The sequence below is a fragment of the Myripristis murdjan genome, chromosome 17 (genome assembly GCF_902150065.1).
Source record: "Myripristis murdjan chromosome 17, fMyrMur1.1, whole genome shotgun sequence".
In the NCBI taxonomy this organism is placed as follows: Eukaryota; Metazoa; Chordata; class Actinopteri; order Holocentriformes; family Holocentridae; genus Myripristis; species Myripristis murdjan.
In genome coordinates, this window is record NC_043996.1 from 32727080 (window position 1) to 32799168 (window position 72089).

Below are 72089 nucleotides of genomic sequence, written 5' to 3' on the forward strand. Positions count from 1 at the left end.
CACTTGGAGTGCTAGTGCCAGTGGTGCTAAAAGCCAAATTGATCTTGCAGGATCTGTGTAGGAGCGGTCTTGGGTGGGATGATATGATACCTCCACCCATTGCTCTGGAATGGACCAAGTGGATACAGGAGCTCCATCTACTGGAAGATTTCAAGGTCAGCAGATGTTTCAAGCCTGTGGACTTCGGCACTGTAACTTCAGCCCAATTACATCATTTTGCAGATGCGAGTGAGGTGGGTTATGGAACAGTTACATACCTGCTACTGCGCAACACATACGCAAGGCCATGCAGTGTCTTCATCATGGGAAAGGCAAGGGTGGCTCCCTTGAAACCAACAACCATCCCTAGACTGGAGCTAACTGCAGCAGTAGTAGCAGCACGCATGGACAGATTGTGGAGGAAGGAGTTACAGATGTCATTGCTTGACTCTGTATTTTGGACAGACAGCACATCAGTGCTCAAGTATGTGAAAAATGAGACATCCAGGTTCAGAACTTTTGTGGCCAACAGGGTTTCGGAAATCCTCAAAACATCCCACGTTGCTCAGTGGAGGTATGTGAGCACATCGTCCAATCCAGCAGATCTTGCCTCCAGGGGACTTGGAGTTAAGTCATTCCTGAAAGATGAGCGATGGATGTGTGGCCCACAGTTTCTACTGCAATCAGAGGAGCAGTGGCCGATAAGTCCAGACAGCCCAGAGCTATTGGAGCACAGTGACCCTGAGGTCAAAATCAGCACCCTGGCTAATGCTGTTTCAGTCAAGGAACATGGTGATGTTGTGTTTCCATTGATTGACCACTCCTCGTCTTGGAACCATCTGAGGAGAGTGATGGCCTGGGTCTTAAGATTCAAAGCCAGGCTCTTAAGTCTCTGGAAAAGGAGGAAGGAGGTCAATGAGCTATTGTCTCACTCAGAAATGAATGAGAGAGAGCAGCAGGATGTCTTGAAAAGGGAACTGCAGAGTGTGAAAGATACATTTCATGTTTTTCTGAATGTGGAGGAATTAATGGAGGCGGAGCTGGAAATAATCAGATTTTGCCAAAGGAGAAGATTCTCAGAGGAGTTTTCCCGCCTCCTGAGGGATCAAACTGTGAAACCGACAAGCCACATTTACAAACTGAATCCAATACTGGATAATGACATCCTGAGAGTTGGTGGAAGGCTAAGTAAGGCAGCAATGCCTGAGGAGTCAAAGCACCCAATCATATTGGCCAAAGACCAACATATCTCTTACCTCATTCTGAGGCAAGTGCACACAGACGTCGGCCACAGTGGAAGAGCTCACATGTTGGCAAGGCTACGCCAGAAATACTGGATCACTGGGGCCAGTGTGGCTATAAGAAAAATCCTGGCTAAGTGTGTTGTGTGCCGCAGGGTTCTGGCTGTGCCAGGTAGCCAACAGATGGCTGACTTGCCACTGAATAGGATTTCTCCAGATGATCCACCATTCACCTCTGTAGGAGTAGACTGCTTCGGCCCATTTGAAGTGAAACGAGGGAGATCTACAGTGAAAAGATATGGTGTGATATTTACCTGTCTAGCTGTAAGAGCTGTGCACATCGAAGTAGCTGCATCATTGGACACTGATTCCTTTATCAACGCTCTACGTCGCTTTATAGCAAGACGAGGCCAAGTCAAAGAACTCTGCTCAGACAATGGAACCAATTTTGTCGGCACTGATCGAGAGTTGAAAAGATATATGGAACAGTGGAATCAGTCTCAGATACACAAGGAACTCCTACAAAGGGGTATAAAGTAGAAGTTTAATCCTCCAAGTGGGTCCCATCATGGAGGGGCCTGGGAGAGATTAATTCGTTCAGTCAGGAAAGTCCTCAATTCTACTCTAAAAGTACAGACTCTGGACGATGAAGGTCTCCACACTGTGCTGTGCGAAGTGGAAGCTATTCTCAATAGCAGACCAATAACAAAGGCATCCTCAGACCCCAATGATCTTGAGGCTCTGACTCCCAATCATCTTCTTATCCTAAAAGGTCAGCCATCTCTTCCGCCTGGTGTTTTTCAAAAGGATGATTTGTTTGCACGCCGTAGATGGAAACAAGTGCAGTATATGTCCAACTTGTTTTGGAAGAGATGGACAAAGGAATATCTACCACAACTACAGGAGCGCCAAAAATGGAACAAAATCAAGCGGAACTTCATTCCTGGAGATATTGTATTGATTGTGGATGACTCTGCACCCCGTAACTCTTGGATTATGGGGAGAGTGGTCAAGGCTGTTCAAGATAAGAGAGGACTTGTTCGACAAGTGAGGATCAAAACCAGGACAAGTTTTCTGGACAGGCCTGTTACAAAGGTTTGTCTGATTCAGGAAGCTGAGGGCACCTGATGAACTACTTGTTGACATGACTTGTTTTGACATGACCTGAACAGGACTGAGACTTGTGGTACGACCACACTTGAGCCAGGCTCCGTAAGTTCTGGAACCTCTGGCCTAGAGACACTTAAGACACATGAAGAGCGTGCTCATTCAAGGACATTAGAAATTAGCTATTCTCATGTTTGTAAGAAAAAAGGGAAAAAATATTGTTCATTTTGTTTGCATGAATCATTCTGTGCTGTTGTTGATGTGTAATTATTAATTATTACCTTGTAATAATTAGGGGCCGGAATGTAGGAGCATGGATGTGTTTCCCACTTTTCACCTTGGGTAATGTGTGTTGGGGGTGTGTCCTGTGAAGGTGTGTCTTGTGAGTGTGTGGCTGGGTGTGTCACTGGATCTGATTGATTGCCTGAGTGATATCACCTGCACTTCTACCTGTCTGTGAGTTAGTTTGGTATAGAGAGAGGGTGAGGCAGGGTGCCAATATTTTCTGTTGACCGCTAAAGTGTGGAAGTAAAATCTTTGTTACCACCCAGGTCTACAAGTTTATCTGCACATATATGTATTATACTGAAAGGGTCAAAAGAAACACCCTCGAACTGCAGTCATGGCTTCATGCTTCCTCTTTCGGCGCGTCAGACAGATCCCAGCTATCTCCTCTCAGTGACTAATTTAAGTTTTGATAGTCACCACAGCCACAAAACACTTAAACATGAGGATCTGAAGCACCACATATAGTCATAACATCATAATTTACAAGAACTACAGTCAAACAAGCACTTGCACATGCACATACACACATGTGCACATGTAAATGCATATTAATAAACATAAAATACAGGAATCACAGATGCGAATGAGCTGCTGTGGAAAAACAAATGTATCCACTGAGAGAGCGACTGCAGGCGTGCATCAGGCTCTCCATGTGACTGATCTGAAGGCTCCTCTCAGCTGATTAAGTCGATGAGATGATGAAGTTTTAGTGACTTCCATAACTCAGAACCTCTGAGTGTGATGCTAAACATGACAGCCATTTTTGCAACGTGACATATTGTAATATTAAAGTCTTTAAAAATGTTTGCATTTTTATAGATCGATGAATGATGCACTGACTGGTGGGCACTTTAAATTTTGCTGTACTTGTGACAATGACAATAAAGATCTATTCTATTCTATTTTATTCTATATTCCAACGTTTTGGATGAAATCCTCTTTTTCCTGACTTCCCCAGACTGAGACCAGATGTTGGACACCATCTTCACCTCTGGACGTCCAGTGGTTCAGTTCCTCTAGGTAGCATTTCCTGCATAAAGACTGGAAGTCCAAAACGCTGCAGTGTTCCCTTGAAGGCCTGTTGCATGGTGGTCCTGCATGCACAAGGTTTACAATAAAAACTGAAGTGAAGTGCATTTAAACTCTGGTGTTGAACTCTTAATTGTTAGTACCCGTTACACTCAGCTGGAGTTTAAACCAACACTTCAGTGTCAGATAGCATGTGTCTGTACTAGGGATGGCTCGATACCACTTTTTCACATCCGATACCGATACTGCAGCCTTGAGGATCGGCCGATACCGATCCGATTCTTTTTGTCACTCTAAAAGTTGTTAATAATACGTGGATGTAATTTGCTTGATACTGACATCTAAAAACACCACATTCACTGTACAACAACTATTCTGGTCCCCTAAAGAAAGAAGGAAAATATGTGACAACAACTGAAGTCATGTGTAACACTAAATAAAAGTGCAACTTGGTGCAAATTTTGCATTTGAGTTAGTTTTATCAACTCGGAGTAGTTTCACCTGGAGTGCACGTGCACAACAGCTATAAGACGAGTCACCATGGCAACAGGGAAGCGTCAGGCTGCGTTTTTTTCACCCCAATTGAATTGGAAATGCGTAAGTTTAAATATAGTCCGTTGCAATCAATAATATTACAGGGGAAAACTGCTTGAATTACTGCTGGCCTATTAATTTATTTCATTTAGGTGACGTGGAACGGTAACGCTCAAAAAGATAACTGTCTGGAAATGCTAAAACAGAAAAGTCTCCAAGCTCCATGCAGTCATGTCTCTGTAGGCCTTTGTTTTATTACCTGTTTTCCATACATGAGTCAATCAGGTTTGATCCACTAAAGTTACTTTACGGTGGGCTTATTGATTAAAATTTTAGAATTGATCCAAATCAATAACACTGTTTTCTCTCTGGAAGGTTCGGAGACGGACCCCGTCCTCCAAAGATGCCTCGCTTTGATGGAGGAGGAGGAGGAGGAGGAGGTGGAGGATACCGAGGAGGTGGAGGATACCGAGGAGGTTACAGGGGAGGCGGGGGTTATGGAGGGGGAGGTGGAGGTTATGGAGGCGGAGGCTACAGAGGTGGAGGGTACCGTGGAGGAGGGGGGTATGGAGGTGGAGGATACAGGGGAGGAGGCGGCTACAGAGGAGGAGGAGGAGGAGGAGGTTATGGAGGAGGGGGTGGAGGTTATGGAGGAGGCTACGGGGGTGGGGGAGGGTATAGAGGAGGAGGAGGCTATCGAGGAGGAGGAGGAGGGTACTGACCTGTGTTTGGATTCGTCTTGTGATCAGGGAGGTCCAGATCGGCACGGGAACATCATTTTCCGTTTGGTGATTTGTTCATGAGTCACACAAATTGTAGACAAATGTATAACGTAGTTCAGTCCACATTCACTTGACTGCATTTATAGAGAGGAGACTGACTTAGCTTTTTTGTTAATGTTGTGCAGAAACCAGTTGTAATGTCTTTACCAGCCACAGTGACTCAAATCTCTAAAGTCTGTTAACACATGAAGCTGTGCCAAGTCTTTCAAACTGCAAAGGAAAATGTGTGTCAACACTCAAGACCAACATGCACAATAAGAACAGACTGTGGCTCAGACAGCAGCTTTCTGCTAAAGGTTGAACATTTATTCCAGCAGCATCATCATCAGCTGTTTGACAGTAGAGGTCAGAGGTCAGGCTTGGAGACATGTTGAGAAATCTGATCCTGTTTCTGTTAGTTAACATTTATTTATGTGTTGTTAATGTCTGCCTGCAGAAACCACCTGCAACATTCAGTCAATATTTGTAGATATGCCCATCATGGCCTGTGTTGATATTGATTTGACTGTATTTTGTTGATTTTCATCAACCAGGAACTGTTTTCATCATCAATAAATATTTTCATTTTTCAAAGTCGTTTGCATTTTTTTAACACACAAAAACTAAGTTAAAAAATTAGGATGCAATTAATCTACTGAAATTGTAAATGCTAAAATTGGATGGATGTATTAAATATTTAAAAGGAGGTGTGGGGGGGCAGTTTGGGATTGTGGCATCATGTGACTGACGGTGCGTTCAGTGTCACCTTGAAAGTGACAGCTCCCTGTGACTCTCCGGCCTCCTGGCTGCTGGATGGATGGATTTCATTCCCATGAAGCTCTGCGGCGCTGCCCGGAAACAGCTCCATCCTCAGACCCTGGACACAACATGCACACACACAGTTTCTAAATAATCTGTCAGGAAATGTCAAGAGCCTGTGATCTGAATAAGGTGTTTGTGTCTGGCTGCTAACATTTCCTCACAGTGGCACTGACTAAAGCACATACCTCCTGCATGTGTTTGGGTCTGTTAAGACCTACAGAGCCTACATGTGTAATCACACATCTATGATCACTTTCATGTGCATCTTTATTTAGAGGAAACACCTTATGAACTTAAGCTTTGGAAGCTGGATTCTCTGATCATCTGCATTTTAAAAGCTTGTAAAAGGCACGAGGCAGCATTCAGACGCCATTCGGAGCACTTAACCAAGAAATCTGGCATCCATCCCGCTTTTAAAGAGTTAAGTGCCTTTTGGAAGAAGGAGCCCTCATCTGACAACTTTGTGGTCTATGACCTTTGACCTGCTTACTGCTCAAATGTCGGTCATCTGTGAGTGAAAGCTGATTCTACTGGAAGCTGCTGTGGGGCCTCATGACCGTTGAGTCCACACAGACTGGGGCCTGAGAGAGGCGCTCACCACTTTCCACACTGAAGTTGGGAACTTGGCAGGAGAATGTGCACAAAGTGTGACCCACACATATGAACATGTTGGAGACCGGGCAAACTGACCATGCAGAGGGAGAGGTCAGGAACCAGACTGTTGAAACGAAATGAAAACACATTTAAAGTAATTCCATATCAAACATTACTCACAGATCCACTTCATCAGAAACATTCAAACCAGCAGCGTTAGTTGTGTTTGTACTAGTGAGCTATAATTATTCCATGAGCACATTTCAAATGTAAAAGATATGGACCAACTTAAAACTCAAATCAAATTCAGTTGAATATTTCATCAGTGCTGTCTCACCCTCACCTTCCCCACCCGGAGCACAGAGGGGGCTGCACTGTGTGGCAGTGATCTGAAATTATCACCAAGGATGGTTTTAGTTTTCACATGGGCTCCTTTTCATGTGTAAAATCACTGTAGCGATAACAACTGTGCTGTCAGGCACAGAGTGCACTGGACAGTTCTCCTGTGGAAACTCTGATGAAATGATCATCAGTTGTAGGAATACAACCAGCAACAAAGGCTAAATCTAAACTGTGGAGGAAAATGATTAGGCCAGGCCATCCCAATCCCAAAAGTGTGGAGTAAGGTTACGCAGGTCAGCCCTCATGTCTCCCTTGTGTTTACTCCACAGCGCCTGACTCTCTTATCTCGCGTCCTGGTACACAGGCTACAGCCGAGGCGTCAGCTTGGCCTGCCTTGCAAGGCTACCATAGCTATTTAGGCTATTACAAAGACTCACTGTCTCCAGACTGTCTCCATGATAAGTCCCAGTCTATGTTCAGTGTCCTTCAGAGACCTATAAAGTTCTTAGTATGTGGAAGACTTTTTCTTCTCTTTTTTTTCTTTGGCTAATTTTCCAGTAATACTAATGTCTACCCAGCTAAATTACTAATTTTGTGCTCTTTTTCGTGATACTTTTGTGAATATTTTCAATATAGCATATAACGGTTTTGGTAATGAAGTTTCTCCATCAGCATCCTGGGGATTTTTATTATAATTTTTGTAGTATTTTAAATATGTCTTTATTTTTTTAAAGGTTTTATTTTTTTCCCTTTTATTATCTATTTAATGGGGTTGTTTTATGGTAATGTTTTGCTATTTTTTTTTTTTTTTAAACAATTTTCTTCCTTATTTCTGGGCCATTTCTTCATAATTTCCTCATCACCTTTTTCCCTACATCACATGTGTCAAACTGGTGCCATGGAGAGCAAAGAGGCTGCAGGTTTTCATTCTAACTCCACCAGGTGAGTTCACTGATCACCTCACCTTCAAGAAAAGAGGAGGAACCAATCAGTGAACTCACCTGGTGGAGTTTTTGGTTGGAATGAAAACCTGCAGCCTCTTCATACCAGTTTGACACTCCTGCCTGCTGGGTTTGAAAGAAATCCAGTGAATTGGCTCAGGAGCAAACACCTGAGCAGCAATCCCCAGCCCAGTCCTCATGACCCCCTGTCCTGTCCTGTCCTGTCCTGTCCTGTCCTGTCCTGTCCTGTCCTGTCCTGTCCTGTCCTGTCCTGTCCTTCAGGTTTTGGTTCCAGCTCTGCTCTTGCACACCTGACCCAGTTAAGGTCCACATACCTTCATGCACACCCTACACAGGTAGATCTGTATTAACCAATCAGCATGCAGCCCTTAAATGGACCAGGTGTGAAAGAGCAGAGCTGAAACAGAAGCAGGACAGGGTAGGGGGTCCTTGGGGACAGTGGGTTCTGGGGGACAGGGGGACCTGGAGGATTGGGCTGGAGCGCAGTTTGGTTGTTTTTCTGGTTGTAGTTCCTGTCCAGTCCAGCAGGTGGCGACAGAGAGCTGCCCTCTCACTGCAGGGCGCGAGCCTGGCAAATCCAATCTGCCCCATCAAGGCTCCCAGCTTTCATTTCTTCATTACTTTGCCCTGTATGCGGCGTAGCCTCTGAAATTGGCCAAATGGGATATTATCTTTTAAGGATTTGGTATGAAAAGACTTAGCGTGGAGGATCCTATTCCTGTCTGTTTGTTTCCTGAAAATGGACGTATGGAGATCCCCAGTGTCAGTCTTGGTGATGTTCACATCCAAAAAGTTTAGACTGGTTTTACTATAGTCAAGAGAGAGCTTGATGTGTGCATTGGTTCCATTCAGATATTGATGAAATTACCTGAATAATGAAACTAACTAACCCTAACCCTAAAATAATGATGAATAACCCTAACCCTAACTGTAAAATAATGATGAATAACCCTAACCCTAACCCTAACCCTAACCCTAAAATAATGATGAATAACCTTAACCCTAACCGTAAAATAATGATGAATAACCCTAACCCTAACCCTAACCCTAAAATAATGATGAATAACCCTAACCCTGAGCCTAAAATAATGATGAATAACCCTAACCCTAACCCTAACCCTAAAATAATGATGAATAACCCTAACCCTAAAATAATGATGAATAACCCTAACCCTAACCTGTATTAGAGATTCTCTGACTAAGCTAGTTCTCATGCAACTCAAATCACCACCTGCAGCAGCAGCACAGGTGTCATTTATTGAAACGCCAATTACCATAGACATTCGTAACAGGCATTTCCGGTTTTAAAACAATTTCAAAATAAGAGTATATACACAATTGAGAGCACTTAATACACGAATGTCAACACAAAGGGGCTGAAAGACAGAAGGTAGGTTATGTCAGTGTGTCAGGAGGAGGCTTGTAAAGATTCAGGTTAGCTAAAGCTGATCAGTATTGACAATATAACAGATCATGACAAGAAAAATAAAGAAACTGGTTTGTGCTGATTCTGTTGTTCAACAGTTTTCATTTTTTGAACTAGATGGTGAATCCTAAAACAAATGATAGGACTTGATACAGCTGAGTTTAAATGTCTTCACTGGGATAGAACACTACAGTGCTGCTGTGATGTATCTGATGCAGCGTCCAATCACTAACTGATATCCAATAAGGATATCATTTAAAATTCAAATGTCATGTTTTTATATGTGGTTTGACTGCTGTATGTTTGAAATCTCCTTAACACAAAGTTGATGTCATTCAGGAGTGAGGATGGAGAGAAAGAAGAGAGTCAGAGAGAGGAAGAATGAGGGCAGACAGGAAGGCCACAGGTTGCTCTGATATCAGGTGGAAGTGCAGGAACAGCCACTTGATGCTCCTGAAATGTGTCTGCACAGCCTCAGAAAGCAGCTCGTTGTTCTCCTGCACACAGAGGACAGGATGGATCACAGTTTGCTTTCAGTGCTCAACATGAAAATCCTCCTGTTGGCCCTTCGCACAATTAACATGTCGTTCCTCCCTTCCTCCACCAGGTGGAGTCTTATCCCTCTGAGCACATGAAGCCCTAATAACTACAGGCTGAACATGTGAATGTCTGGATCTTTACCACAACACTCTTATTGTTCATTGCACTTTTATGTCTTCTCATGCAGGTTTTTCTCTCCCTGCTGGTTTCCCCAACACACAGAGAACACTGAGAACACACATATTTTTGACTTCCTGTTGTCGCTCCTCCCGCTGAGGAGCCCAAAGTGAAAGCAAACATTTGTCCTGTGACTCCGCCATCAGCGTCTCCGGTAAGACTGCAGATTCTCCATTTAGCTGGAAACTATCAGACTGCAGCCTGAGAAAGAAGCTGTGTGTGTGTGTGTGTGTGTGTGTGTGTGTGTGTGTGTGTGTGTGAGTGTGAGTGTGTGTGTGAGTGTGAGTGTGAGTGTGAGTGTGAGTGTGTGTGTGTGTGTGTGTGTGTGTGTGTGTGTGTGAGACCCCGTTCACACCTGGAAGCGGTCAGCTGATTCCGAAACAGGGCGCGTGTTTATTTCTGGATTTTAGGATCAAATGTTTGATGTCGCTCTCATGTTTCAGGTGTTGGTCGAGATTCGTGTTTCCCCGTCAGGTGTCAACATCAATGTTAATTCCTTATTTTGACACTAAATGAGGAAGTGACGGCGGCGCACAGCAAACAGGGGCCGCACGCCATTTGACTTTCCTGCCGCTCCTCTCCCTTCAAAATCAGTTTAAAGGTAAAATAATGAGGAGAATTATAATGAGAAGAAGAACAAGGGAGATTATAAAAATAAAAATGTAACACACTATTTTATTATTGCATCAATGGATCTTGCACAGACATTTTCCAAATCCATAGTTTCATATCTGCTGACTTCCATGTGACTCATGGAAAGCTTGTTGTCCTGAATGAGCCGCTGTGTTTGTGTCAAGGTGTCGGCTCGGCTATGGAGCCATTTGGGAGAAGAATGAAGGGGCTCCCTGCCTCTGAAAGCTCTCTGTCTGGGGAACATGACAGCCAGACCAAAGCTAAGAGGTGAGATGAGGATCTCTGACTGTCCATGACTGTTCTCCATCTCAGAGCTCAGCAGGCAAATCAGCACAGCAGCTTTATTCACAGGAGAAGCTCTGTGTGTGCTTACATCATATTTTATTTCTATGTTTTAATGTTAAATTATTATTTTCTTAGTGTGTCACTAAGAAAGTAAAGCAGATCCCTTCAGTGTGTTCATGATGTTTCTATCAGGATCCAGCAGGAGAGACCAGACTCCCCTGGACCTGGACCTGAGCCCAGCTGTGTGTCCATGAAGAGTGACCGCTCTATGGGACGTCCTATTTACTTCAAAGACAGCCTCCTCTCTGAGGATGATGGGTAATTATTTCAAATTGATGATAAATCAGATGTTTTTCTGTCATCAGATTCATGAGATCCCGAATTGGTTTGATCCTTCAGACTCTGTTGACTGAGTTTCCTCTTTCAAAACATCACATCCAATAACCGTGTGTGTGTGTGTGTGTGTGTGTGTGTGTGTGTGTGTGTGTGTGTGTGTGTGTGTGTGTGTCCTCCACAGAGTCCAGCAGCAGAGCTCAGAGGTTCCCAGTGCTCAGTCTGCCCAGCAGCATCAAACAGACCTGGCCTCCATATTTAAGGTGTGGAAATGTCCAACAACATAGCGACTGAAAAACAGCCATTCTGCTCTGAATCGTCTCCGTGCTGCTCTCTTCACATCTTTCAGGCTGGATTACAGCAACAAGGATTCATTTAATCTGAGATTAGTTCCAGTCAGAGTCAGCGTTGGAAATGAAGGATGTCCCGTTGTCCTGGGGACGATAAAAACAGCAGCGGGGACACAAATCTACAGAGTCTGGGACAGGAGAGAAACTCACCGTCACAAATGAACTGATTGTAAAAGAAGTGAAATGTGTCAGTGTGCCTACTGGTGATGAAGGCAGAGCGTCACTGGGAGGCTGTGTCCACATGGTTTGTGTCAGTCACTCTGTCCACAGGGATTAAAAGCTGGTGTCTCTCACTGCTTCTACAGCGCTCAGCTTTTCTTCCATCGGCTCGCTGCCACTTGGCTTTGTAAAATATCTGATGTGAGCTGAGCTGCCTGCAGAACTGGCTGCTTTAGACAAGAATACGCTCACAAGGCTGAATGCAAAATGCCTCCATGTTGGATCTCCAACACGGGCTGTTTGCAGAAATCAGCCGCTTCACACGGGCAGCTGTGCACCTCCGTCCACGGCCCAGAGGTTCCACTCTGTGATGCAGAGAAGGCAGGAAAAAGTGGCAAAGCAGCAGCACAAGAAGAGGACTGATGCTGAAAGACAGTGTGTGTACATTTCCATCGGCGTCCACCAATCAGAGACAGGTTTGCATTTGCACTGCAGTCTGTGATGCATTTATTGATCCAGCAGTCAGAAATACAGAAAAAACAGTCACTCAGCCAGTCAGCAACAGAATATTGAAAAGTGACTGTGGCCAAACACCTCGTCTGATTTCATGTTTTTATTCAGATCTCAGTGCAGTGAACAAGCAGAACGTCCATGTTGGACCAGAGTGAGTCAGTAAAGTGATGACTTACTGAAATAAAGTTATTAAACCATATGTACTGTGTACAATGAAAAAAGATCTTTAATTTTGGACAGTGGTTGTTCAGTCTGGGACAGCTGAAGGCAGAATTCGGGACAGCTTCCGGACACTGAGGGAAAAACGTCATTTTGAGCCCTGGGAGTTTAGCAAAGCCCGGTTTAAAAAGAGCAGATCAGATTTCAGAGGAAGCAGAGCTCTGCTGCTCAATTAACAACTGATCCTGATTCAGTTGGTCCAGGTTTACAGATTTCAACTTTCCTCAGCAGATGACAGTTCAGTGAAGATGCTCACTGGGAAAACAGAGGAACAAGTGATCACATGAAGGTTGAGGACTAAAAGCAGACGGACTCACATGCTGTCAGAAGCCAGGAAGCAGAAAGAGAGAAAGCAGTTTGTCTGTTTCCTCTGACAGGGGAACCAGTTTGCTGTGGCTCGCTAACAAGCAGTGAGCTGCTCATCGTGGCTCCACAGACGTTCAAACTTCTCCTCCTCTTCTGAGAAACAGGTTGGGCTGAAGAAATGCAGCAGGGCGGACAAATCCTGCAAGAGAAAAGAAAACAGAATCATTAGAAAAAAGAGACTTTCTGACTGACAGGACAGTCTGTCTCTGTCTTTGAACAACTCCATCATTTTGCTCCAAAATGCAGACATTTTCAAAGTTAAAGCCCCTCAAGTGTAAATTAAAGTTAAATCCAGATCATAGTTGCAGTGCAAACCGTGATGTAACTGGGTTTAAAAATGAATCCTGGTTGGTGCAGCCCAGCCTCAGGCTCTTTGACCTGCATTTGATTTTGTGTTTTGTGTCCAAAATTTAATATGGAAGTTTAATTCTTTTATTTTTGTGTTGCAGCTGCTGGAGGAGAACATGGTCACCTTTGTGAAGAACGAGCTGAAAAACCTGCAGAGGTCTCTGAGGCCAGATTACCCAGAATGCTTAGAGAGGCAGAGGGAGGATGAGGAGGAAGAGCAGATGAGGAGCAGGGAGTTTTTTCTGCAGATCACACTGCACTTCCTGAGGAGGATGAAGCAGGAGGAGCTGGCTGAGCGTCTGAAGAGCAGTAAGGAAAAAAAAAATTTAATTTAAATAAAAAAATCTTAGTTTTATTCTTTTTGCTTCATGATTTTTCTTCTTTGGCTGTGCACTCGACGTCCAGCTCTCCTAAACTCTGAGAAACTTTTAAATTCTCTTCCTCATTTCTCACAAACTCCCACTCGTTCCCAAAAAATGTCAATTAGCAGCCGAGTGAAACAGCCAGTCAGATCAAAGCAGCTGTGATGCGTCAGGCTGTGGCTTGATGACAGATTATTTCAGCCTCTGAGTCTGAGTCTGTTGTTTGGCGGCGGCTGCTTTGTGTGGTCGTCCTCTGATAGCTCATGTTTACAGAGGTGTTGTCATGGCAACGCCTTGACCAATCAGGACGGACAGCCGTTTTAGCTCCTCCTAAAAGTTCCTGGAGCAGGGCCCAAATCAGCTTCCAGGACCTCTAACCTGGAACCATGTTGTTGCCATAGAAACGATTGCAGAACTCGTAAAACAGCCTTCAGGTTTCGGCACACCTCGCTACGTTCTGACAGTCGAACAGGACCAATAGGTCCATTTACCAGGAAATATTCACATTTCTCAGATGTAATACAACATCGTTTTGTTGATGTTTCTGTTGTTTGTTCATTCAGAAACTGCGGCTGCAGCGTGCCAACGTGAACTCAGATCTAAGCTGAAGAAGAAGTGTGAGTGTGTGTTTGAGGGGATTGCTAAAGCAGGAAACCCAACACTTCTGAATCAGATCTACACAGAGCTGTACATCACAGAGGGAGGGAGTGGAGAGCTCAATGAGGAACATGAGGTCAGGTGGATTGAAACAGCAGCCAGGAAACCAGCCTCACCAGAAACACCAATCAGATGTGAGGACATCTTTAAACCTTCACCTGGAAGAGATGGACCAATCAGAGCAGTGATGACAAAGGGAGTGGCTGGCATTGGGAAAACAGTCTTAACACAGAAGTTCACTCTGGACTGGGCTGAACACAAAGCCAACCAGCATGTCCACTTCACATTTCCATTCACTTTCAGAGAGCTGAATCTGCTGAGAGGGAAAAAGTTGAGCTTGGTGGAACTTGTTCATCACTTCTTCACTGAGACCAAAGAAGCAGGAATCAGCAGGTTTGAGCAGTTCCAGGTTGTGTTGATCTTTGACGGTCTGGATGAGTGTCGACTTCCTCTGGACTTCAACAACAACCAGATCCTGACTGATGTTACAGAGTCCACCTCAGTGGACGTTCTGCTGACAAACCTCATCAAGGGGAACCTGCTTCCCTCCGCTCGCCTCTGGATAACCACACGACCCGCAGCGGCCAATCAGATCCCTCCTGAGAGTGTTGGCATGGTGACAGAGGTGAGAGGCTTCACTGACCCACAGAAGGAGGAATACTTCAGGAAGAGATTCAGAGATGAGGAGCAGGCCAGCAGAATCATCTCCCACATCAAGAAGTCACGAAGCCTCCACATCATGTGCCACATCCCAGTCTTCTGCTGGATCACTGCTACAGTTCTGGAGGACGTGTTGAAAACCAGACAGAGAGGAGACCTGCCCAAGACCCTGACTGAGATGTACATCCACTTCCTGGTGGTTCAGTCCAACGTGCAGAACGTCAAGTATCATGGGAGAGCTGGGACAGATCCAGTCTGGACTAGAAAGACCAGGGAGATGATCCTGTCTCTGGGAAAACTGGCTTTGGAGCAGCTGCAGAAAGGCAACCTGATCTTCTATGAAGCAGACCTGGCAGAGTGTGGCATTGATATCAGAGCAGCCTCAGTGTACTCAGGAGTGTTCACACAGATCTTTAAAGAGGAGCGTGGGCTGCACCAGGACAAGGTTTTCTGCTTCGTCCATCTGAGCCTTCAGGAGTTTCTGGCTGCTCTTTATGTCTTTGTGACCTTCATCAACTCTGGAGTCAATCTGCATTCAGAAGGACAATCAACCTCCTCCAAGAAATCTGAACTACACCTCCTCCAGAGTGCTGTGGACAAGGCCTTACAGAGTCCAAATGGACACCTGGACTTGTTCCTGCGCTTCCTCCTGGGTCTTTCACTGCCGACCAATCAGACTCTGCTACGAGGCCTGATGACTCAGACAGGAAGTAGCTCACAGACCAATCAGGAAACAGTCCAGTTCATCAAGAAGAAGATCCAGGACAGTCCCTCTCCAGAGAGAAGCATCAACCTGTTCCACTGTCTGAATGAGCTGAATGACCATTCTCTAGTGGAGGAGATCCAGTGGTACCTGAGTTCAGGACGTCTCTCCACAGAGGAACTGTCCCCTGCTCAGTGGTCAGCTCTGGGCTTCATCTTACTGTCATCAGAAGAAGATCTGGAGGTGTTTGACCTGAAGAAATACTCTGCTTCAGAGGAGGCTCTTCTGAGGCTGCTGCCAGTGGTCAAAGCCTCCAGGAAATCTGTGTAGGTTAATTTAGAATTGGATATATTCAATACTTTAACTTTGGTGAACTATAGGTGAGTTTTATTACATGAGAAAAAAGCTGATATTTTCAGATTTACCTTGTTCTTCACTAATTCCTCCTCAGGCTGAGTGGCTGTAATCTGTCAGAGAGAAGCTGTGCAGCTCTGGCCTCAGTTCTCAGCTCCCAGTCCTCTAGTCTGAGAGAGCTGGACCTGAGTAACAACCAGCTGCAGGATTCAGGAGTGAAGCGTCTCTCTGCTGGACTGGAGAGTCCACACTGCAGACTGGAGGCTCTCAGGTCAGGATCAGAGAACTCAAGAGCTTTCAAACTGGACTAAATGAAAACACAAAGCCGATCACACATTTGAATATTTGTCTGAATGAACCAGCTAATTTCAGATTATTGTGCTGCTGAAATAATCCAACATGTATGTGTATCAGACTGTGTTGTTGTGTTTGGTGTGTCCATGTGCAGGCTGTCAGGCTGTCTGCTCACACAGGAAGGCTGTGCTTCTCTGGCCTCAGCTCTGAGCTCCAACCCCTCCCATCTGAGAGAGCTGGACCTGAGCTACAATCATCCAGGAGACTCAGGAGTGAAGCTGCTCTCTGCTGGACTGGAGGATCCAACCTGGAGACTGGAGGCTCTCAGGTCAGACCCAGTATTTCTTTTTTTCCTCCAAATGTTTTAACACATATGTCAAATGGACTTCCTGACTGGAAAAGCATGTAGAATTTCAGCTTTAATTTAAGGGTTTGAGCAAAAATATGGCGCCAACCAGGGGCGGACTGGGACAAAAAATCGGCCCGGGCATTTTGGACCAGACCGGCCCACCACATCCGATAATGCACACCTTTACGGTCTTTTTGCTCTCTTAAATGTGTATACCAACTGTGCAACTCTTTAAAGCCATAATGCCATGCAATTAGTTAGCTGTCATCAGCAGTGTTGGGCACATTACTTTGAAAAAGTAATTAATTATAGTTACTAGTTACTTCTACTAAAAAGTAACTGAGTTACATCATTGTCAAAGTAATTAATTACCAGGAAAATCAATTATTAACGTTACTTTTTAAAAAATTGTTCAAATATGTCCTATAGTGTCCTATATGGCCTATAGTACTATAGTGGAACAATAAAATACAATAGATGAATTGGAACTTTTTTATTCTATTGAACAGGCCACAACGGGCCAAGGCCTTTTGGGCATCTACTTCAGATCAGTAAGTGCAGGTGCCTATCAGCATGAATGGAAAATGAGCCTAGACTGCACATAGGAAGGTCATGGTGACAAAGTATACCACACAAATCCGTGTTTAAATCTGAATCTGATTCGATTGGTTTATATATCTACCCATAAAGTTAGAACAAGGCATTAAAAAAGGCAAAAAAAGAAAAAAAAAACAAGGCAAAGTAATAATAACAATAATAATAATGATAATAATAATTTAGCACCTGGGTTACAAAACAAATTCACAAAGAGTACAGAAATGAAAATTACAGAAGCCCTAAATGTCACTGTGTGTGTCATCTAGCCAATGACAGGAAGAATAATAAGAATCATTTCACTCTCATGGTTAACAACAAAGTGAGGTACTAAAGTAAAAACACACTCCTGTCCAGTGGGGAATTGAACCCCTGGTCTCCTGCATGGCAGGCGGAAACACTATCCGCTCCGCTATTGAAGAATGTAATCCTATTGGATCGTCTGGGCTTATCCTTCATTCAGGCCCATAAATTACGAAAAACTCCGACAGTGAAAAAGTCCGATCGGTTTGAAATCGGTTTGACAGATGCTTTTTTTTTCTAGCAGTTTCCATCTCAGTAGATCTTATGAGATAACGTTCGACCCGCGCTGCACTGCACACCGGTGCACCAAGCCACAGGCTCGTGATATGATTGGGCCAGCCCCGTGTCAGTGAAGAAAAATAACCAATGGGCCACAGAGCAGTGTGTCTCAGGGGCCGGCCCAGTGCTTAGTAAACAAACTCTTGCAGTGACTTTATTTGCCGAAATCATTATGCAGGCGGGACCAAACTACGCAAAAGGGGTTGTTTAGCAATGTGATTGGGCCAGCCCAGTGTCAATCGGGCCGCTGACCTACTGGTTGTATGGGCAGGTCAGCTATTTAAATAATAATTAAAAAAAAAAAAAAGTGTCGGGGGACTGTCGGCCCACGTAGCACATCGGCCCACCGGGCATGCGCCAACTGTTTTGGAATTACAGCCACTTTTATACACTGTCACCCCATTTTCTGAGGCAAGGCAAGTTTATTTGTATAGCACAGTTCAACACAAGGTAATTCAAAGTGCTTTACAGAGACATTAAAAGCAACGAATCACAATTTAAAACAATAAAAACAGTCAATTAACACATTAAAAAGAATCACAGGGTGGATTTTAAAAAAGGAAAAGGCTTTGAAATAAAACAGAAGATGCAAATAAAACAATAAAAGACATGAAGATGTATTACAGGTCCTCATACAGGTCTATTACAGGTGTATTACAGGTGCCATACAGGTGTATTACAGGTGGCTTTATTTGTAAAGCACCTTTCATACAAGAATTGAATGATAGTGATAATAAAATACAGTAACATAAAATAACAACAGGCTTAAAAGAAGTAGAATAATAAAAGGCATCATAAATCCGCAGTGTGTAGTTAAAAAGTAAGGGCAGTAGAATACAGCAGGTAAGTATTTAATCTAAGAGTACTCTTCAGTAAACAATAGTGTTTTTAGCCCCAGAGGCTAAAAACTGATGGAACAAATTATATATAACATACATAACTATAATTATGTGGATTATATTCAATATTTGGAGGAAAATCCTTTGCAAACTGTTGATTTGGCTCCTCCTAAAGTTGTTGCTCTGTCTGATAGGTTTTATTTTGCTTTTTGAGCCTCATGATGGCCTCCTTCACCTGCACCTGCACCTCTTTAGATCGCATGTTGAGGGTTCTGACCAACAGCTACCAAATGAAAACACAAACACTTTTAATGAACTTCAGACCTTTTATTTTCTTCATTTGTCATGGAATAATGAGGGAAAAGTCACATCTGGCCATGAAAATGGGGTGACAGTGAATAAAAGTGGCTGTAATTCCTAAAAGGTTAATTCTATATTTTTGTTCAACCCCTTAAATTAAAGCTGAAAGTCTGCACTTCAGTCACGTCTTGATGACTCCATTTCAGATCCTCTGTGGTGTGGACAAGGACAACATTATGAATATTGTGTCTCTGTCCAAATACTTATGGACCTGACTGTATATCAGGACTTCAGAGTCAGCATGCATGGTTATTGTCAAAATTGTTAAGAGCCACTGATTTTCCGAGTGGTTCTTTATTTATATATATATAAAAAAAGTTTATATTCAAATGCTTTCCATTGATTTATGTATCCAAGCCACCTCACAGTACAATGTGTGTCTATATTTTCAGCATGAGGGACGCAGTGAGAATCAAACCAGTGTCCCTGGTGTTGTTAGAGCTGCATTCAGCTCAGTGAGCTACAGCAGCATGCAGAGCTCACTGTCAGCTTGCTTTTAGATCAGGCTGTCATGAAGAAAGATTATTATCACTATTAGAAACATGACGGCAGAGTCCCAGGAAAACTGACAACTATGAGATTTTCTTCTGTTTTAATGTCCATCCAGGCTGAGTGTGTGTGATCTGTCAGAGAGAAGCTGTGCAGCTCTGGCCTCAGTTCTCAGCTCCCAGTCCTCTAGTCTGAGAGAGCTGGACCTGAGTCACAACGATCTGCAGGATTCAGGAGTGAAGCGTCTCTCTGCTGGACTGGAGAGTCCACACTGCAGACTGGAGGCTCTCAGGTCAGGATCAGAGAACTCAAGAGCTTTCAAACTGGACTAAATGAAAACACAAAGCCCATCACACATTTGAATATTTGTCTGAATGAACCAGCTAATTTCAGATTAGTGAGCTGCTGAAATAATCCAACATGTATGTGTATCAGACTGTGTTGTTGTGTTTGGTGTGTCCATGTGCAGGCTGTCAGGCTGTCTGCTCACACAGGAAGGCTGTGCTTCTCTGGCCTCAGCTCTGAGCTCCAACCCCTCCCATCTGAGAGAGCTGGACCTGAGCTACAATCATCCAGGAGACTCAGGAGTGAAGCTGCTCTCTGCTGGACTGGAGGATCCAACCTGGAGACTGGAGGCTCTCAGGTATGGAGAGACACACACAATGTCTTCTAGAGGCCTGAGGAGTATTGTTTCATGTTGAATGGTGGATATGAGTGAGGTGCTCTGCTAAATCCTTCATAGGGAAGGTTATTTACTGCCCATGTTTCCATCCTCAAAGAGAATCTGCTGCTCTGACTCTGTTTCTTCCTCCAGGGTGGACCATGGTGGAGAGCAGAGGTTGAAACCAGGCGTGAGGAAGTGTAAGTGTGGATTTAGTTTGACTCCTGAACACAAAGCATCAAACATTCAGCTATTTAGATGGTGCAGCTGCAGCTTCTGCTGTTTGTTCTCAGCTGCTTTTGATGTTGAACCAAAAATCATTTAGTTGCTGCTCGAGAACAAACAGCGTCTTTATTCCCTGATCCTCATTTGGCTGTTTCATTTTGATCAGTTGATATTTATTCATTTGATCACAGCTGACGTCCACAAAGTAAAAATGTCCATGCTTGTATCATCCTGACTGAGTGGTGTCCATCTCTGTGCTGAAATGTCTCACATGTGGAAGTTGTGTGTTTCCAGCGTGGATGTTGTGGGGAAACAGAGGCAGACAACTTCTCTGCTTGACTTGGCAAACTGGCGTGTTGTTTGTTGCAGTGCTAACACGTGTTGCTGCTCGGTAACATGGAGCCGTAACACGCACCACACACTGCTTTTACACCGCCACGAGGAGTTAGCCGTTACTATGGCAACACACTTAGCTCTTAAAGTGAGCGAGTAACACAGAAAGGCCCAAAACAGAACTGAACATGTTGAACATCACAACCAATGACAGGAAAATTATAATGAATTATGACCACAGTTCTGTTATGTGTCTGCTACTAAACTGTAATAATAATGATAATAATAACAATAACAAAACAACAATAAGAATAATGCTAGTAATGCTAATGCTAATAATAGTAAGAACAGTAATGACAACAATTATTATCGTTATTATAATTATTATTGTAATTATTTCGCGTTTTTCAAACAAAACTACAAAGTGCTTTATATAGCAAGATATAATAGGACAAAACATAAAACATAACCTACAAAGTGCAGAATTAAAACAACTGAAATGAAATTCATGACAAAACAGGGATAGAAAGACAAAAAATGATTTCCCATAAAACCTTTGGCTTTCCATATAAACAGCTCTGGCATCATGAACGTGTTCAACGACTGACTTGAACCTGTTAATAAAGCAACAGATAATAAAGACAACAGGTGTGTTAGATAACAACCTGCTGGTGTTTTGTGTCTTGTTCTCTCCATCAGATTCCTGTGAAGTCAAACTGGACACAAACACAGCAAACAGACGCCTCGTCCTGTCTGAGGACAACAGGAAGGTGACAGGAGTGAGAGAGAAGCAGCCATATCCTGATCACCCAGAGAGGTTTGACTGCAGGCCACAGATCCTGTGTAGAGATGGTCTGACTGGTCGCTGTTACTGGGAGGTCGAGTGGGAAGGAGGAGTTTATATCTCAGTGACTTACAGAGGAATCAGCAGGAGAGGACGCGGTGCTGACAGCTGGTTTGGAGGAAACAAAACCTCCTGGAGTCTGAACTGCTCTGATAAAAGTTTCTCTGTCAGCCACAACAACATCAGCACATCCATCCCTGTCCCCCCCTCCCCTCACAGAGTGGCAGTGTATCTGGACTGGCCTGCTGGCTCTCTGTCCTTCTACAGCGTCTCCTCTGACTCACTGATCCACCTCCACACCTTCACCTCCACATTCACTCAGCCTCTGTACCCGGCCTTTGGGTTTTGGTTTCAGTCTGGTTCCTCAGTGTCTCTGTGTCAGATGGAGTGAGTCTCCTCCTGTGTGCAGAAACTCTTCTGACATCACACAGTTAACCTGCCTGGCAACATCCAATCAGCTCACTGCATTTTAAGAACTTTAGCAGCGTCGATGTTCATGACGAGTTGCCGCCACAGAGAGATTCATAACACGCTGCTCGTTCTGTCACGATGGGAGTGTCAATAAAGTTATTCAACACTTTCCTCAAAGATCATTTTTGTAATCACAAATTGGCAAAAATCATCAGATCACTTTGATATTTCACATTTACTCCCTGAAGGTTTTTTTTTTCTTTTCCCTGCATTTTATTTGTTGTTCATTGTATATTTATGGATATTTACAGAATTTTTTCAGATGAAAAATGTAAAATGTGAATTTCATGTTATTGATCTAAATTTAATTCAATAAAGGAAAAAAAGTGACACATTGTGTATTAAAATGAATTTCTATGAATAAAATAATGAAACATTATTTTATTCACAGGTTCACAGGTACAATCACAGGTAGCTACATTTTATTCACAGGTAAAATTCCCCCGCCGGGGCAGTTGTACCTGTGAATCACGACTTCAAAGTCACGAGTCACTTCAAACCGTTCCAGGCAGAACCATACCTGTCAACAATTTTGAAAGAAATCCAGTGAATTTGCTCAGGAGCAAACACCTGAGCAGCAATCCCCAGCCCAGTCCTCATGACCCCCTGTCCTGTCCTGTCCTGTCCTGTCCTGTCCTGTCCTGTCCTGTCCTGTCCTGTCCTGTCCTGTCCTGTCCTGTCCTGTCCTTCAGGTTTTGGTTCCAGCTCTGCTCTTGCACACCTGACCCAGTTAAGGTCCACATACCTTCATGCACACCCTACACAGGTAGATCTGTATCAACCAATCAGCATGCAGCCCTTAAATGGACCAGGTGTGAAAAAGCAGAGCTGAAACAGAAGCAGGACAGGACAGGGGGTCCTGGGGGACAGAGGGTCCTGGGGGACAGGGGGTCCTGGAGGATTGGGCTGGAGCGCAGTTTGGTTATTTTTCTGGTTGTAGTTCCTGTCCAGTCCAGCAGGTGGCGACAGAGAGCTGCCGTCTCACTGCAGGGCGCGAGCCTGGCAAATCCAATCTGCCCCGTCAAGGCTCCCAGCTTTCATTTCTTCATTACTTTGCCCTGTATGATATTAATATATCATGCTGATAGTTTTATATACATGTTTATTTTCATATTGTCTTTTGTCATGTTCTGTAATGTGGTTCTGTCTGATACTGTCTCTTACCTTCTGTGTAAACAAAGTCTGATAAATAACAGGGAGCTGAATGATCACTGATCACTAACTGATGGAGAAGAAGTGGAGTTCAATATGTTCACACTCCTCCCCTCTCCTGTTCCAGTCTGTGTGTCCTGAGCGTTTCTTCTGCACTGAGCAGGTCATTGTTCGATGCCATTTCATTTTTTTCTTTTGATTTTTTTTTTAGTTTCATTCTATGTGATCAGAAAATGCTACAAACTCCTCAGCATTTATTAAACTTTTAATAATTTAGTTTGTTGCCATGCCAGAGATTTGTGGTTTTGACAGGAACGCAGCAAAACGTAATCATGTGTAATGTTTGCATGATGTATTTATTTATTCACACATATGCACTGAATATGTTAATAAAAAAAACATAAGAACAGAGAAAATATGTTGGAAAACGCCACAAAACACTGAACACAAACATGAGGATCTGAAGCACCACATATAGTCATAACATCATAATTTACAAGAACTACAGTCAAACAAGCACTCGCACATGCACATACACACGTGCACATGTAAATGCATATTAATAAACATAAAATACAGGATTCACAGATGCGAACGATCTGCTGTGGAAAAACAAATGTATCCACTGAGAGAGCGACTGCAGGCGTGCATCAGGCTCTCCATGTGGCTGATCTGAAGGCTCCTCTCAGCTGATTAAGTCGATGAGATGATGAAGTTTTAGTGACTTCCATAACTCAGAACCTCTGAGTGTGATGCTAAACATGACAGCCATTTTTGCAACGTGACATATTGTAATATTAAAGTCTTTAAAAATGTTTGCATTTTTATAGATCGATGAAGGATGCACTGACTGGTGGCCACTTTAAATTTTACTGTACTTGTGACAATGACAATAAAGATCTATTCTATTCTATTCTATTCTATTCTATTCTATATTCCAACGTTTTGGATGAAATCCTCTTTTTCCTGACTTCCCCAGACTGAGACCAGATGTTGGACACCATCTTCACCTCTGGACGTCCAGTGGTTCAGTTCCTCTAGGTAGCATTTCCTGCATAAAGACTGGAAGTCCAAAACGCTGCAGTGTTCCCTTGAAGGCCTGTTGCATGGTGGTCCTGCATGCACAAGGTTTACAATAAAAACTGAAGTGAAGTGCATTTAAACTCTGGTGTTAAACTCTTAATTGTTAGTACCTGTTACACTCAGCTGGAGTTTAAACCAACACTTCAGTGTCAGATAGCATCTGTCTGTACACTCATACTGGCAGGAAGTAAACTGCCTACAAAAGTACCAAAACATGGAGCTGCAGTCCCCTGTAGGAAACTGTGGGATGGAGTCTGTCAGAGAGTTCATGTTTACACTCACAGTGTCAGATAATAAACTCTTGGTTGGTGTATATCTCTGCCTGTATGACTGAATGAAGCTGAATGAAGTGAAGTTACTGTTCCGACGGCCCGTCAGCGGGTCCGGCCAACCTGCTGATTTCAGAGGCTCAGTTTGAAATATCAAGTGCCTTCATATGAAACTGGACGACCTGAGGAATCCATCGGTACCAAACATGTCAGGCTAGGACGTCAGCAAGGCGGCTAAATGTGGCTGCAAAGTTCAGCTGAATGTTGTTGAGGGATGGAAATGGGTTCTCTGGGCAGCCACAATCCAATCACAAGAAAAATCCAGTTCTTACAGAAATCAGCTAATCAAGCTAATTTTAACTTGTTTCAAGTAAATTTTCACTTGAAACAAGTGAAAATTGTCTAAAGACAAGTTATTTCTGAGCCGATCATGTCTTATTTTAAGTGTAATGAGATATTTTGACTAGAAATAAGACATTTTGACTTGAAATAAGACAAATAATCTTGGTAAGATGTGACTTTTTGCAGTGTAGGATACTAAGTAAACCCATGTGAGTAAAGGCAGGAGACAGAGCCGCTCTGAGTCTGTCAACACGGACAGATTTCTCAGAGCCGGAGCAGCTGGTTCACTTCTGAAAACAAGACAGATCACTTTCCAAAAACACACAGAATCAGAAGCAGAAATACTTTCTGGATCTCTGAGGGGAAACTGGGTCCACCAGACATGTCCAACCCATACAGAGTTACTGATTTGGTGTTAGTGAATGTCAGCCAGTGTTTACGTGTAAATACAGCAAATGGAGCATTAAATTCACCTTAATAATAAGGTGAATTTAATGTGTGTGTGTGTGTGTGTGTGTGTGTGTGTGTGTGTGTGTGTTCCAGCTGGAGGCGTTCGAGGTCAGCGTGGCTCCGGAGCTGCAGCACCAGCTGATGGATTTTGTAAAGGAGCTCGGAGTCCAGATCCCCCCGCCTGTATGTCTGTCCCTTGTGCGCACACACACACACACACACACACACACACACACACACACACACACACACTGACTGAAGCAGCTCCTTGTTGCTCACACTGGGTTTTATTGTCTCTTTTCTGAGGGGTTCAGGGTTTTGGTAACACACTTCCTGTTCCTATTGTTTGAATGAAAATTGGTGGATTCTCTTTAATCAGGAAAATTCTGATTATATATGATTTATGTTACACGAGTTACACACTGCATGTATCTGGTGAAATGTCCTGTATTTTTTCATATCGTAATATATATCGCAGAAAAAAGGGAACGTCACCGTCAGTTTGGTCCAGTATGGAGCAGCCGTGGTTGTGGTTTAAAATCCAGCTTGTAGCCACGGCACAAATACTGTCAACAAGTACAAATACTACAAGTACTGTTAAAGTACAGTAAAGGTGCAGTTAAAGGACAATAAAAGTACAGGAAAGTACTGTTAAAGTCCAGTAAACCCAGTTCAAGTGCAGTAAAATACAATTAAAGTGCAGCAAAAGGACAGTAAAAGTACCATAAAACACAATAAAGTACCGTACAAGTACATTAAACAGTTAAAGGACAGTACTGTTAAAGTACAGTTTAAGTACAGTAACGTGCAGTTAAAGGACAATAAAAGTAAAGTACAGGAAAGTACTGTTGAAGTCCAGTAAAGTGCAGTAAACCCAGCTGAAGTGCAGTAAAGTGTTGCTGAAGCGTGCCTGTGCCCTGCAGAGTACTTCCTGGAAGACTGCATCCAGATGACCAACTTTGTCCCTCCTCCTGCCGACCGCAAGAAGAAGGACAAAGACGAGGAGGGAGGAGACAACGATGTAAGCAGCACAGCGACACACGATCCTCTTTTTAATAACCTCATGATGAAGGGCTGCAGGCGGTGTGTAACGTGTGTGTGAGCGCTCAGCTGCTTAAATACAGCAGACTGAAGCAGACTGTCACTCATCAGTTTGAAATCCAAATCACAAAATCCTCGAGCTCTGAAACAGTCAGGCGACCAGGTAACAGAAAATTAACTGGTTATCATTGTGATGATTGTTTTCATCATTTATCCATTAAAAACACCAACCGCCTCTGATTCCAGCTTCACTAAGATGCTCAGACTGTCTTCCTTTTCTCTGTTCTTACAAAATTAATAATCCTGTTTTGTTTGTTTGTTTTGACTGCTTGTCATTTTTACGTCATAAAGTAAATGATTTCTGAAAAAAATTAAAAATAGATATACTGTCAGTTCAAATATGTTGTACTTGCAGCTCTAATCCAGTTGGTGGAAGAAATTCATGAGTCAAGATTTCCAAAACAGCGTGATTGTACTTTTTAGTTTTTGGTGAGCAGATCAGGTCACCAGTCGACTTGATGTTCATTTTCTGTGCCGTGCTCGCCGTCAGAGCGTCTCAGTGTTTAAAACTCGGTTTCCTCCCTGCAGACCAACTGTAACGTGATCTGCGGCCCCGAGTACACGGCGGAGACCAAGAGCTCCATGGCTCAGATCAACGAGAAGGAGACGTCGTTCGAGCTGGTGGAGGCGCTGCTGCGCTACATCGAGACGCTGCAGGTGGCCGGGGCCGTGCTCGTCTTCCTGCCCGGCTGGAACCTCATCTACTCCATGCAGAGGCACCTGGAGATGAACCCGCACTTCGGTACGACAACCTCAAACTACAGGCAGGAGGCTGCTGCTCTGTCCTGTCAGTCTGCTGTGAAAATCTGCTGGCAGCACAGAAAATACCCAAAACAAAACTCAAAGACTGAAACATGTCAGGTCAAAGTCAGCCTGAGGAAGCTGCTGCACGTTCTCTTCAGCTCAGGTTCATGGAAGATGGTAATAAAACGATAAAGGATAAAGGATATCTGAATCTGAAACGTGGCAGCTCACCTCCCAGCCTTCTTTTCCAAAACTTTCCCACGGTCTTAAAAACATTCTGGAAAATAATGCATCACATAACCGCACAGCAACTCTTGAACAAAGAATTGTTGTAATTTTGTGTTTTCATAATTTTGTTGGTGTTTCTTGTCATGTTGCTCATCCAACTTTTTTCCTGTGTTTTTGAAAGAAATCAGGTTTCAAAGGGTTAAATAATGAGAACCTCCTGACAGTAAGAATAACCCAGCATGAAGTCAGACTGACGGGAGCTAACAGGAAGTCCTCTTGTTGTCCACAGGAAGTAGCCGCTACCGCATCCTGCCGCTGCACTCGCAGATTCCCCGAGAGGAGCAGCGCCGGGTTTTCGAGCCCGTCCCCGACAACGTCACCAAGGTCAGAGAAGCTTCTGGAACAGCCGAGCCTCCACTGCTGTGGCTTTGGAGAAAATGTCTCTGCCTCATGTTGCAGTGCAGATCATTTATCAGCACAAAGAGTTTTTTGTTCCCCGATGAATATCTTTGCTATTGTTCCGGTTCTTCAGCATCGATATCTTTACATTATTTGAACAGTCTTCATTTGACTGTTTCTATGTGCAGAACACATTCATAAGGCAACAAAGCTTTACATGTTTGTTTTTTTCTTATGAAGGAAGGAAAGCCTGATTGTATGATGTGCAGTGGTTCTCAAATGGTGTACTCATGTACTCCCTGCAGTACTCCAGCATAGTAGTGGTGGGTGGGATTCATCGAAATTGCGATGCATCGCGATGTTTTTGTGAATCGATTTGCATCGATTTTTTCACGTCGATTCTTTTCCACCAAGCCCGGAAAAAAAGGGCACCCGGAACGAAAAGTAGGTAACGCGCGTGCCACCCGGACAGTTTAGTAGGTGGGACCATAGCAAACGGAAAGCCGTTGTAAAATCACTGTAACTCACGGCTTCAAGGGACTTGCTTTTATAAAACGGTTACCCTACATATAACCCATAAAATAAACACACAAGAAAAAAATCAATAATTTATTGGTAAAAATGCAACAATAAAATTGAGAACTATTCATTCTTCCACCAAGCAAGATAGAGTGGACAGAATGCACAGAGCGCAGACGCTAAGATTGCTTTTTCATCTAGCGCCATCATCAGGTCACATCAGGCTATTTGGGCTCGTTAATGTTGAATTGGATATTTCCATTAATAGTGCATTTGTTAAAATAGTGTTCAATTATGTTTGGACTCCTCTTTGCAGGGACGGTGGCGTGCGTTTCGTGACAGGTGTGTTTTTGCACAGACGTATGCCTAACGTCAGTTGTAACAATAATAATAAAAGTAAACTGTTAATTTACCACACATGGGCGCTGTCACACTGTGTCCGCTTTGGGTGGAGTTAAAAGGCAGGTGGATCAGGAGGCAGCAGGGAGAGGGAGGCTATTTCTCCAGGGAGGCCACCGGACACAGTGGGTTACCCGGCTGCTCATATATGAATCCCCTCAGGCTTTCTATGTTTTTTTCGGCAGCATCTTTGTGATTTTTTTTTTTTGTGCATTCGTTGAAAGACACGGTGACATATTTTAGGCCATTTTCGTCGTGTCGAATGCTGAAGGAGTCGGCCTTTAATTTGCGGTTGCCCTCGTTCGCCCTGCGTCCCATGAAGCTGCACGTCAAACCAGACTTTACAGACAAGCCCCCTCCTGATCCACCGGCCTTTTATCTCCACCCACCAAACGAGTGGGTACTTTCACAACACGATAAATTATAAACTATAATAAATAAATACATACATACACACATACATGCACACATACATAAATAAAAGTCAATGGTGTACTGTAGTGCCTGTGTACCAAATTTTGAGTTACTCTTTGTTATGATGGAACTGACTTATGCAATTCTTTCACTGGCCCCTAGATGGGGCTGTGCTCCATGGCAATGTTGGGTTAAATGTTGGGAGCTACCCCCAGATTACATAGTCAAAATATTTTGTGTCTTTGAAAAATAATTCCTAGTTAAATGTTGAAAAAATCTTTATTTTGAGAGTGACATGAGTTAATTTATGGGCTATTTATTTACAAAGCCACAGATTAACACAAAATCAGTCTTGCATGGAAAATAGCTGTAAAAATCGCAATAATCGAAGAATCGTGGCACCAATAATCGCATCGAATCGACAAACGCTAGAATCGAAAAATCGAAGCTCCCATAATCGAAATCGCATTGAATCGTGAGGTAGATGGAGCACCCCTACAGCGTACCCCTAGGAGTACTTTGGACTCCAAAGAAGTACTCCAAAGTTTGGAGTACTTCTTTGGAGTACTTTTTTTCGCTCTGGTCAGGAAAACTGGGCTGGAAAAAAAATATTTCAAAGGGGGAACATTGCTGAAAAAAAGTGAAGAACCACTGACCTGACGTGAACACACCTCAGCTTTAACCCTCTCAGCTTGCCTGAAGTCACGGTGATGAGCTGTCCTGCTCTGTCACGTGGGCTTTGAGCTCCTCACACTCAGGCTTTGTGGAAACAAACTCTGTGGCCCGTGAATGTTTGTTTTTCTGAAGCAGCCTCTGCTCTTGCAGGTGATTCTGTCCACCAACATCGCAGAGACCAGCATCACCATCAACGACGTCGTCTACGTCATCGACTCCTGCAAGTAAGTAAAGTTCCTGCTGTCGTCGTCACATTTTACATTTAAGTGTATCCAGCTGTTCCATTCATCCTCCAGTTCACATGATACTGGCTTTACCCAGCGCTCTGCAACATGCAGCAGGCCACATATGACCTGTGAAATGGACCTGTGTTTCCATCCACCCCAACACTGTTGGCTTCATCAGGTTCATATGGGAATACTGCAGTCCATGTAAACATAGCCTCTGTCCGGTGCCTGTGTCCTGACTGCGTCTGGTGTCCCGGCAGGCAGAAGGTGAAGCTGTTCACGTCCCACAACAACATGACCAACTACGCCACCGTCTGGGCCTCCAAGACCAACCTGGAGCAGAGGAAGGGCCGAGCCGGCCGCGTCCGCCCCGGGTTCTGCTTCCACCTCTGCAGCCGCGCACGATTCGAGAGGTGAGGCTCCCTGAACATCCCAGACCTGCTGACACTGACGCTGAGACGTCAGGTGGACAATGATTTTTGTCAGGGAAACACAAAGGAAACTGAAGCACATTTGTTGAAGTAACAGCTTCTTCCAGCATCCAGTCTCTGTGTTTACTGCTGGAAACCTTTACTCTGTGTGTGTGTGTGTGTGTGTGTGTGTGTAGGCTGGAGACTCACATGATGCCGGAGATCTTCAGGACGCCGCTGCACGAAGTGGCTCTGAGCATCAAGCTGCTGCGGCTCGGCGCCATTGGACACTTCCTGTCCAAAGCCATCGAGCCGCCGCCGCTGGACGCCGTCATCGAGGCCGAGCACACACTGAGAGGTACGCTGCACACACACACACACACACACACACACACACGTGATGCTTCAGCCCTTTGATGTCTGACCCTGTTTGCTGCAGCGTAACAATAAAACGCAGGTTACCATCTCGCAATCATTAAGTCATTTTTTGCTCGTTCTTCTCTCGGTTCTCCTTGTGACCTGCCTCGCCTGTCATGACCTCCTGACCTCCTGACCTCCTGACCTCATGACCTCCTGCTGCTGTGGCTCCACAGAACTGGACGCTCTGGACTCCAACGACGAGCTCACTCCTCTGGGTCGGATCCTCGCCCGGCTGCCCATCGAACCTCGACTGGGCAAGATGATGATCATGGGCTGCATCTTCCAGTGAGTTCTGTCTCAGCAACCAGGAGTTTATCATCCAAGTTATTTATTATCACCACATTTTACCATACTGCATTACTGCTCCTTCATTTAAACTATCTCAGAAATACTTGATGTTATTTTTACTGGAACTACACTTCCCATTTATTAGTGCTTGTCTTCATAAAGAACATTAGTAATCATGCCAAAATGTATTTTTGCCATACATTTTTTTATTGGAATATACACTATATTACCAAAAGTATTCGCTCACCCATTCAAATGATCAGAATCAGGTGTCCTAATCACTTGGCCTGGCCACAGGTGTATAAAATCAAGCACTCAGGCATGCAGACTGTGAAACAAGACATTTGTGAAAGAATGGGCCGCTCTCAGGAGCTCAGTGAATTCCAGCGTGGAACTGTCATAGGATGCCACCTGTGCAACAAATCCAGTCGTGAAATTTCCTCGCTCCTAAATATTCCACAGTCAACTGTCAGCTCTATTATAACAAAATGGAAGCGTTTGGGAACAACAGCAACTCAGCCACGAAGTGGTAGGCCACGTAAAGTGACGGAGAGGGGTCAGCGGATGCTGAAGCGCATAGTGCAAAGAGGTCGCCGACTTTCTGCACAGTCAATTGCTACAGAGCTACAAACTTCATGTGACCTTCAGATTAGCCCAAGTACAGTACGCAGAGAGCTTCATGGAATGGGTTTCCATGGCCGAGCAGCTGCAGCCAAGCCACACATCACCAAGTGCAATGCAAAGCGTCGGATGCAATGGTGTAAAGCACGCCGCCACTGGCCTCTAGAGCAGTGGAGACGCGTTCTCTGGAGTGATGAATCACGCTTTTCCATCTGGTAATCTGATGGACGAGTCTGGGTTTGGAGGTTGCCAGGAGAACGGTACATTTCAGACTGCATTGTGCCGACTGTGAAATTTGGTGGAGGAGGAATTATGGTGTGGGGTTGTTTTTCAGGAGCTGGGCTTGGTCCCTTAGTTCCAGTGAAAGGAACTTTGAATGCTTCAGGATACCAAAACATTTTGGACAATTCCATGCTCCCAACCTTGTGGGAACAGTTTGGAGCGGGCCCCTTCCTCTTCCAACATGACTGTGCACCAGTGCACAAAGCAAGGTCCATAAAGACATGGATGACAGAGTCTGGTGTGGATGAACTTGACTGGCCTGCACAGAGTCCTGACCTGAACCCGATAGAACACCTTTGGGATGAATTAGAGCGGAGACTGAGAGCCAGGCCTTCTCGACCAACATCAGTGTGTGACCTCACCAATGCACTTTTGGAAGAATGGTCAAAAATTCCTATAAACACTCTCCTCAACCTTGTGGACAGTCTTCCCAGAAGAGTTGAAGCTGTAATAGCTGCAAAAGGTGGACCGACATCATATTGAACTCTATGGGTTAGGAATGGGATGGCACTTCAGTTCATAGTATGAGTAAAGGCAGGTGAGCGAATACTTTTGGTAATATAGTGTAGTTTCTTACTGTGTTATTGTTGTTACCATGTGTGCACCTTTAATCTGTAAATTACCTTAACTACACAGTTCTGATTGACCTTGGTTCGTGTTTTTCACTTCAGCTATTATCAACAGGGTGGCCACAGTGTCTGGATGATTTTTTTTTTTTTTTTTTTTACGACTTTTTTTTTTTTTTACTTTTGAAGTGCTCAAGTTTTTCATCCCGTGACAAATGAATGTATGTGGCCCAGTTCTGAGACGTAAACTGAGCACAGTGAACACAACATCGTCAGGTTTGGTTCTTTTCCTCTATAATCCTCTGTTCTGAGGTGACTCTACTTTGTTTTTCTTGTTGGGAGCCTTTTCATGCCGGGTTTGTCACCACATTTTATTTAACCTGCCGCCGTGTTTGGACAGAGGGAAAAAAAGCCTCTGCACATCTTTAGCCATGTTTGGCATTGTGCTGATTGGCCACCCTGAAAAACTAAGTCATGGTCGTTGTTTTTTTTTAAATCTGTTTTGCCATTTATGTCATGGCAAACATTGTCTCCTGTGTGTCGCCCTCTAGTGTTGGAGACGCCGTGTGCACCATCTCAGCAGCTTCTTGTTTCCCCGAGCCGTTCATCAACGAGGGGAAACGCCTCGGGTTCGTCCACAGGAACTTCGCCGGCAGCAGGTTCTCGGACCACGTGGCCCTGCTGTCCGTCTTCCAGGCCTGGGACGAAGTCAGGTCCACAGACTTTTTTTTTTAATTTTCATGTCAGGCTCAGTTTTAGTGGTAGTTTTTAATCCAGATGTTCAGTTTCCACTGTTTGTTTTCAGTTCCAGTTTCAGTATATTTGGTACAGGTGGAGTTTTTAAAGGTCAGGTCAGGTCAGGTGGAGCCCGAGGCAGCAGGACAGACATTTACAACATATTTTGTACTGAAATTTGAGAACGTTGCTGACTGGCTGGTTTGTGATGCTGCTGTCTGTTCAGGATAAACGGCGAGGAGGCGGAGACTCGCTTCTGCGAACACAAACGCCTGAACATGTCAACACTCAGGATGACCTGGGAGGCCAAAGTCCAGCTGAAGGAGATCCTGGTCAACTCTGGATTCCCTGAAGGTGAGTCAGTCTCATTTTAACAGGAAACACAGAAACATGGCCGCTGAGGGACATGATGGCTGCTGCAGGGATCCAAGCTGTGACCCTGACGTTACAACACAGACTAAAAAGACTGACAATCAAAAAACCCAGTTCCTCGTAACGCAGTATTTTATTTTTGTCTACCAGACCCCATTCCAGAAATGTCAAATTTTATATTTCTATAAACATCTGATAAAAATATCACAGCTGGACTCGATCCTGATTGGCTCTCTCATCTGCCCAATCAGGCCAGTTTGCAACATCTGAACTGGAAAAGCCTCCACCTGGCAGGTTTACGTCATTTGAATTATACAAGCTGCTGATGTTGGCCAATCAGAGTCCAGCATTCTGACACGTTATTCTTCACATTCATTCAGTCCAACTAATTTAGCTTTTAGTCGAGCTGCATGTGTGTGCTAAACAGCAAGAAGAGCCTCATTCTGATCCCAGTAGAAACAAGCTGAGCGCTCACCTGCTGTCTCCTCTGTCAGAGTGCCTGATGACTCAGGTGTTCAACGCGGTGGGACCGGACAACAACCTGGATGTGGTGATTTCCCTGCTGACCTTTGGCTCTTATCCCAACGTCTGCTACCACAAGGAGAAGAGGAAGATCCTGACCACCGAGGGCCGCAACGCCCTCATCCACAAATCCTCCGTCAACTGCCCGTTCAGCAGCCACGACATGACCTACCCGTCACCTTTCTTCGTCTTCGGCGAGAAGGTAGACGCCTGATGAACTTCATTTGTTAGATTCTTGTTCCAGAAAGATCTGTCCTCCCATCAGTCTTTCTTTAGTGATGTAATTAACGATAACAATAATGTGTCCATTCCATGTAAAGGCCAGTCAGAGATTCCCAGCTGCCAGTTTTAATCCAACCTCGCTGTGTTTCAGCTTTGATGATTTTTTACCAGCAATAGCCAGCTACTTTGCATAGTGTATCTGCAATCTTCATATTTCTCAGCAACCTCAGGGTTCAGAAATTTTGACTTTGGGCTCATTCACACAGAATCTGGCAGTCAGGCAGACGCACTCCCCCCATTTAAACTGAATGGGGGTAACCTGTCAGAGCCGTGCGTGCTGCATGGTGATCCAGCAAAAAACAGTCAGACAGTGGCGGAGCATGTAGTGACACACACACACACACACACACACCACCAAACAGTGCTGAGCTGAGTCGTGAGCTTGGTTATGGGCTGTGTCTTGATCCATTATGGCTCCACATGGCAGGGAATTATCTGAAAAATGAAGAAACCAGGAAATATTAAAAATCCATGCCATGGCGGATTGAATCTGTCATCAACAATGATGGCAAACATACAAATATTAAGAATTAAAAGAATAAAATCTCATTAATGAATGTACTGCCTTTTTGTTCTCCCTGTGCCATAATTTTAGCCAAAAAGTAAAAGCCAAGGTGTGAAAGTGTGTGGAAGCGTAAACTGAACAGTGTTGTGCGTGTTGTTGATCCTGATCAGATTCGAACCCGGGCGATCTCGGCTAAAGGCATGACGCTGGTCAGCCCTCTGCAGCTGCTGCTGTTCGCCTGCAAGAAGATTTCCTCCAGCGGAGACGTGGTGGAGCTGGACGACTGGTGAGGCTCCGCCCACCTCACTGGGCTGTCTCTACCTTCAGCACACCTTTTATTGGCTTGGATTTGACCCTCTGCTAGTTTTTAATTTCGTTTGGCTCTAGTAGTTTTGTTGAGTGTACTTTGGTTCTTGAACTTCAACGCATTCTGTTTCACATCAACCTGCAGTCACAAAGTCTGCTTTGTTTTGTTGATTTCTAATCCAATTACGTGATTCCGCCTTATAACTCTCCAGGATCAAACTGAAGATTTCCCACGAGGTGGCGGGCTGCATCGCGACTCTGCGGGCCGCCATGGAGGCTCTGGTGGTGGAAGTGACCAAAGACCCAGAATACATCCAGCAGCTGGACACGACCAACGGACGCCTGCTCAACCTGATCAGACAGATCTCCAAACCCTCAGCAGCCGGACTCAACCTGATGGCCAGCAACCCCCGGTATGTTTAAAAAAAAAAAAAAAAACATCTTTTTCTTCCTGAATATGTGATAAGTCGTGCCATCTGTTGAGGTTCACAGAGATTCAGCAGGAATTCAATAGGTCTGAAAAATTGGGGCTGAGGTCAGGCTCAGATCTTAATAGCTAAGATTTACTCATTTTCTAGGGTATCTGCATGTTGACGACATGTCTTAAACTCAAATTCAAGAAGTCTGAATTTCAATAAATATTTTGTCAGATTATATTACCCATCTATTTCATTCCATGAAATCAACACTGCTGCTGTTACAAAGCTCTCAGCCTCCTGAAGGTGATCCTGCCTGTTTACTGACCGGCTGGGAAAAAGACCAAACTCACTTTAAAGTGACCTGTCACGCAGATGTGTAGAGACAAACCCAAGAAACTGCTTGGATCATGGATTTTTACATTTTGAATGTAAACCTGATCGTTCCACCACCAGGCCGACAGGGCCCTGGGCTTCTTGCTCAGTATCAATATCAGTATCAGCTGTGTCAGATATGATGAACCTTTAGGGAATGATGTGTTTTCACACCTATATCCAGTATCCACAAGTGAAAAGTCTCCAAGCTTCATGCAGTAATGTCTCTGTAGGGCGGCTTGGTCACCGTGGACAGGCTTTGATTTATTACTGCAGCAGCCTATTTTCCATACATGAATCAATCAAGTTACTTTAAGGTGTGCTTTAGGGGTGTCCCGATCCGATATTGATATCGGATATCGGTCCGATATCAGCCAAAAAACGAGAATCGGATTTTATTGGACTGGATCTAAAATCTCCGATATTAGCATTGTGATATAAGCAGTCCATTCCAGGAGTCCGCTCCAGCATAGATTGTGTAACAAAGTGAAGAGGTGCCACTCCGCTCTATTTTCACTGGCTAACAGCAGCACACTGGCTTAGCTTGTCTATTCAGAGAAGAGGTATCACTTCGTGCTGATATCGGTATCGGATCGATATCGGTATTGGCCAATACTCAAGGCTGCAATATCGGTATCGTATCGGAAGTGAAAAAGTTGTATCGGGACACCCCTAGCGTGCTTATTGATTAAAATGGGTCAACGTTAGAATTGATCAACATCAATAACACTGTTTTCTCTTTGGAAGGTTCGGAGACGGCCCTCGTCCTCCAAAGATGCCTCGCTTTGACGGAGGAGGAGGAGGAGGGGGAGGTTACCGAGGAGGAGGAGGATACCGAGGAGGAGGAGGAGGTTACAGGGGAGGCGGGGGTTATGGAGGGGGAGGTGGAGGTTATGGAGGCGGAGGCTACAGAGGTGGAGGGTACCGTGGAGGAGGGGGGTATGGAGGTGGAGGATACAGGGGAGGAGGCGGCTACAGAGGAGGAGGAGGAGGAGGTTATGGAGGAGGGGGTGGAGGTTATGGAGGAGGGGGTGGGGGCTACAGAGGAGGCTACGGGGGTGGGGGTGGGTACAGAGGAGGAGGAGGCTATCGAGGAGGAGGAGGAGGAGGGTACTGACCTGTGTTTGGATTCGTCTTGTGATCAGGGATGTCCAGATCGGCACGGGAACATCATTTTCCGTTTGGTGATTTGTTCATGTGTCACACAAATTGTAGACAAATGTTTAACGTAGTTCAGTCCACATTCACTTGACTGCATTTATAGAGAGGAGACTGATTTAGCTTTTTTGTTAATGTTGTGCAGAAACCAGTTGTAATGTCTTTACCAGCCACAGTGACTCAAATCTCTAAAGTCTGTTAACACATGAAGCTGTGCCAAGTCTTTCAAACTGAAAAGGAAAATGTGTGTCAACACTCAAGACCAACATGCACAATAAGAACAGACTGTGGCTCAGACAGCAGCTTTCTGCTAAAGGTTGAACATTTATTCCAGCAGCATCATCATCAGCTGTTTGACAGTAGAGGTCAGAGGTCAGGCTTGGAGACATGTTGAGAAATCTGATCCTGTTTCTGTTAGTTAACATTTATTTATGTGTTGTTAATGTCTACCTGCAGAAACCACCTGCAACATTCAGTCAATATTTGTAGATATGCCCATCATGGCCTGTGTTGATATTGATTTGACTGTATTTTGTTGATTTTCATCAACCAGGAACTGTTTTCATCATCAATAAATATTTTCATTTTTCAAAGTCTTTTGCATTTTTTGAACACACAAAAACTAAGTTAAAAAATTAGGATGCAATTAATTTACTGAAATTGTAAATGCTAAAATTGGATGGATGTATTAAATATTTAAAAGGAGGTGTGGGGGGGCAGTTTGGGATTGTGGCATCATGTGACTGACGGTGCGTTCAGTGTCACCTTGAGAGTGACAGCTCCCTGTGACTCTCCGGCCTCCTGGCTGCTGGATGGATGGACTTCATTCCCATGAGGCTCTGCGGTGCTGCCCGGAAACAGCTCCATCCTCAGACCCTGGACACAACATGCACACACACAGTTTCTAAATAATCTGTCAGGAAATGTCAAGAGCCTGTGATCTGAATAAGGTGTTTGTGTCTGGCTGCTAACATTTCCTCACAGTGGCACTGACTAAAGCACATACCTCCTGCATGTGTTTGGGTCTGTTAAGACCTACAGAGCCTACACGTGTAATCACAGATCTATGATCACTTTCATGTGCATCTTTATTTAGAGGAAACACCTTATGAACTTAAGCTTTGGAAGCTGGATTCTCTGATCATCTGCATTTTAAAAGCTTGTAAAAGGCACGAGGCAGCGTTCAGACGCCATTCGGAAAGATAAAGAGTTAAGTGCCTTTTGGAAGAAGGAGCCCTCATCTGACAACTTTGTGGTCTATGACCTTTGACCTGCTTACTGCTCAAATGTCGGTCATCGGTGAGTGAAAGCTGATTCTACTGGAAGCTGCTGTGGGGCCTCATGACCGTTGAGTCCACACAGACTGGGGCCTGAGAGAGGCGCTCACCACTTCCCACACTGAAGTTGGGAACTTGGCAGGAGAATGTGCACAAAGTGTGACCCACACATATGAACATGTTGGAGACCGGGCAAACTGACCATGCAGAGGGAGAGGTCAGCAACCAGACTGTTGAAACGAAATGAAAACACATTTAAAGTAATTTCATATCAAACATTACTCACAGATCCACTTCATCAGAAACATTCAAACCAGCAGCGTTAGTTGTGTTTGTACTAGTGAGCTATAATTATTCCATGAGCACATTTCAAATGTAAAAGATATGGACCAACTTAAAACTCAAATCAAATTCAGTTGAATATTTCATCAGTGCTGTCTCACCCTCACCTTCCCCACCCGGAGCACAGAGGGGGCTGCACTGTGTGGCAGTGATCTGAAATCATCACCAAGGATGGTTTTAGTTTTCACATGGGCTCCTTTTCATGTGTAAAATCACTGTAGCGATAACAACTGTGCTGTCAGGCACAGAGTGCACTAGTACTGTTTGTGTTTGTACCTATTTTGTCAGTATCTTAGATCTTGCCGATATGTTTAGTAGACAGCACATCATAATCACTTATATTTTGTGCCGTTTATCATTTTTTAAACGAATTTTACTAATTTGGTGGTCATTTTCCTGTAAAGTTTTACTAATTTCTTGGTACATTTCGTGTCATTTCTTGTTGACTGTCTCATCAACCTTTCTCTCGTGTTTTTGACATAAATCAAATGAATTTGCCAAAGGGGGAAAAAGTGAAATTAGCAAATTGGGCCGAAAAAAAAAAAAAGACTGGAACATTGGTAAAAATTAAAGTATTAGAACATGACCTCCAAACACCCCTGCTGAAAGTCAAGAACATGATGATGAAGTTTGAAGACCCCTAAGTTAATCTAGCTGAACTTGTCGTTTACGCTAGCTAGCTGTGCTAAGCTAAGCTAAGCTAAGCTAAGTGTTGCCATGGCACCGGCTGAGCCCGCGAGGACCCGGTCTCAGGAGAGGGCCGCCCGGTCTCTGGACGGTCAGTCCGCGGGGACAGCTCGGGCAGCTCGGTTAGCTTAGAACCGGTTCTTCAGTATTAGTCCAGTCATTTTATGAAAAAACCGAGGACAAACTGCAAGAGAAGCAAACTCAACTGATTCTGTATCCTCAGTTTGTCCTGAGTGAGGGGAAAAAAGTCCCAAGGAATCCCATTGGTGGAAAGTTTTGAAAATCACCTATTTAGGACCACATATTACCAAAAAACACTGTTTTTAACACACAGGGGAAAGGGGGTCAACATTTTACTTTCAGATATCACTATAAAAATTCACAAGTTGATTACACACACAAAGACAAGAAAAAAAGTCAATTACAAGTTCTTTGAATTATTCTGTTTACACATGCATATCACACATTATCTGATTTGATATGCACTAATAAGGAATATGAGGAATATATGCCAGAACAGACATTTAAACAGTGAATTAAAAGGTTACTGTATATATAGTAACCTTTTACTACATAAACCAAACAGTGAATTAAAAGGTTACTATATATACAGTAACCTTTTAATTCACTGTTTAAATATCTGTTCTGGCATTTAGTCCTCATATTCCTTATTAGCGCATATCCAATCAGATAATGTGTGATATGCATGTGTAAACAGAATAATTCAAAGAACTGGTAATAGACTTTTTTTCTTGTCTTTGTGTGTGTAATCATCTTGTGAATTTTTATAGTGATATCTGAAAGTAAAATGTTGAACCCCTTTCCTGTGTGTTAAAAACAGTGTTTTTTGGTAATATGTGGTCATAAATAGGTGATTTTCAAAACTTTCCACCAATGGGATTCCTCTGGACTTTTTTCCCCTCACTCAGGACAAACTGAGGATACAAAATCAGTTGAGTTTGCTTCTCTTGCAGTTTGTCCTCGGTTGACCCCAATTTTGGCCTAAAATTACTGGACTATATGTCTGTAGCTGAGTCCCAGTTCAGGGTCTGCATCCTTTGAAGGCCACATCTGAAGGCCAGTTTTCTTGTGTCCTCGCCGTCGCTTCTTACAATGAGGAGCATTAGCTGTAGCATTAGCTGTGGCATTAGCTGTATCATTAGCTGTGGCATTAGCTGTATCATTAGCTGTGGCATTAGCTGTGGCATTAGCTGTAGCTGTGATCTCCGTCCCTCCTCCTCCTCCTCCTCTGCGCTCCATCTCTCCGGCCTGTTGGCAGCGCTCTCCTCCTCCTCCTCCTCCTCCTCCTCCTCCTCCCGCCGCTCGGTGGCTGTCTCCCGGCTTGGGACGCGGGTCACCGTCGGTAAAGACTTGCTGAACAAAGAAATAAAAGAAGGTCTGACGGGAATCTAACTACCAACCGATAAATCGAAGCCGCTCGCGAGAAAAGCCGTTAAGATTTTTTAAAAACCAACCGTTCGGCTCGTGCTGCCTTTACAGCCGCCTCGGAAACTCCACAACCTGAAGCGGCTGATAGTTTGTGTAGACAGCACGTCACACTCACTTGTATTTTGTGCTGTATGGATGTTTTGTTTTTTGTTTTTTTAATGTGAACATATAAACATTTTTATTTAAAAAAATAAATAATAGAAATAACTAAGAAATCAGGTCCAGGATCACCAATCTGAGCTTCAAATATGTGATTTAAATAATTTTGTTTGGTTTTATGTTTTGTTGCAATTTTTCTGTTTTTTTTTTTTTTTTTTTTTGGTTGCTGTTTTCTTTTTCTTCTCTTTTTTTCTTTTGCTAATTTTCCAGTTATTTCTTGTAAAGTTTAACTAATGTCTGGCCAGCTAAATTACTAATTTTGTGCTCTTTTTCGTGATACTTTTGTGAATATTTTCAATATAGCATATAACGGTTTTGGTAATAAAGTTTCTCCATCAGCATCCTGGGGATTTTTATTATAATTTTTGTAATATCATTTTAAATATGTCTTTATTTTTTTTTGAAGGTTTAACTATTTTTTCCCCTTTTGTTATCTATTCAATGGGGATGTTCTGCAGTAATGTTTTGCTATTTTTTAAAAACTATTTTCTTCCTAATTTCTAGGCCATTTTTTCATAATTTCCTCATCACCTTTTTCCCTACATCACATGTGTCAAATTGGTGCCATGGAGAGCAAAGAGGCTGCAGGTTTTCATTCCAACCAAAAACTCCACCAGGTGAGTTCACTGATCACCTCACCTTCAAGAAAAGAGGAGGAACCAATCAGTGAACTCCTGGTGGAGTTTTTGGTTGGAATGAAAACCTGCAGCCTCTTCATACCAGTTTGACACTCCTGCCTGCTGGGTTTGAAAGAAATCCAGTGAATTTGCTCAGGAGCAAATACCAGAGGAGCAATCCCCAGCCCAGTCCTCATGACCCCCTGTCCTGTCCTGTCCTGTCCTGTCCTGTCCTGTCCTGTCCTGTCCTTCAGGTTTTGGTTCCAGCTCTGCTCTTGCACACCTGACCCAGTTAAGGTCCACATACCTTCATGCACACCCTACACAGGTACATCTGTATCAACCAATCAGCATGCAGCCCTTAAATGGACCAGGTGTGAAAGAGCAGAGCTGAAACATAAGCAGGACAGGACAGAGGGTCCTGGGGGACAGAGGGTCCTGGAGGACAGGGGGTCCTGGAGGATTGGGCTGGAGCGCAGTTTGGTTATTTTTCTGGTTGTAGTTCCTGTCCAGTCCAGCAGGTGGCGACAGAGAGCTGCCGTCTCACTGCAGGGCGCGAGCCTGGCAAATCCAATCTGCCCCATCAAGGCTCCCAGCTTTCATTTCTTCATTACTTTGCCCTGTATGCGGCGTAGCCTCTGAAATTGGCCAAATGGGATATTATCTTTTAAGGATTTGGTATGAAAAGACTTAGCGTGGAGGATCGTATTCCTGTCTGTTTGTTTCCTGAAAATGGACGTATGGAGATCCCCAGTGTCAGTCTTGGTGATGTTCACATCCAAAAAGTTTAGACTGGTTTTACTATAGTCAAGAGAGAGCTTGATGTGTGCATTGGTTCCATTCAGATATTAATGAAATTACCTGAATAATGAAACTAACTAACCCTCACCCTAACCTTAAAATAATGATGAATAACCCTAACCCTAACCCTAAAATAATGATGAATAACCCTAACCCTAAAATAATGATGAATAACCCTAACCCTAACCTGTATTAGAGATTCTCTGACTAAGCTAGTTCTCATGCAACTCAAATCACCACCTGCAGCAGCAGCACAGGTGTCATTTATTGAAACGCCAATTACCATAGACATTCGTAACAGGCATTTCCGGTTTTAAAACAATTTCAAAATAAGAGTATATACACAATTGAGAGCACTTAGTACACGAATGTCAACACAAAGGGGCTGAAAGACAGAAGGTCAGTTATGTCAGTGTGTCAGGAGGAGGCTTGTAAAGATTCAGGTTAGCTAAAGCTGATCAGTATTGACAATATAACAGATCATGACAAGAAAAATAAAGGAACTGGTTTGTGCTGATTCTGTTGTTCAGACAGTTGTCATTTTTTGAACTAGATGGTGAATCCTAAAACAAATGATAGGACTTGATACAGCTGAGTTTAAATGTCTTCACTGGGATAGAACACTACAGTGCTGCTGTGATGTATCTGATGCAGCATCCAATCAATAACTGATATCCAATAAGGATATCATTTAAAATTCAAATGTCATGTTTTTATGTGTGGTTTGACTGCTGTATGTTTGAAATCTCCTTAACACAAAGTTGATGTCATTCAGGAGTGAGGATGGAGAGAAAGAAGAGAGTCAGAGAGAGGAAGAATGAGGGCAGACAGGAAGGCCACAGGTTGCTCTGATATCAGGTGGAAGTGCAGGAACAGCCACTTGATGCTCCTGAAATGTGTCTGCACAGCCTCAGAAAGCAGCTCGTTGTTCTCCTGCACACAGAGGACAGGATGGATCACAGTTTGCTTTCAGTGCTCAACATGAAAATCCTCCTGTTGGCCCTTCGCACAATTAACACGTTCCTCCCTTCCTCCACCAGGTGGAGTCTCATCCCTCTGAGCACATGAAGCCCTAATAACTACAGGCTGAACATGTGAATGTCTGGATCTTTACCACAACTCTTATTGTTCATTGCACTTTTATGTCTTCTCATGCAGATTTTTCTCTCCCTGCTGGTTTCCCCAACACACAGAGAACACTGAGAACACACATATTTTTGACTTCCTGTTGTCGCTCCTCCCGCTGAGGAGCCCAAAGTGAAAGCAAACATTTGTCCTGTGACTCCGCCATCAGCGTCTCCGGTAAGACTGCAGATTCTCCATTTTGCTGCAAACTGTCAGACTGCAGCCTGAGAAAAAAGCTGTGTGTGTGTGTGTGTGTGTGTGTGTGTGTGTGTGTGTGTGTGTGTGTGTGTGTGTGTGTGTGTGTGTGTGTGTGTGTGTGTGACCCCGTTCACACCTGGAAGCGGTCAGCTGATTCCGAAACAGGGCGCGTGTTTATTTCTGGATTTTAGGATCAAATGTTTGATGTCGCTCTCATGTTTCAGGTGTTGGTCGAGATTCGTGTTTCCCCGTCAGGTGTCAACATAATGTCAACATCAATGTTAATTCCTTACTTTGACACTAAATGAGGAAGTGACGGCGGCGCACAGCAAACAGGGGCCGCACGCCATTTGTCTTTCCTGCCGCTCCTCTCCCTTCAAAATCAACAGTTTAAAGGTAAAATAATGATGAGAATTATAATGAGAAGAAGAACAAGGGAGATTATTATAAAAATAAAAATGTAACACTGTTTTTTTATTGCATCAATGGATCTTGCCCAGACATTTCCCAAATCCATAGTTTCATATCTGCTGACTTCCATGTGACTCATGGAAAGCTTGTTGTCCTGAATGAGCCGCTGTGTTTGTGTCAAGGTGTCGGCTCGGCTATGGAGCCATTTGGGAGAAGAATGAAGGGGCTCCCTGCCTCTGAAAGCTCTCTGTCTGGGGAACATGACAGCCAGACCAAAGCTAAGAGGTGAGATGAGGATCTCTGACTGTCCATGACTGTTCTCCATCTCAGAGCTCAGCAGGCAAATCAGCACAGCAGCATTATTCACAGGAGAAGCTCTGTGTGTGCTTACATCATATTTTATTTCTATGTTTTAATGTCAAGTTATTATTTTCTTAGTGTGTCACTAAGAAAGTAAAGCAGATCCCTTCAGTGTGTTCATGATGTTTCTATCAGGATCCAGCAGGAGAGACCAGACTCCCCTGGACCTGGACCTGAGCCCAGCTGTGTGTCCATGAAGAGTGACCACTCTATGGATAAACCTATTGGGTTCAGAGGCAGCTGCCTCTCTGAGCATGATGGGTAATTATTTCAAATTGATGATAAATCAGATGTTTTTCTGTCATCAGATTCATGAGATCCAGAATTGGTTTGATCCTTCAGACTCTGTTGACTGAGTTTCCTCTTTCAAAACATCACATCCAATAACCGTGTGTGTGTGTGTGTGTGTGTGTGTGTGTGTGTGTGTGTGTCCTCCACAGAGTCCAGCAGCAGAGCTCAGAGGTTCCCAGTGCTCAGTCTGCCCAGCAGCATCAAACAGACCTGGCCTCCATATTTAAGGTGTGGAAATGTCCAACAACATAGCGACTGAAAAACAGCCATTCTGCTCTGAATCGTCTCCGTGCTGCTCTCTTCACATCTTTCAGGCTGGATTACAGCAACAAGGATTCATTTAATCTGAGATTAGTTCCAGTCAGAGTCAGCGTTGGAAATGAAGGATGTCCCGTTGTCCTGGGGACGATAAAAACAGCAGCGGGGACACAAATCTACAGTGTCTGGGACAGGAGAGAAACTCACCATCACAAATGAAATGACTCTAAAAGAAGTGAAATGTGTCAGTGTGCCTACTGGTGATGAAGGCAGAGCGTCACTGGGAGGCTGTGTCCACATGGTTTGTGTCAGTCACTCTGTCCACAGGGATTAAAAGCTGGTGTCTCTCACTGCTTCTACAGCGCTCAGCTTTTCTTCCATCGGCTCGCTGCCACTTGGCTTTGTAAAATATCTGATGTGAGCTGAGCTGCCTGCAGAACTGGCTGCTTTAGACAAGAATACGCTCACAAGGCTGAATGCAAAATGCTTCCATGTTGGATCTCCAACACGAGCTGTTTGCAGAAATCAGCCGCTTCACACGGGCAGCTGTGCACCTCCGTCCACGGCCCAGAGGTTCGACTCTGTGATGCAGAGAAGGCAGGAAAAAGTGGCAAAGCAGCAGCACAAGAAGAGGACTGATGCTGAAAGACAGTGTGTGTGTACATTTCCATCGGCGTCCACCAATCAGAGACAGGTTTGCATTTGCACTGCAGTTTGTGATGCATTTACTGATCCAGCAGTCAGAAATACAGAAAAAACAGTCACTCAGCCAGTCAGCAACAGAATATTGAAAAGTGACTGTGGCCAAACACCTCGGGTGATTTCATGTTTTTATTCAGATCTCAGTGCAGTGAACAAGCAGAACGTCCATGTTGGACCAGAGTGAGTCAGTAAAGTGATGACTTACTGAAATAAAGTTATTAAACCATATGTACTGTGTACAATGAAAAAAGATCTTTAATTTTGGACAGTGGTTGTTCAGTCTGGGACAGCTGAAGGCAGAATTCGGGACAGCTTCCGGACACTGAGGGAAAAACGTCATTTTGAGCCCTGGGAGTTTAGCAAAGCCCGCTTTAAAAAGAGCAGATCAGATTTCAAAGGAAGCAGAGCTCTGCTGCTCAATTCAAAACTGATCCTGATTCAGTTGGTCCAAGTTTACAGATTTCAACTTTCAGTTGACAGTTCAGTGAAGATGCTCACTGGGAAAACAGAGGAACAAGTGATCACATGAAGGTTGAGGACTAAAAGCAGACGGACTCACATGCTGTCAGAAGCCAGGAAGCAGAAAGAGAGAAAGCAGTTTGTCTGTTTCCTCTGACAGGGGAACCAGTTTGCTGTGGCTCGCTAACAAGCAGTGAGCTGCTCATCGTGGCTCCACAGACGTTCAAACTTCTCCTCCTCTTCTGAGAAACAGGTTGGGCTGAAGAAATGCAGCAGGGCGGACAAATCCTGCAAGAGAAAAGAAAACACAATCATTAGAAAAAAGAGACTTTCTGACTGACAGGACAGTCTGTCTCTGTCTTTGAATAACTCCATCATTTTGCTCCAAAATGCAGACATTTTCAAAGTTAAAGCCCCTCAAGTGTAAATTAAAGTTCAAACCAGATCATAGTTAAAGGTCGGTGCAAACCGTGATGTAACTGGGTTTAAAAATGAATCCTCGTTGGTGCAGCCCAGCCTCAGGCTCTTTGACCTGCATTTGATTTTGTGTTTTGTGTCCAAAATTGAATATGGAAGTTTAATTCTTTTATTTTTGTGTTGCAGCTGCTGGAGGAGAACATGGTCACCTTTGTGAAGAAGGAGCTGAAAAACCTGCAGAGGTCTCTGAGGCCAGATTACCCAGAATGCTTAGAGAGGCAGAGGGAGGATGAGGAGGAAGAGCAGAGGAGGAGCAGGGAGTTTTTTCTGCAGATCACACTGCACTTCCTGAGGAGGATGAAGCAGGAGGAGCTGGCTGAGCGTCTGTGGAGCAGTAAGGGGGAAAAAAATTAAATTTAAATAAAAAAAATCTTAGTTTTATTCTTTTTGCTTCATGATTTTTCTTCTTTGGCTGTGCACTCGACGTCCAGCTCTCCTAAACTCTGAGAAACTTTTAAATTCTCTTCCTCATTTCTCACAAACTCCCACTCGTTCCCGAAAAATGTCAATTAGCAGCCGAGTGAAACAGCCAATGAGATCAAAGCAGCTGTGATGCGTCAGGCTGTTGCTTGATGACAGATTATTTCAGCCTCTGAGTTTTCCTCCCGGCCAGCAGGGGGCGGCTCGTCCTCCTCCTGCCTGCCGGTGAAAAGCAGCTTCCTGTTTTCCCGTCTCGTCCCGCCGGCTTCCCCAGGACAGCGGTGGCGCTCCGGCTGAGGCAGCGCTGTGTTGTTTGTTCAACTGTGAACTTTATTCTCCCCAAATCCTGATCGGGACGTGCAGCTCTTCGTTTGTTCCTGCAGTCTGTTGTTTGGCAGCGGCTGCTTTGTGTTGTCGTCCTCTGATAGGTCATGTTTACAGAGGTGTTGTCATGGCAACGCCTTGACCAATCAGGACGGACAGCCGTTTTAGCTCCTCCTAAAACTTCCTGGAGCAGGGCCCAAATCAGCTTCCAGGACCTTTAACCTGGAACCATGTTGTTGCCATAGAAACGATTGCAGAACTCGTAAAACAGCCTTCAGGTCTCGGCACACCTCGCTACGTTCTGACAGTCGAACAGGACCAATAGGTCCATTTACCAGGAAATATTCACATTTCTCATATGTAATACAACATCGTTTTGTTGATGTTTTTGTTGTTTGTTCATTCAGAAACTGCGGCTGCAGCGTGCCAACGTGAACTCAGATCTAAGCTGAAGAAGAAGTGTGAGTGTGTGTTTGAGGGGATTGCTAAAGCAGGAAACCCAACACTTCTGAATCAGATCTACACAGAGCTGTACATCACAGAGGGAGGGAGTGGAGAGCTCAATGAGGAACATGAGGTCAGGTGGATTGAAACAGCATCCAGGAAACCAGACACACCAGAAACACCAATCACATGTGAGGACATCTTTAAACCTTCACCTGGAAGAGATGGACCAATCAGGACAGTGATGACGAAGGGAGTGGCTGGCATTGGGAAAACAGTCTTAACACAGAAGTTCACTCTGGACTGGGCTGAACACGAAGCCAACCAGCATGTCCACTTCACATTTCCATTCACTTTCAGAGAGCTGAATCTGCTGAGAGGGAAAAAGTTGAGCTTGGTGGAACTTGTTCATCACTTCTTCACTGAGACCAAAGAAGCAGGAATCAGCAGGTTTGAGCCGTTCCAGGTTGTGTTGATCTTTGACGGTCTGGACGAGTGTCGACTTCCTCTGGACTTCAACAACAACCAGATCCTGACTGATGTTACAGAGTCCACCTCAGTGGACGTTCTGCTGACAAACCTCATCAAGGGGAACCTGCTTCCCTCTGCTCGCCTCTGGATAACCACACGACCCGCAGCAGCCAATCAGATCACTCCTGAGTGCGTTGGCATGGTGACAGAGGTGAGGGGCTTCACTGACCCACAGAAGGAGGAATACTTCAGGAAGAGATTCAGAGATGAGGAGCAGGCCAGCAGAATCATCTCCCACATCAAGACGTCCCGAAGCCTCCACATCATGTGCCACATCCCAGTCTTCTGCTGGATCACTGCTACAGTTCTGGAGGACGTGTTGAAGACCAGTGAGGGAGGTGACCTGCCCAAGACCCTGACTGAGATGTACATCCACTTCCTGCTGGTTCAGTCCAAAGTGCAGAACGTCAAGTATCATGGGAGAGCTGGGACAGATCCAGTCTGGACTCCAGAGACCAGGGAGATGATCCTGTCTCTGGGAAAACTGGCTTTTGAGCAGCTGGAGAAAGGCAACCTGATCTTCTATGAAGCAGACCTGGCAGAGTGTGGCATTGATATCAGAGAAGCCTCAGTGTACTCAGGAGTGTTCACACAGATCTTTAAAGAGGAGCGTGGGCTGTACCAGGACAAGGTTTTCTGCTTCGTCCATCTGAGCCTTCAGGAGTTTCTGGCTGCTCTTTATGTCTTTGTGACCTTCATCAACTCTGGAGTCAATCTGCTGTCAGAGGAACAGTCAACCTCCTCCAAGAAATCTGAGCTACACCTCCTCCAGAGTGCTGTGGACAAGGCCTTACAGAGTCCAAATGGACACCTGGACTTGTTCCTGCGCTTCCTCCTGGGTCTTTCACTGCCAACCAATCAGACTCTCCTACGAGGCCTGATGACACAGACAGGAAGTAGCTCACAGACCAATCAGGAAACAGTCCAGTTCATCAAGAAGAAGATCCAGGACAGTCCCTCTCCAGAGAGAAGCATCAACCTGTTCCACTGTCTGAATGAGCTGAATGACCATTCTCTAGTGGAGGAGATCCAACAGTACCTCAGATCAGGACGTCTCTCCAGAGAAAAACTGTCCCCTGCTCAGTGGTCAGCTCTGGGCTTCATCTTACTGTCATCGGAAGAAGATCTGGAGGTGTTTGACCTGAAGAAATACTCTGCTTCAGAGGAGGCTCTTCTGAGGCTGCTGCCAGTGGTCAAAGCCTCCAGGAAATCTGTGTATGTTCATTTAGAATTGGATATATTCAATACTTTAACTTTGGTGAACTATAGGTGAATTTTATTACATGAGCAAAAAAGCTGATATTTTCAGATTTACCTTGTTCTTCACTAATTCCTCCTCAGGCTGAGTGGCTGTAATCTGTCAGAGAGAAGCTGTGCAGCTCTGGCCTCAGTTCTCAGCTCCCAGTCCTCTAGTCTGAGAGAGCTGGACCTGAGTAACAACCAGCTGCAGGATTCAGGAGTGAAGCGTCTCTCTGCTGGACTGGAGAGTCCACACTCCAGACTGGAGGCTCTCAGGTCAGGATCAGAGAACTCAAGAGCTTTCAAACTGGACTAAATGAAAACACAAAGCCCATCACACATTTGAATATTTGTCTGAATGAACCCAGCTAATTTCAGATTAGTGAGCTGCTGAAATAATCCAACATGTATGTGTATCAGACTGTGTTGTTGTGTTTGGTGTGTCCATGTGCAGGCTGTCAGGCTGTCTGCTCACACAGGAAGGCTGTGCTTCTCTGGCCTCAGCTCTGAGCTCCAACCCCTCCCATCTGAGAGAGCTGGACCTGAGCTACAATCATCCAGGAGACTCAGGAGTGAAGCTGCTCTCTGCTGGACTGGAGGATCCAACCTGGAGACTGGAGGCTCTCAGGTATGGAGAGACACACACAATGGGCTCTAGTTTCGCAGACCTGGCGAGGCGCTGCGCTAACTGGGTGTGGCCAAGTGGATTTTGCAAGTTTGGCACGCCGTGCGCCTTGGCGCAACTACTGCGCCGTTCCTCCTACCGGCGCAAGGGAGGAGAGAAGGCGTGGAGTGGGTTTGACACAGCCGATTCACTTTAAACCAATAAAATGAGCCCCTGTCCTCGCCTTTAAAATGCGCTGCGCGAATGCGTATTGGAAGTCTACACATTTGACATGGATGAAGAGAGCAGCCGCATCACACACTCTGAACAGTGATGAGGCCAGTCTTGGCTGCTGCAATGTTGCTGGAGCTACCTGCCATCCATCTATCCACTCATCCATCTAACCACCCATCCATCCATCCATGCATCTATCCTTAAATTCGTCTTCCTGAGTCCCCTGTCTTTCCATTACCTGCCTGCCTCGCATCTCTCTTTTTTCCAGCTCTGTCACCGTCTGTTAAAGTTATTGATTTTTACGAGCAAATATAAATTTTACTGTGAAGCCCCCATTTTCAATGAATGTTTTTACCTCAAAGGATAATCCTCACCATATTCATATAAATAGCCTACATGTTTGTTTTGCAACTTTTGACTCCATCACTTACTGATGCAACAACACACTAGAGATTAAAACAAAATCCGGTTCATGAAAGCTTTTACATTCGCTGTTCTAAACGCCCAGCGTCTGGCAAGGAACTGATGCCTTTTACATTTTCGATTTGTGTGGAATCAGGGATTCCATTAGAAAAAATTGGCACCGGACAACGTGACCGGCAGGTTTTCAATTTACCGGACAAATGTTTGAAATTCCGGTCAAATATTATCTGAATTGACTGAGCTTAAAATTATATGCAGGCTATATAAGAATGATATCAAGGCATGTCAATTTATAGCGTAATCTTTTTATTGAAAAGCAGGCTGTATCAAATAAAATTAGTGCCGTCAATTGACTCACGTGCGTAACGTCTAAAATAAATAAATAAATATTGCACAAGCCTGTGCTCTTTTAACATGAACGTTGCACACAATTGCAACTACAATTTGCAAACAAAAAAACGGGCTCATATCATTTTAATAACGCGGCGTGCTGCCAACTTGAAATCAAATAGATGCAATAAAAACTTAATTCAGCAGCTGAATTAAAATCAAAAGTCTCAAGTGTCTCTCTGCAACTTGCAATGCGCATCAGTCTTGTGACTTTGTTCTCCCCCAGGCGACTTCGCTGTGCTGTTTTGATCCGGTTCTGCAGAAAAAACCCCTCTCTCTCCCTCTGGTACACCGGAGCAGTCGCGGTTCCGCCTATGTTGCCGCTCTAGGCGAAATTACTGGCTTGCGCCCTTTCATGTTACAACTCCAACCGGGGCAGCATCAGTCTGCATCAGGCGAGCCGGCACTGGCCGGCATTAAGCCACTCACCTGTCAGATCCGGCAGACCAGACCGGGTGGGCGCGGTACCGGCCGGTGCAGCGGCCGGCCCGCCGGCCCGCCGGCCCGCCTGATGCCAACTGATGGTACTGATGGCATGTGCGACGATATAGTAGTCTTGAAAACTGGCGATTTTTTTTTTTCTCGTGCGCCCCCAAGTAGATTGTGCCCATAGCAAAAACCATCCCTGCACCGGAGACAGGGATCACGCAGTCTATTTTTTTTTTTTTTTAAATTATAAATAAAATTACGTGGAAATTGACTCTTTTAATAAAATTCAAATTGTGAATATTTTCACCGGACATTTAAAAATTACCGGACTTTGGCAGATTTTACCAGTCATAGTCCAGTGATTACCGGATAACGAAAACCCAGAGTGGAATATTTATACATATGGAAGAAGAACTATGAAGTTAACACGAGCTGCGCCAGACACCATGACTGGAAAAAAGACATCACAGTACTGGACACATTGTTTGACTGACAGGTGATCAGGTTGGGTTTTCATTACGCTGCCAAACGGTGCCAATCTCCTTTGATCTGACATCAGTTGTGACAGGACAGTCGATATGGAGATACATTTATGTGCTGATTGAGATAGTAGCATTGAATAGTGGTTTTTGTGGGTATTTATTGCATTGTTAATCTGTGAGGTTTTGGTGACGTGTGCGCACTGCCCGCCTGTCAGCCAAACTTCCGCTGCGCCAGCCCCGCTGCGCCTTGCGCCGAAAGTAGACGTGGTTTCAGGAGGCGAGCTCTTGGCGCACCTCGGCGAAGCCTTTTGGCACGAAACTGTCACTGCGCCAAGCCGAATCTGTCGGCACCTCCCCCTGCTGCGCCGCCACTCCCATCTCGGCGCACCTAGGTCTGGGAAACTTGGAAGCCCTTCGCCTCACGCGTTGCGCCTGTCGAAACTAGCTCTGCGCGGGGTGCGCCTCACTGCGCCACCCTGCGCTGCGCCGGGAAACTAGAGCCCAATGTCTTCTAGAGGCCTGAGGAATATTGTTTCATGTTGAATGGTGGATATGAGTGAGGTGCTCTGCTAAATCCTTCATAGGGAAGGTTATTTACTGCCCATGTTTCCATCCTCAAAGAGAATCTGCTGCTCTGACTCTGTTTCTTCCTCCAGGGTGGACCATGGTGGAGAGCAGAGGTTGAAACCAGGCCTGAGGAAGTGTAAGTGTGGATTTAGTTTGACTCCTGAACACAAAGCAGCAAACATTCAGCTGTTTAGGCGGTGCAGCTGCAGCTTCTGCTGTTTGGTCTCAGCTGCTTTTAATGTTGAACCAAACATCATTTAGTTGCTGCTCGAGAGCAAATCTCCCCCCTCCACCCCACCACCCTACCCTTGTGAGGATAAGCGGTTTGGAAAATGAATGAATGATTGAATGAATGAATGTATTATAATTGTAGCAGTACCCCGGAGTAAAACGACTGAGAGTCTCAACTGATGCGTAGTTCTCTTTATTAATCAAGCTCCAATTCATACGACACTGTGAAAACTGCATTGAAAAAGATATGCAAACATTTCACAAAATAGCGCACCCACAAATAGCACACCAAAAATATTATGTAAATAAATAAAATCGCTACGCTAAAATTTATACACATGTAGTCATAACAATCAAACATACCTCGCTGCGCTCTCCAAGGAATGCACATATTAAATACCGTAGTCCTTCTTTCAGCCATAAATGTATGGAAGACAGGCAAAAGATGAAACTCAACAATGCAAGAAATGCGTGCGAGGTGCCAATAAGCCAGCAGGCCCAAGCGAGGTGTTCACCTGCTGGCTGTCTTGAAAGCTGTGAACTACGGAGCTACCGGGACAAATTTCAAATGGCACAGGTGAATAGCTTCCGGGTCACACATAAAGGTCACTCAAAACAAAAAACAAAAAACACATTCAAAATGTTACAAAATAAATTACAGACATGCCCATAAACCATCCCATATTATTATTGATTTTAAATAAACAAACACAAAATCTCATCTAGCCTATATGGTCCTTTACAATAATTATTATTGTAATTATTTTGCATTTTTCAAACAAAGCTACATTGTGCTTTATATAGCAAGATATAATAGGACAAAACATAAAACATAACCTACAAAGTGCAGAATTAAAACAACTGAAATTAAATTCATGACAAAACAGGGATAAAAAGACAAGAAATGATTTCCCATAAAAACCTTTTGCTTTGCATATAAACAGCTCTGGCATCATGAACGTGTTCAACGATTGACTTGAACCTGTTAATAAAGCAACAGATAATAAAGACAACAGGTGTGTTAGATAACAACCTGCTGGTGTTTTGTGTCTTGTTCTCTCCATCAGATTCCTGTGAACTCAAACTGGACACAAACACAGCAAACAGACTCCTCGTCCTGTCTGAGGACAACAGGAAGGTGACAGCAGGGAGAGAGAAGCAGCCATATCCTGATCACCCAGAGAGGTTTGACTACTGGAGACAGATCCTGTGTAGAGATGGTCTGACTGGTCGCTGTTACTGGGAGGTCGAGTGGGAAGGACGGGTTGATATCTCAGTGACTTACAGAGGAATCAGCAGGAGAGGAGCTGGTGATGACAGCTGGTTTGGAGGAAACAAAAACTCCTGGAGTCTGATCTGCTCTGATCAAAGTTTCTTTGTCTTCCACAACAACATTAGAACAGACATCCCTGCCCCCCCCTCCTCCTCCCCTCACAGAGTGGCAGTGTATCTGGACTGGCCTGCTGGCTCTCTGTCCTTCTACAGCGTCTCCTCAGACACACTGATCCACCTCCACACCTTCACCTCCACATTCACTCAGCCTCTGTACCCGGGGTTTAGGGTTTGGTCATATGACTCCTCAGTGTGTCTGTGTCAGATGGAGTGAGAGTCTCCTCCTGTGTGCAGAAACTCTTCTGACATCACACAGTTAACCTGCCTGGCAACATCCAATCAGCTCACTGCATTTTAAGAACTTTAGCAGCGTCGATGTTCATGACGAGTTGCCGCCACAGAGAGATTCATAACACGCTGCTCGTTCTGTCACGATGGGAGTGTCAATAAAGTTATTCAACACTTTCCTCAAAGATCATTTTTGTAATCACAAATTGGCAAAAATCATCAGATCACTTTGATATTTCACATATTTCATATTTTTTTTCTTTTCCCTGCATTTTATTTGTTGTTCATTGTATATTTATGGATATTTACAGAATTTGTTCAGATGAAAAATGTAAAATGTGAATTTCATATTATTGATCTAAATTTAATTCAATAAAGGAAAAAAAAGTGACACATTCTGTATTTAAACGAATTTCTATGAATAAAATAATGAAACTTTATTTCATTCACAGGTTCACAGGTACAATCACAGGTAGCTACATTTTATTCACAGGTACAATTCCCCCGCCGGGGCAGTTGTACCTGTGAATCACGACTTCAAAGTCACGAGTCACGACTTCAAACCGTTCCAGGCAGAACCATACCTGTCAACAATTTTGAAAGAAATCCAGTGAATTTGCTCAGGAGCAAACACCAGAGCAGCAATCCCCAGCCCAGTCCTCATGACCCCCTGTCCTGTCCTGTCCTGTCCTCTCCTGTCCTCTCCTGTCCTGTCCTGTCCTGTCCTGTCCTGTCCTGTCCTGTCCTGTCCTGTCCTTCAGGTTTTGGTTCCAGCTCTGCTCTTGCACACCTGACCCAGTTAAGGTCCACATACCTTCATGCACACCCTACACAGGTAGATCTGTATCAACCAATCAGCATGCAGCCCTTAAATGGACCAGGTGTGAAAGAGCAGAGCTGAAACAGAAGCAGGACAGGACAGGGGGTCCTGGAGGATTGGGCTGGGGCGCAGTTTGGTTGTTTTTCTGGTTGTAGTTCCTGTCCAGTCCAGCAGGTGGCGACAGAGAGCTGCCGTCTCACTGCAGGGCGCGAGCCTGGCAAATCCAATCTGCCCCATCAAGGCTCCCAGCTTTCATTTCTTCATTACTTTGCCCTGTATGCGGCGTAGCCTCTGAAATTGGCCAAATGGGATATTATCTTCTAAGGATTTGGTATGAAAAGACTTAGCGTGGAGGATCCTATTCCTGTCTGTTTGTTTCCTGAAAATGGACGTATGGAGATCCCCAGTGTCAGTCTTGGTGATGTTCACATCCAAAAAGTTTAGACTGGTTTTACTATAGTCAAGAGAGAGCTTGATGTGTGCATTGGTTCCATTCAGATATTGATGAAATTACCTGAATAATGAAACTAACTAACCCTAACCCTAAAATAATGATGAATAACCCTAACCCTAACCCTAAAATAATGATGAATAACCCTAACCCTAAAATAATGATGAATAACCGTAACCCTAACCCTAAAATAATGATGAATAACCCTAACCCTAAAATAATGATGAATAACCCTAACCCTAAAATAATGATGAATAACCCTAACCCTAACCCTAAAATAATGATGAATAACCCTAACCCTAAAATAATGATGAATAACCCTAACCTGTATTAGAGATTCTCTGACTAAGCTAGTTCTCATGCAACTCAAATCACCACCTGCAGCAGCAGCACAGGTGTCATTTATTGAAACGCCAATTACCATAGACATTCGTAACAGGCATTTCCGGTTTTAAAACAATTTCAAAATAAGAGTATATACACAATTGAGAGCACTTAATACACGAATGTCAACACAAAGGGGCTGAAAGACAGAAGGTCAGTTATGTCAGTGTGTCAGGAGGAGGCTTGTGAAGATTCAGGTTAGCTAAAGCTGATCAGTATTGACAATATAACAGATCGTGACAAGAAAAATAAAGGAACTGGTTTGTGCTGATTCTGTTGTTCAGACAGTTGTCATTTTTTCAACTAGATGGTGAATCCTAAAACAAATGATAGGACTTGATACAGCTGAGTTTAAATGTCTTCACTGGGATAGAACACTACAGTGCTGCTGTGATGTATCTGATGCAGCGTCCAATCACTAACTGATATCCAATAAGGATATCATTTAAAATTCAAATGTCATGTTTTTATATGTGGTTTGACTGCTGTATGTTTGAAATCTCCTCAACACAAAGTTGATGTCATTCAGGAGTGAGGATGGAGAGAAAGAAGAGAGTCAGAGAGAGGAAGAATGAGGGCAGACAGGAAGGCCACAGGTTGCTCTGATATCAGGTGGAAGTGCAGGAACAGCCACTTGATGCTCCTGAAATGTGTCTGCACAGCCTCAGAAAGCAGCTCGTTGTTCTCCTGCACACAGAGGACAGGATGGATCACAGTTTGCTTTCAGTGCTCAACATGAAAATCCTCCTGTTGGCCCTTCGCACAATTAACATGTCGTTCCTCCCTTCCTCCACCAGGTGGAGTCTCATCCCTCTGAGCACATGAAGCCCTAATAACTACAGGCTGAACATGTGAATGTCTGGATCTTTACCACAACACTCTTATTGTTCATTGCACTTTTATGTCTTCTCATGCAGATTTTTCTCTCCCTGCTGGTTTCCCCAACACACAGAGAACACTGAGGACACACATATTTTTGACTTCCTGTTGTCGCTCCTCCCGCTGAGGAGCCGAAAGTGAAAGCAAACATTTGTCCTGTGACTCCGCCATCAGCGTCTCCGGTAAGACTGCAGATTCTCCATTTAGCTGGAAACTATCAGACTGCAGCCTGAGAAAGAAGCTGTGTGTGTGTGTGTGTGTGTGTGTGTGTGTGTGTGTGTGTGTGTGTGTGTGTGTGTGTGTGTGTGTGTGTGTGTGTGTGTGTGTGTGTGTGTGTGTGTGTGTGTGTGACCCCGTTCACACCTGGAAGCGGTCAACTGATTCCCAAACAGGGCGCGTGTTTATTTCTGGATTTTAGGATCAAATGTTTGATGTCGCTCTCATGTTTCAGATGTTGGTCGAGATTCGTGTTTCCCCGTCAGGTGTCAACATGTCAACATCATTACTTCCTTACTTTGACACTAAATGAGGAAGTGACGGCGGCGCACAGCAAACAGGGGCCGCACGCCATTTGTCTTTCCTGCCGCTCCTCTCCCTTCAAAATCAACAGTTTAAAGGTAAAATAATGATGAGAATTATAATGAGAAGAAAAACAAGGGAGATTATTATAAAAATAAAAATGTAACACACTATTTTATTATTGCATCAAAGGATCTTGCACAGACATTTCCCAAATCCATAGTTTCATATCTGCTGACTTCCATGTGACTCATGGAAAGCTTGTTGTCCTGAATGAGCCGCTGTGTTTGTGTCAAGGTGTCGGCTCGGCTATGGAGCCATTTGGGAGAAGAATGAAGAGGCTCCGTGCCTCTGAAAGCTCTCTGTCTGGGGAACATGACAGCCAGACCAAAGCTAAGAGGTGAGATGAGGATCTCTGACTGTCCATGACTGTTCTCCATCTCAGAGCTCAGCAGGCAAATCAGCACAGCAGCATTATTCACAGGAGAAGCTCTGTGTGTGCTTACATCATATTTTATTTCTATGTTTTAATGTCAAGTTATTATTTTCTTAGTGTGTCACTAAGAAAGTAAAGCAGATCCCTTCAGTGTGTTCATGATGTTTCTATCAGGATCCAGCAGGAGAGACCAGACTCCCCTGGACCTGGACCTGAGCCCAGCTGTGTGTCCATGAAGAGTGACCGCTCTATGGATAAACCTATTGTCTTCAAAGATGGCCTCCACTCTGCTGATAAAAGGTAATTTAAAAAGAAAAAGGTGATGAAGAACAGATGGAGTTGTTAGTATCATCTTCACAGTCCTTAGATCAGGACACAGAGACCTTCAGTGTGTTCCTCATGTTTCTGTCTTGGTGGAGGTTGTGCAATATCTGCTGCACTGAATGGATAATAGAGGAATGTGTGTGTTCACATTAGATTTTACACAGAATGTTGTTTCTGAAAATAAATTATTATTTTCTTAGTATGTTACTAAGAAAGTAAAGCAGATCCCCTCAGTGTGTTCATGATGTTTCTATCAGGATCCAGCAGGAGAGACCAGACTCCCCTGGACCTGGACCTGAGCCCAGCTGTGTGTCCATGAGGAGTGATCGCTCTATGGATAAACCTATTGGGTTCAGAGGCAGCCGCCTCTCTGAGGATGATGGGTAATTATTTCAAATTGATGATAAATCAGATGTTTTTCTGTCATCAGATTCATGAGATCCAGAATTGCTTTAATCCTTCAGACTCTGTTGACTGAGTTTCCTCTTTCAACACATCAGTCAATAACCGTGTGTGTGTGTGTGTGTGTGTGTGTGTGTGTGTGTGTGTGTGTGTGTGTGTGTGTGTCCTCCACAGAGTCCAGCAGCAGAGCTCAGAGGTTCCCAGTGCTCAGTCTGCCCAGCAGCATCAAACAGACCTGGCCTCCATATTTAAGGTGTGGAAATGTCCAACAACATAGCGACTGAAAAACAGCCATTCTGCTCTGAATGGTCTCCGTGCTGCTCTTTTCACATCTTTCAGGCTGGATTACAACAACAAGGATTCATTTAATCTGAGATTAGCTCCAGTCAGAGTCAGTGTTGGAAATGAAGGATGTCCCGTTGTCCTGGGGACAATAAAAACAGCAGCGGGGACACAAATCTACAGTGTCTGGGACAGCAGAGAAACTCACCATCACAAATGAACTGATTGTAAAAGAAGTGAAATGTGTCAGTGTGCCTACTGGTGATGAAGGCAGAGCGTCACTGGGAGGCTGTGTCCACATGGTTTGTGTCAGTCACTCTGTCCACAGGGATTAAAAGCTGGTGTCTCTCACTGCTTCTACAGCGCTCAGCTTTTCTTCCATCGGCTCGCTGCCACTTGGCTTTGTAAAATATCTGATGTGAGCTGAGCTGCCTGCAGAACTCGCTGCTTTAGACAAGAATACGCTCACAAGGCTGAATGCAAAATGCCTCTGTGGCAGCTACAGCGATGCAATGCACATTTAATTCGGAATGATCAGATGATCTTGAAAGTTGCCAGACAACGCCACCCTGGGAATTTCACCCAGAGAATTATTTCTTTCATATACTGAGGACACACAGGTTCGTCACTCAAAGGGCAGGAGACGTGGGTTCAAAAATGTACAAAAATATTTTATTTTACAGTTTTAAAATTATACATGTTCTGTTTAAAACCACCATTCACACGGGGAAGGGAAAAAAAGGGAACCTTATCAGGTGCTGAGGCTTACCGGTTGGACAGGGGCTAGTGAAAGGGAGAGGGATCCACCAAACCAACTAAAAATCACCCACGCACACGTGACACACACTCTGTGAAGTGAACCAAGTCCCAGGGAGCACAGCACACACGAAAAGGGAGGACCCGCCACCCGGATCACCAGCGCCACCACCAGCCTTCAGCAACTGAAAAGGATAACAGAAATTAATGAGGGAGAAATAAGCAACTCAACACAACAAAACCCACTAACTGAACAAAATATAAATGATAGCAAGATTCAAATTAATATAACAAATTATACAATATAACAAATACTCAAATGGAAACAAAACACACAAAAAAAGAATAAACTGATAAGATTAATCCGAAGAAAAGAAAAGAATATAACTACCAGTCAATCACACATTTAAAAAGATCAGTCCATAATTAGCTCCGGCCGACCAACCACCAGAAACAACAGCAGAGCCAGCGGCCGACAAGTCGCTGGAGACAACAGCGGGGACAGCGGCCGACAAGTTGCTGGAGACAACAGCGGAGATGGCGGCCGACCAACAGCCGGAGGCAACAGCGGGGACAGCGGCAAAACAGGCGGAGACAAAACAGGCGGAGACAAAACAGCAGCGGTCCCAGTCAGCTGAGCGTGACGTCAGCAGCGTAATTGCGAGCAGCTGATTCCAAATGCACCTGTCAGCAGCGGCGGACACACACACATGAGGGAGGAAGAGAGAGCCCAGGCATCCACCAGCACTTTACCACAAGCCAGGAGTGGGGCGCACGCACAGACAAGCGGAGGGAACACAAGCCTGGGAATATGGTCGCTCTGTTGCAAACCGACCCCTAACACAAGCGGAGGTGACGCAGATGGGAGCGCAAAGGAAGAGGCGGGGAGAGAGAGCCACTGCTTATATACTCCGCTCCTACTCAGTAATTGGCCACCAGTGGCGCACCATACTATGAGGCAGGTCAGTACATACAAACGTAATACATATTTCTATACTGCTACACCTCCATGTTGGATCTCCAACACGGGCTGTTTGCAGAAATCAGCCGCTTCACACGGGCAGCTGTGCACCTCCGTCCACGGCCCAGAGGTTCCACTCTGTGATGCAGAGAAGGCAGGAAAAAGTGGCAAAGCAGCAGCACAAGAAGAGGACTGATGCTGAAAGACAGTGTGTGTGTACATTTCCATCGGCATCCACCAATCAGAGACAGGTTTGCATTTGCACTGCAGTTTGTGATGCAGTTATTGATCCAGCAGTCAGAAATACAGAAAAAACAGTCACTCAGCCAGTCAGCAACAGAATATTGAAAAGTGACTGTGGCCAAACACCTCGGGTGATTTCATGTTTTTATTCAGATCTCAGTGCAGTGAACAAGCAGAACGTCCATGTTGGACCAGAGTGAGTCAGTAAAGTGATGACTTACTGAAATAAAGTTATTAATCCATATGTACTGTGTACAATGAAAAAAGATCTTTAATTTTGGACAGTGGTTGTTCAGTGTGGGACAGCTGAAGGCAGAATTCGGGACAGCTTCCAGACACTGAGGGAAAAACGTCATTTTGAGCCCTGGGAGTTTAGCAAAGCCCGCTTTAAAAAGAGCAGATCAGATTTCAAAGGAAGCAGAGCTCTGCTGCTCAATTCAAAACTGATCCTGATTCAGTTGGTCCAAGTTTACAGATTTCAACTTTCCTCAGCGGATGACAGTTCAGTGAAGATGCTCACTGGGAAAACAGAGGAACAAGTGATCACATGAAGGTTGAGGACTAAAAGCAGACGGACTCACATGCTGTCAGAAGCCAGGAAGCAGAAAGAGAGAAAGCAGTTTGTCTGTTTCCTCTGACAGGGGAACCAGTTTGCTGTGGCTCGCTAACAAGCAGTGAGCTGCTCATCGTGGCTCCACAGACGTTCAAACTTCTCCTCCTCTTCTGAGAAACAGGTTGGGCTGAAGAAATGCAGCAGGGCGGACAAATCCTGCAAGAGACAAGAAAACACAATCATTAGAAAAAAGAGACTTTCTGACTGAACAACTCCATCATTTTGCTCCAAAATGCAGACATTTTCAAAGTTAAAGCCCTTCAAGTGTAAATTAAAGTTCAAACCAGATCATAGTTAAAGGTCGGTGCAAACCGTGATGTAACTGGGTTTAAAAATGAATCCTCGTTGGTGCAGCCCAGCCTCAGGCTCTTTGACCTGCATTTGATTTTGTGTTTTGTGTCCAAAATTGAATATGGAAGTTTAATTCTTTTATTTTTGTGTTGCAGCTGCTGGAGGAGAACATGGTCACCTTTGTGAAGAACGAGCTGAAAAACCTGCAGAGGTCTCTGAGGCCAGATTACCCAGAATGCTTAGAGAGGCAGAGGGAGGATGAGGAGGAAGAGCAGAGGAGGAGCAGGGAGTTTTTTCTGCAGATCACACTGCACTTCCTGAGGAGGATGAAGCAGGAGGAGCTGGCTGAGCGTCTGTGGAGCAGTAAGGAAAAAAAAATTAAATTTAAATCAAAAAATCTTAGTTTTATTCTTTTTGCTTCATGCTTTTTCTTCTTTGGCTGTGCACTCGACGTCCAGCTCTCCTAAACGCTGAGAAACTTTTAAATTCTCTTCCTCATTTCTCACAAACTCCCACTCGTTCCAGAAAAATGTCAATTACCAGCCGAGTGAAACAGCCAATCAGATCAAAGCAGCTGTGATGCGTCAGGCTGTTGCTTGATGACAGATTATTTCAGCCTCTGAGTTTTCCTCCCGGCCAGCAGGGGGCGGGTATCCTCCTCCTGCCTGCCGGTGAAAAGCAGCTTCCTGTTTTCCCGTCTCGTCCCGCCGGCTTCCCCGGGACAGCGGCGGCGCTCCGGCTGAGGCAGCGCTGTGTTGTTTGTTCAACTGGGAACTTTATTCTCCCCAAATCCTGATCGGGACGTGCAGCTCTTCGTTTGTTCCTGCAGTCTGTTGTTTGGCGGCGGCTGCTTTGTGTTGTCGTCCTCTGATAGCTCATGTTTACAGAGGTGTTGTCATGGCAACACCTCGACCAATCAGGACAGACAGCCGTTTTAGCTCCTCCTAAAAGTTCCTGGAGCAGGGCCCAAATCGGCTTCCAGGAACTTTAACCTGGAACCATGTTGTTGCCATAGAAACGATTACAGAACTCGTAAAACAGCCTTCAGGTCTCGGCACACCTCGCTACGTTCTGACAGTCGAACAGGACCAATAGGTCCATTTACCAGGAAATATTCACATTTCTCATATGTAATACAACATCGTTTGGTTGATGTTTTTGTTTGTTTGTTCATTCAGAAACTGCGGCTGCAGCGTGCCAACGTGAACTCAGATCTAAGCTGAAGAAGAAGTGTGAGTGTGTGTTTGAGGGGATTGCTAAAGCAGGAAACCCAACACTTCTGAATCAGATGTACACAGAGCTGTACATCACAGAGGGAGGGAGTGGAGAGCTCAATGAGGAACATGAGGTCAGATGGATTGAAACAGCAGCCAGGAAACCAGACACACCAGAAACACCAATCACATGTGAGGACATCTTTAAACCTTTACCTGGAAGAGATCGACCAATCAGGATAGTGATGACAAAGGGAGTGGCTGGCATTGGGAAAACAGTCTTAACACAAAAGTTCACTCTGGACTGGGCTGAACACAAAGCCAACCAGCATGTCCACTTCACATTTCCATTCACTTTCAGAGAGCTGAATCTGCTGAGAGGGAAAAAGTTGAGCTTGGTGGAACTTGTTCATCACTTCTTCACTGAGACCAAAGAAGCAGGAATCAGCAGGTTTGAGCAGTTCCAGGTTGTGTTGATCTTTGACGGTCTGGATGAGTGTCGACTTCCTCTGGACTTCAACAACAACCAGATCCTGACTGATGTCACAGAGTCCACCTCAGTGGACGTTCTGCTGACAAACCTCATCAAGGGGAACCTGCTTCCCTCTGCTCGCCTCTGGATAACCACACGACCCGCAGCGGCCAATCAGATCCCTCCTGAGTGTGTTGGCATGGTGACGGAGGTGAGAGGCTTCACTGACCCACAGAAGGAGGAATACTTCAGGAAGAGATTCAGAGATGAGGAGCAGGCCAGCAGAATCATCTCCCACATCAAGACGTCCCGAAGCCTCCACATCATGTGCCACATCCCAGTCTTCTGCTGGATCACTGCTACAGTTCTGGAGGACGTGTTGAAAACCAGTGAGGGAGGAGACCTGCCCAAGACCCTGACTGAGATGTACATCCACTTCCTGCTGGTTCAGTCCAAAGCGCAGAACGTCAAGTATCATGGGAGAGCTGGGACAGATCCAGTCTGGACTCCAAAGACCAGGAAGATGATCCTGTCTCTGGGAAAACTGGCTTTTGAGCAGCTGGAGAAAGGCAACCTGATCTTCTATGAAGCAGACCTGGCAGAGTGTGGCATTGATATCAGAGCAGCCTCAGTGTACTCAGGAGTGTTCACACAGATCTTTAAAGAGGAGCGTGGGCTGTACCAGGACAAGGTTTTCTGCTTCGTCCATCTGAGCCTTCAGGAGTTTCTGGCTGCTCTTCATGTCTTTGTGACATTCATCAACTCTGGAGTCAATCTGCTGTTCCAACAATCAGCCTCCTGGTGGTCTGCACTGTTCAACAAGAAATCTGAACTAAAACTCCTCCTCCAGAGTGCTGTCGACAAGGCCTTACAGAGTCCAAATGGACACCTGGACTTGTTCCTGCGCTTCCTCCTGGGTCTTTCACTGCCGACCAATCAGACTCTCCTACGAGACCTGATGACACAGACAGGAAGTGGCTCACAGACCAATCAGGAAACAGTCCAGTTCATCAAGGAGAAGATCCAGGACAGTCCCTCCCCAGAGAGAAGCATCAACCTGTTCCACTGTCTGAATGAGCTGAATGACCGTTCTCTAGTGGAGGAGATCCAACAGTACCTGAGATCAGGACGTCTCTCCAGAGAAAAACTGTCCCCTGCTCAGTGGTCGGCTCTGGGCTTCATCTTACTGTCATCAGAAGAACATCTGGAGGTGTTTGACCTGAAGAAATACTCTGCTTCAGAGGAGGCTCTTCTGAGGCTGCTGCCAGTGGTCAAAGCCTCCAGGAAATCTGTGTAGGTTCATTTAGAATTGGATATATTCAATACTTTAACTTTTGTGAACTATAGGTGAATTTTATTACATGAGAAAAAAGCTGATATTTTCAGCTTTACCTTGTTCTTCGCTAATTCCTCCTCAGGCTGAGTGGCTGTAATTTGTCACAGAGAAGCTGTGCAGCTCTGGCCTCAGTTCTCAGCTCCCAGTCCTCTAGTCTGAGAGAGCTGGACCTGAGTAACAACCAGCTACAGGATTCAGGAGTGAAGCGTCTCTCTGCTGGACTGGAGAGTCCACACTGCAGACTGGAGGCTCTCAGGTCAGGATCAGAGAACTCAAGAGCTTTCAAACTGGACTAAATGAAAACACAAAGCCCATCACACATTTGAATATTTGTCTGAATGAACCCAGCTAATTTCAGATTAGTGAGCTGATGAAATAATCCAACATGTATGTGTATCAGACTGTGTTGTTGTGTTTGGTGTGTCCATGTGCAGGCTGTCAGGCTGTCTGCTCACACAGGAAGGCTGTGCTTCTCTGGCCTCAGCTCTGAGCTCCAACCCCTCCCATCTGAGAGAGCTGGACCTGAGCTACAATCATCCAGGAGACTCAGGAGTGAAGCTGCTCTCTGCTGGACTGGAGGATCCAACCTGGAGACTGGAGGCTCTCAGGTATGGAGAGACACACACAATGTCTTCTAGAGGCCTGAGGAGTATTGTTTCATGTTGAATGGTGGATATGAGTGAGGTGCTCTGCTAAATCCTTCATAGGGAAGGTTATTTACTGCCCATGTTTCCATCCTCAAAGAGAATCTGCTGCTCTGACTCTGTTTCTTCCTCCAGGGTGGACCATGGTGGAGAGCAGAGGTTGAAACCAGGCGTGAGGAAGTGTAAGTGTGGATTTAGTTTGACTCCTGAACACAAAGCAGCAAACATTCAGCTGTTTAGACGGTGCAGCTGCAGCTTCTGCTGTTTGTTCTCAGCTGCTTTTAATGTTGAACCAAAAATCATTTAGTTGCTGCTCGAGAACAAACAGCGTCTTTATTCCCTGATCCTCATTTCATTTTGATCAGTTGATTTTTATTCATTTGATCACAGCTGACGTCCACAAAGTAAAAATGTCCATGCTTGTATCGTCCTGACTGAGTGGTGTCCATCTCTGTGCTGAAATGTCTCACATGTGGAAGTTGTGTGTTTCCAGCGTGGATGTTGTGGGGAAACAGAGGCAGACAACTTCTCTGCTTGACTTGGCCAACTGGCGTGTTGTTTGTTGCAGTGCTAACACGTGTTGCTGCTCAGTAACATGGAGCCGTAACACGCACCACACACTGCTTTTACACCGCCACGAGGAGTTAGCCGTTACTATGGCAACACACTTAGCTCTTAAAGTGAGCGAGTAACACAGAAAGGCCCAAAACAGAACTGAACATGTTGAACATCACAACCAATGACAGGAAAATTATAATGAATTATGACCACAGTTCTGTTATGTGTCTGCTACTAAACTGTAATAATAATGATAATAATAACAAAAACAAAACAACAATAAGAATAATGCTAGTAATGCTAATGCTAATAATAGTAAGAACAGTAATGACAACAATTATTATCGTTATTATAATTATTATTGTAATTATTTCGCGTTTTTCAAACAAAACTACAAAGTGCTTTATATAGCAAGATATAATAGGACAAAACATAAAACATAACCTACAAAGTGCAGAATTAAAACAACTGAAATTAAATTCATGACAAAACAGGGATAAAAAGACAAAAAATGATTTCCCATAAAAACCTTTTGCTTTCCATATCAATCAATCAATCAATCAATATCCTTTATTTAACCAGGTAAAAAGACTCATTGAGATTAAAATCTCTTTTTCAAGAGCGACCTGGCCACGAAGGCAGCATAAACAATGTTACAACAATACATACAACAACAACAAAACAACAGCAGTCACACATTGTAGCCAGCAACACAAAATGCTTACAACATAAGCACAAGAACACATGACAGGTCAAAGTAATGTAAAACATTTCAGCACTAAATCAATTTGAAAAACAGGTGCATTGCCCAAGAGAACTGGTTTCCCGATCCTTTAAGATGGCCTGAAATTCCCCCAAAGTGATCAGATCAGGTAGCCTCAAATCCTTCTGTATGTCATTCCATGACCAGGGAGCAGCATATCTGAAGGCTTTTTTACCAAGATCTGTGTTGGCTCTAGGAACCAGCATGCGGAGGACATCCTGTGAGCGTAGGCTGTAGTGACTGGAGTCTCTACACATATAAGAACACAAATAGGTGGGAGCCAAGCCAAGAAGAGATTTATATACAAAAACCATCCACCGAGAAAGTCTTCGGGCAGATAAAGATGGACAGTTTGCCGTTGCATACAAAGTGCAATGGTGGACAATATTGCCACAACCTGTAATAAAACGTAAGGCACAGTGATATACAGTGTCCAGTTTTTTCAAATAAGTGTCAGGTGCGTTCATAAAAAGCAAGTCACCATAATCAAGTAAAGGAATGAAAGTGGTCAAAATCAGTTGTTTCCTAACTTGTAGGGAAAAACAAGACTTATTTCTAAAAAAGAAACCCAATTTCAATTTCAGCTTAGACACAAGTTTTTCTATGTGTGATTTAAAAGACAAGTTCTCATCAATAACAATTCCTAAGTACTTATATGTCGGGACCATTTCAAGGTCCACCCCATGAGCAGTTGATATTTTTGGAATGTTCAGTGGCAACCGTTTGCCATTTGAGAATAACATTACCTTAGATTTATCTGCATTTAGCACTAGTCTAAGCTGAGTCAGCTGGGACTGAACAACATCAAAAGCAGACTGCAAGACTTCAAGGGTTTGCACTACAGAGGGGGATGAACAATATATGACCGCATCATCTGCATAAAAATGGAACACGGCATCTGATACATTATCACAGAGATTGTTTACATAAATGGAGAACAGCAGCTGTCCTAAAATGGAACCCTGAGGCACGCCCTTTAATACAGGGAGGAAAGACGAAGAGGACCCGGCAAACTGGACACATTGGGTTCTATCAGACAGGTAATTAGAAAACCAATTTACAGCATGCTGAGATAGGCCAATACTGTGCAGTCTATCTGCCAAAATGACATGGTCAACCATATCAAATGCCTTTGACAGGTCAATAAATAGAGCTGCACAATATGTTTTGCAATCCAGTGCCTCAATAATGTCATTCACAACTTTAATAGCAGCGGTTATTGTGCTATGTCGTTTTCTGAAACCCGATTGATATTGAGAAAGAAGACCGTAGGTGTCTAAAAATTCTTTAAGTTGTTCACTAACAAACTTTTCAAGAACTTTAGCTAGAATACATAATTTAGAAATGGGTCTATAGTTGTTAACAGCTGTAGGATCACCTTCTTTCAACAAAGGTAAAACATAGGCAGGTTTCCATATGTTAGGAATCTCATTACTGGACAAGGAAAGATTAAAAATATGTGTAAGAGGTTCTGCAATAAAATCAGCAGCTGACCTCAAAAAGAAGGGCTCAAGTTTGTCAGGACCTGCAGATTTACCAGGATCCACTTGTTTTAAGACCCTCAGGACCTCAAACATATCAAGAGGAGTAAAACTGAATGTTTGAGCCATAGACGTATTAAGGGGCGGCGAGGTGCAAACCTTCTGAACATTAGGCTGATTTGGATGTGGAGATAAGGAGTCAAATAAAGAACCTGAAGAGATGAAATGTTCATTAAAACAATTTAGAATGGCTGATTTATCAGTTAGACTACATGAGTCTTTTACAATACATGTTGGCAGCTCATTTGGGGTTTCACTCCCATAAGACGTTTTTATTACTTTCCAGAATTTCTTGGGATCATTCAAGCTAGTGGTGGTTTTAGCAAGATAAAACTCAGACTTGGCCTTCTTGACAAGAGAGGTAAAGCGATTTTGGAGCTGTCTAAAAACCAGCCAGTCAATCAATCAATCAATCAATCTTTATTTGTAGAGCACTTTTCATACATGACATGTAGCACAAAGTGCTTTACATGTTAAAAACACCCCCCGCCCCCCTCCCCACCCCAACCTCTAAACCCCCACCCCACGATTCTCTCTTATATACACACATAGATACACACACACACACACACACACACACACACACACACTCGCACACACACAGACACACACACATACACACACACACACACACACACACACACATATAATGTTTGTTTGGCTGAGTACAGAGGAACCAGGTCAGGAAGCGCTGCCATCTGCGCTGGGGGCTGCCCACGGCCCAGGCCAGGACGCCACAGCTCAGGGGCCCACCAAGCCACAGGTAGGCAGAGGACCCATGGCACTGCAGCGGGGCACCGCCACAGAGCCACAGAGCACCCACCCACCCCAGCCGGTGTGCCCCACGAGAAGAGACATCCCAGCCCCAGCCGAGAACAGCCCCCAGCGCAGAGGGCCCCCACTGAGGAAACACTGGATATATGGGATAAAAGTATGAAAACATATAAAATAAGAATATAAAAAAGTATATAGAGAAATAAAAACATATAAAGTAAAAATATATAAGAACATCAATAAAAGCTAAAATAAGCATGTATAAACATATAAGAACATTTAGGTAAGAGCCAAAACAAAAGGTATAGGGTATAAAAAAGCATTAAATAAATAAAAGTCAGGTTAAAAGAAAGAGCATATTAAGAGCATGGGTTAAAAGCCAAATTAAAGAGGTGGGTCTTGAGCCTATTTTTAAAAATATCAACGTTCTCTGCGGCCCTCAGGTCCTCCGGCAGGCTGTTCCACAATCGGGGGCCATAAAACTGGAAAGATGCCTCACCGTGTGTTCGTGTTTTAACTCTGGGGATACATAACAGGCTGGTGTCAGAGGACCTGAGGGTCCGCGAGGGTTCATAAGGTAAAAGCAATTCAGAAAGATAAGAAGGCCCAAGACCCCTAAGACATTTAAAAACTATTAAGAGAACCTTAAAATCGATCCTGAAACATACAGGGAGCCAATGCAGTGATTCTAAAACCGGTGTAATATGCGCCTGCCTTCTGGTCCTCGTCAGCACACGTGCAGCTGAGTTCTGTAGAAGTTGTAAATTTGTGATGTTTCTTTTAGGAAGACCAGAAAGCAGGGCATTGCAATAGTCAATACGACTGGAGATAAAAGCATGCATCAGCATCTCTGTATTTGCCCGAGAGAGAAACGGGCGGACTCTGGCTATGTTCTTTAAATGATAAAATCCTGTTTTTGTAACATTTTTAATGTGTGGAATAAAATTGAGCTCAGAGTCAAAAATGACGCCCAGATTTTTTACGTGATTGGATGGATTTAAAGACAGTGTTTGTAGTTTTGGTAAAAGTTTCACTCTCTGGGCCTCAGGACCGATGATTAAAACTTCAGTTTTGTCCTGGTTGAGCTGCAGGAAATTTTCTGCCATCCAGGATTTGATGTCTAAAATACAGTTAAAAAGGGCATCCAGTGGCCCTGTGTCATCAGGAGACATGGAAATATACAGCTGTGTGTCATCAGCATAGCTGTGGAAATTGATCCCATGTCTCCTGATGACACTGCCAAGTGGGAGCATATATAAATTAAAAAGAATAGGGCCTAAAATTGATCCTTGGGGCACACCACATTTTATCTCATGTATTCTTGAGGAGCAAGTATCCAAGCTTACCAGGAATTTTCTCGCTGTGAGATAGGAAGTGAACCACTTAAAAACAGTGCCAGAGAGGCCGACCAGGTGTCTGAGTCTATTTAAAAGAATAGTGTGATCTACTGTATCGAAAGCAGCGCTTAGATCCAGTAGCACAAGGACTGAAAGCTTGTGTGTGTCCAAATTGCACCTGAGGTCATTAACAATTTTTAACAGTGCAGTCTCTGTACTGTGATTCATCCTAAAACCAGACTGAAACTTCTCAAAGATTGAGTGATTAATTAAAAAATCATTCAGCTGAATAAAAACAATTTTTTCTAAAATTTTACTTAAAAATGGTAAGTTGGATACTGGTCTGTAATTATTTAGAATGCTGGGATCCAAATTGTTCTTCTTCAGAAGAGGCCTCACTACAGCTGTTTTAAAAGCTGCAGGGAAGACGCCTGTCTGAAGAGAACAATTGACAATGTTTAAAAGCTCAACTTCAAAGAATCCATAAAATGTTTTAAAAAGTGATGTTGGGATCGGGTCTAAAAGGCAGGTTGTTGGTTTGACTTGGGAACTTACTCTACCAAGCATGTCAGCATCAACCAGGACAAAACTGTCCAGTGTTTCCTCGGGGTAAAACAGACATTCAACTGAATTAAAATTAGTATTTTGGTTACCTAAAATTGTGGATCTGATTAAATCAATTTTACCTCTGAAGTGGTCCGCAAAGTCCTTACAAAGAGAGTTTGTTGGAGTGTGATGGAACTTGCTGGAATCGGGGTTGATTAAACGGTCGATGGTGTGAAAGAGGATTTTGGGATTGTTATTGTGAAATGCGATTATTCTGCTAAAATGGTTATTTCTTGCTTCTTTCAGAGCTCTGTTATATATTTTTAATTGCTCACGGTACATCTGGTAGTTAACTGTCAATTTGTTCTTCCTCCATTTTCTCTCTGCCACCCTGCAATTTCTCTTCAGTTTTTTTATTTCTTCATTTCTCCACGGCGTTGTATGTTTAATTGGGACTTTCTTTAAAACCGGTGGAGCAACAATGTCAATGGCTGTCTTTAATTTACTGTTAAAATCATCAACAATAAAATCACATGGTGCAGGTAAAAAAACTGGAGGATGTTTATCTAAAATGTCAATAAAATTTGCAGCCACTTCAGAGGTAATATAGCGCTTCCTGACAGTTCTCACTGTGGTCTCCTGCTGAATAAAACCGGTGATATTAAAAAACACGCAGTAATGGTCGGACACAGCCAAGTCAACAACAGAGGACACACCAGCTGAAAGGCCATGGGTAATGACCAGATCCAGGGTGTGTCCCCTGTTGTGAGTTGGCTGTGTGACGTGTTGTGTAAAATCCATACAGCTGAGGAGGTTTAAAAACTCTTTTGACATGCGGTCTGATGGATTGTCTATGTGTAGATTAAAATCACCGGATATAATAATAAAATTGTAAGTGGCATGGATTATTGATAAAAATTCCGAAAAATCACTGATAAAAGCAGCCT

The 72089-nt window shown here is 44.2% G+C and overlaps 1 protein-coding gene and 1 long non-coding RNA gene across 2 annotated transcripts; both read left to right on the forward strand.

Annotated features, from left to right (window-relative positions):
- The first annotated feature begins 4594 nt into the window (after positions 1 to 4594).
- LOC115375374 (ATP-dependent RNA helicase A-like) lies at positions 4595 to 37632 on the forward strand. Its single transcript, XM_030074787.1, has 14 exons — positions 4595 to 4724; positions 26005 to 26102; positions 26711 to 26924; positions 27444 to 27538; positions 29711 to 29784; positions 30048 to 30200; positions 30395 to 30555; positions 30791 to 30902; positions 32926 to 33087; positions 33336 to 33463; positions 33976 to 34205; positions 34961 to 35076; positions 35309 to 35509; positions 36635 to 37632. The coding sequence occupies exons 1-14, from the start codon at positions 4595 to 4597 to the stop codon at positions 37002 to 37004; spliced, it is 2244 nt and encodes a 747-aa protein (XP_029930647.1). The 3' UTR covers positions 37005 to 37632.
- Positions 37633 to 43570: 5938 nt separating this feature from the next.
- LOC115374753 (uncharacterized) lies at positions 43571 to 44704 on the forward strand. The gene is made up of 4 exons (XR_003929657.1): positions 43571 to 43679; positions 43925 to 44096; positions 44294 to 44396; positions 44607 to 44704. It is a non-coding gene; the product is annotated as an uncharacterized LOC115374753 (long non-coding RNA).
- The last annotated feature ends 27385 nt before the right edge of the window (positions 44705 to 72089 follow it).

Coding starts and splice junctions, on each gene's coding strand:
- LOC115375374 (XM_030074787.1), top strand. CDS start 4,595: ATGGAGGAGGAGGAGGAGGAGGAGGTGGAGGATACCGAGGAGGTGGAG. Junction 30,201..30,394: donor AGCCGCGCACGATTCGAGAG/GTGAGGCTCCCT, acceptor GTGTGTGTGTAG/GCTGGAGACTCACATGATGC. Junction 34,206..34,960: donor TCTTCGTCTTCGGCGAGAAG/GTAGACGCCTGA, acceptor GATCCTGATCAG/ATTCGAACCCGGGCGATCTC.